General features: G+C 44.2%; 1 protein-coding gene and 1 pseudogene across 2 annotated transcripts; one reads left to right on the forward strand and one right to left on the reverse strand.

The window, feature by feature from the left end:
* Nucleotides 1-37,446: 37,446 nt before the first annotated feature.
* SALL1 (spalt like transcription factor 1) lies at nucleotides 37,447-59,031 on the forward strand. Of its 2 annotated transcripts, none has more exons than XM_066637515.1 (3): nucleotides 37,447-37,530; nucleotides 49,058-52,476; nucleotides 57,633-59,031. In XM_066637515.1, the coding sequence occupies exons 1-3, from the start codon at nucleotides 37,455-37,457 to the stop codon at nucleotides 58,071-58,073; spliced, it is 3,936 nt and encodes a 1,311-aa protein (XP_066493612.1). In that variant the 5' UTR covers nucleotides 37,447-37,454; the 3' UTR covers nucleotides 58,074-59,031. The 2 variants fall into 2 exon arrangements, with proteins under 2 accessions (XP_066493612.1, XP_066493613.1); XM_066637516.1 differs by lacking the exon at nucleotides 37,447-37,530 and adding an exon at nucleotides 38,079-38,356.
* LOC136660852 (5S ribosomal RNA) lies at nucleotides 48,768-48,884 on the reverse strand (annotated as a pseudogene).
* Nucleotides 59,032-72,089: the final 13,058 nt, after the last annotated feature.

Genomic DNA, 72,089 nt, shown 5'->3' on the forward strand with positions numbered 1-72,089 from the left:
CTCAGTGCTCAAGCTCCTGTTTCACAGGCAGAAGGTCACAAGTTCAGTCCCTAGCAGTATTGCCATAGGGCAGGGGTTCTTAAACTCCTTGGTGACCCACTGCATCATCCGCGATGGATCCAGGGCCTGCAGAGGCCAGGACGTTGCAGGGTAAAATGGTGCGTGACCCAGAAATAGATTGCAAGTTACACCAAGTGTGACCATCTTCATTGGCTGCATTGTGTCACATTGCTCAAACTGTGTGTCATGACCCACCGGTGGGTCATAAGCCAGTTTTTTGGACCAAGAAGCTGCAAGACCATCTAGGGCACAACATAGCATGATGTGGCCAATGAAGTGGGTTGCATACCATTTTACCCTACAGTTTCCTGATCTTGGCACTCCTGTGACACACAGTTTGAAAATCACTGCCATAGGGCAAAGATGCTTGTCTGAACCCCTCTTGAGTATAGAAAAGTCTGAGCTACATGGGCCAGTGGTTCTACTCGGCATAGAGCAATTTCCTAAGGGTACCCACCTCTTCCATATTCAAGAAAAGAGGATAACCAAATCAATAAAATGACAACTTCATTCCCTTTGTGGCTCCACCATAATGGCCATGAAGTTGCTTCCATTTCAAGAATACCAGGAAGTCAGACATGCAACACATGAGCCCTGTTCTCAAGACACATCCAGGGTGAGCAAAGGCAAGGCCTGATGTCAGGCCTGAGGCAGTCTACTGCTGAAGTTTTTACTTTATTCCAAATGTAACTACACATTGCATTTCCTTGTGAGTTTTTGAGGAGTATGCAGTCCAAGGCTGAATCCTCCTTTATGCTTATCTGTTTCAATCCCACAAATTATGGTCGCACGTACATAATTTGACACATGCGAGAGATCCAAGCCGGTTGATTAGGAGGACAGAGTTCACCATCTCCTTGAACAATTGAGATTAAATCGCAGGCTGTGATGTCAATCAGGAGCAAAAACGATACCACCCGAGACAGCATCTCTGTTGCATTCCTAGCCCCTCTGTTGAATGGATTGTTACAATGGATTTAAGTTTTTTCTTTTTCTTTTTTAATAGGAAAAGATCTCCTTTTGAAAAAGCAACCCACAATAGACATTCTTACTACATTTTCAGACATCAAAATCTGAATTATGCAGGGGTTAGACAGCCTGGTGGGTAAGTACGCTGGCCTTTCATGTCTTATTATGTTGTTAATTAGCTAATGTTTGTAAAGCACTTTGAAGATGAAAGGCAGCCATCTAAGTTCCAAGTATCATTATCTCTGGAGACCCGGGTTCAACTAAGAGGTGCCTAATTACACATGCAATAAATTAGATTTCATGAATCATGGAATCCTGCCTTCTATATTGTGTTCAGGCATTTCATTCCTTATTCTCCCAGCTGGTATAATACATGGAAATAATTCTTCTTTGGAACGGAGTCACAGATGGAAATTATCAGGTGTGTACAATAGATGGATGTTTTCCTAAACAGGATTGATTTGGAGGGATGATCTTCTCCCCCCACCCTTGAATTTCAAAGCAGAAACTGCTGTTTTGAGAACATGATCCATGTGCGGAAAACAGCCATGTGGGGCTCATGTGGATTAGCTATATGGACATACAAAAGGAAGTAAAAGCTTGCAGCAGAAAGTTTTGTGCACACACAAGTGATACCATGCGTGTGTAACCTTGTGCAAAATGGGAGACCTTCTGGTTGCGACTTTTAACACAGGGCTTGCTTGGATTTCACAAGGCTGAATCGAGGGAAGAGGTAAGGTAGTGACACCACATTCACTGGCTGGCATTAACTGCTATTAGGCTATTCCAGAACTGCCTATATCAGTATCTCTTCCACCTGACTGGAGGAGGAGGAGGAGATGATGATGATGATGATGATGATGATGACAAAAGACTATGATGGTCTCTTTATCAACTTGGCATCCTTACCACTTGGACACTCCCCTTCCCAAATTATCTCCATCAATGTCTGCAGCAGAGGAAGGAGTGAGACAGTGAAACCCCCATCCATTGACTGGGACCAACTTCCAATTGACTTCCCTCCCAGAACCATCCCCTGCAATAACCATTCGACCTGGCTCACATCAATAGAAACATTTTGATTAGCGGACTTGCTTTTGTTCTTCCCACCCCTTTCCCTTCTGTCTCACACTTCTTGGATCAGCAATTTTCAGCTGGTGTTTCTAGGGCAATGGTCTGAAGTAATGAATTGTCTGTCCCACTTCCTCTGCCAACAGTTGAATTGTCTGTCCCTCACACCTCCAGGGAGAACCTGGAATGGTCTCCCAAAAAGCAACATCATGAAAGGTGAAGGACATAGAGAAGACCATAGAAGTCAATGTACTGTGAGAAGATAAACATTGAAAACAAGTCATTTTAAAAAATGACCTCATAGTGTCACAATGACTCGCAGGTTTACCTAAACCATGAGGTAAACATCAAATATAAAATATGACATGCCATTCGTTAGCAGGGTCTGTGTGGCCATATCTCATTTTTCTCCACCTTGAATGTTAAAGGCATATAGTATGTATTGAAAGGATGTCCAGAGTCTCACCCAAGAGAAAAAACGTTATTTTGGGCTGATTGGAATTGGCCAGTTTCACAGCATCCTGTCTGGGTGAAGCATCTGCAAGTGGCAAAAAGCAGAAGGGTGATTTTCAACATCCAGCAAGTCTGGGCATGAACTCCGAGCATGGGGGACTCATGTGTCCTTTTCTGTTTTCACTTTCAGAGTGAGGATTTGCTATTGTTGCTGACATTCTTACTACTTCCTCATGTGGTCAGAAGTTCCAGGAGGGGTAGCTCTTGACACAGACCATATCCTCCATACGCTGGTTCACAGATAAAAATAGGAGACCCTCATGCAAAGCTTCTGTGTTCTGACCCAGGATTTACTTATTTACATTCCACCCTTCCTCATGTGAAGCTGCCTTGTACTCATTCAGACATTGATCTGAATGATTAGCAGTGTCTGATTAACATTGTCTACCCAAACAGCAGCAGCTCTCAAGAGCCTCACAAAAGGGTCTTTCACCATCCTACCTGGAGATGCCAGGAACTGAACTTGGAAACCTCCTGCATGCAAGGAATGGGCTTTACTGGGCTACAACATCCTTCTCTCTTCCAAACAGGCCTATGTTGTTTGTTTGCCATATTTTTATCTCTCCTTTCTCTCCTAAGGCAGTGATTTTCAATCTTTTTAATCTCACGGCACATTGAGAAGGCATTAAAATGGTCAAGGCACACCATCAGTTTTTGGAAAATTGACAAGGCACGCCATGCTGTCAAAGAGGGGCTTACATCCCCCAATGGCCCTACTAAGAAATGACCCTTCCCCAAATTCCTTTGGCACACTGGGGGACCGTTGTAGCACACAGTGTGCCACAACACAGTGGTTGAAAATGGCTGCCCTAAAGGGACCCAAGGCGGCTAGAAAAAGCAGGAAAAAAGCAACTGGTCCAAGATCCTCTAAAGCGCACTTCCTTTGCGAAAACCAGAAGTGCCCATTAAACACCTCCAGGGAGATTTCCAAGGCAGGTAGAGAGCAGCCTCTGTGGGCCTCAGAAAGACCCCCAAAAGCATTGGAAGGGCACTTCCGGTTGCGTCCAAGGGTTGCGTCCAAGGGTTCCAAATGCATCCAGAGCCCCTATTATACAGGTATTTATATACCGCCTTTCTTTGGTCATCAGATTTCTCCTCAGACTTTAATCCAAGGCGGTTTACATAGGCAGGCTGTTCTAAACCCCCGTAGGGATTTTTACAATTGAATAGTTCTAGTCTTTCATAGAACTCCTCGTTCCAGCTGGATTCCTTCCTGGTTGAACTACAACCCCTGAATTTAATTATCCACAGGTTTCTGTACCTGCAGGGGTTCCAGGAATAGATCCCCTGTGGATACCAAGATCCAGTTGTTCATGTAAAGTGGGAGAGACCTAGTTACTTACAGTGCCTTGGTAATATGCTCTTATTGACAAACTTTGCATTTATCTCTTCTTTTATTTAAAAGTTATATCCCCCTTATTTTATCCAGTCATAACCAAAGTAGCTCACAATGTGTCAATTTTTTTTAAAAAAAATCCCCAAATGCACAAAATTGAGCAACTGAAATAGAAAATGTTTCACAAATAAATACTGTCGCAAATGAACAATGTCCAAAGTCAGCAAACGCTCTTCCTTCAAGGAGCTCAGGGTGGTGTACATGATTCCTTCCCTCCTTTTCTCCTCACAACAGCCCTGTGAGGTAGGTAGGCTGGGAGATAGTGACTAGCCAAAGGTCACCCAGGAAACTTCATGTCTGAGTGGGGATTTGAACCTAGACCTTCCAGATCTATGTCCAGCTTCCAAACCACTATACCATCCTGGCACCCCCTGAAATTAGGTGAAGATGGACACTACACCAAGGGAGGGGGCTTGTATGCTCCTAACCCCTCATCATGTGGTGGGATGGATCCAAAGGACAGTATCATTTGACCCCTGACTCCCTAGCATTTGCAGATTTGCCCCTGGAACAAAGGTATGACTTTCCTAGTCCCATGGATGCTTCCACATACACCTGGTCCTAAGATTCGATCCCAGAGCAGGCACTAAGCCTTGCATGGGGAGAGTCCCCTCCTTGCTTTCCAAGGGGAGCTTCAAACTGTCTGACAGTTTTTTGACCCTGCTTGTAAAAAGCCTGAAGTTGCAAGCCATCGGGATAAAAACCTTTTCATGGTAAACAAATAACTAAATAAAAGTTAGTTGAGAAGTTTGCAGCACTATTAAAACGTTTAACCGTAGCCTGGAGGTAAAGTAGATGTTATATCCAAAGTTACTGTTTATTGGAGTGCCTGGGAAGAAAAGAAAAGAAAAGAAATCTACTCCAGAACCACAAACAGAGGACTTTTACCCCCCCTTCTGTTTTTGAAGGAAGGACATCAAGTAATAATAAAGAAAAGAATAGACCCCTTTCTTAGGGCCTGATCCTATTCAACTTTCCAGCACTGATGCAGCTGCAGTGCAGCCCCAAGGTAAGGAAACTAATGTTCCACTCCTTACCTTGAGGAGGTAAGGCAGTCCATGACTGCTCCCCCCCCCCACTGCAGGGTGCCATGCATGTCCCATTGGCATAGCTGCATTAGTGTTGGAAAGTTGGATAGGATCAGGCCCTTCGAAATGAAGTTGTTCGAACAGATTTGTGGCTGCATGTTGCCAAGAAATGGCAAGAAATATGTCCCTCTGTCTCGGGCCGGAGGTGGAGGCAGCTTTGCCCAGTTCTGTCCAGCGCATGAGGTGTGTAGTCAGGGCTAATCCTGTATTGGTGGAAGAGATGCTGGGGGTGGAGCCATAGGTCGCATTGCTCTTCAGTGTGTTCAGAACAAACCCCAGTTGGTCCACCTAGTCACAGTGGAATATTAGCTCATCTCCTTTGGGGTCCAAATAAGAATGTTTTGGTTCTTGTCTAATTGGCCTTGATGTGTTGTTTTTTTCTTACCCTACTGGGGCAGGTAATGGGGTTGTTTAGCCAGACTGGTTGCATCTGGCAGCAAAAATGCAGGACAGTGAATAGGGATAAGGAACTCTCTCTCTCTCACACACACACACACACACACACACCACCACCACCACCACCACCACCAATCAACTTTGGTTTTTGCCTTAACTTACCCAACCATGAGGTAGCTTATTGGAGTAAAAGTGGGGCACTGCAATGTAAATGTAAAGATTGTAAATGTACAATCTTTTTGTAAATAAAACATTTTATACTTGGATAAAAAAAACACTAGGAATTTGGGGAGTGGTCTTTGGAGGGTGGTTTCCCCCCCCCCCCCCAGTTGAGGGCACATGCTCAAAGTCCATTCTACATCCTGACATTCAGCAGAGCTACCACTGTTTTCATGAAAGATCTGAAGACAGAACTCATGTGAACCCAGCCTGCAAACCTAAGCTGCAATTAAAAGAAAGGTCTACTCATGATTGTCACTCCCGAATCGGCCTTTTCAGCCACACTAGACGCTGGGCCAGAACCACCATTCAGAGCATGATACTATAGTCTTTCGAGACTGAAGGTTGCCAACACACACACACACACACACACACACACACACACACACACACACACACACACACACACATGAGGTGACTGCCTGAGAAGCAACACTCTCAGTACCTTTAAGCCTCTCAACAATGGCAGGGTTGGGCGGACTGATGAAACTTCCTCTTTAGGTCACCAGATGAATCACACTACAGTAGATCTGCAAGGTTCCTAACTCCTAAATTTCAAATATAATTGCAGCAACAAAAAAAAAGCTCCTGCTCCCATTCCCAAACTAGATTGCTGACACAAAACAAACTTGGGGGGAACACTTCCTAAATTAGGCTGTTATAATCCCTGATCTGTAGTAACTCAGGTGGGTCACCCCAGTGTTTGAGCCATAGGGTGCAGTAGAAATTTGGCTCTACCTCTTAAGCCAGGCAGCATTTTGTATCACGCTCCTCCCCCTTGAGCCGCTAATTTTCACCTGATTCTAGGTGATTACTAGTGAAATAGCAAAGTTGGTCTGTTATTAAATAGCTGGTCTGCTATTAAATAGCTGCCCTTTTTGCCTGTATACAGTGTCGGAGAAGAAAATGAGTAAGAGCAAAAAAAAAAAAAAAAGCATTTAAAACTCTGGAATACATTTTCAGGCCTATGTATTTAGCAAAGAATAAAAATATGAAAAAAGCATTTCAGAGTTGATACCACCAGAATATTCTGAATGTAGGTCATAGATATTTTTCCACTAATCTTGATCGTCAGCGTTGTTCTCGAGGGTGGCAAATGAGAACCTTGTCTTCTTCCTAGTCATTTTTACCTGCCGGGATTTGCATACACATATGATATCTGTTATACTAATTATATCTATTTTCACAGGTATAGGCAGACACGTACCCCTGCGCTGCAGCACCCATTAACCGATCAGGCAATGCTGTGCAGCTGTGTTTTGATCAGTGGGAAAGGTTTCCTGGCACCCGAGGACTAAAATCACCTTCCTGGGGATGACAAGCAGATCCTCACTGCTTGCAAATGAAAATCAAGGGTTTCAGTGAGGAAGGGATCAGAGCAACTACCACAATGAATTAGAAAAGCACAATAACTTTCAATTGAGATGACGATACAGAGTCAGCCATAGGTAGTCCCTCCAACTTGTGGTTGACCAAGCTAGCTGATATGCCTAGATACCCCAGTAGCTCCTCTCTCTAGCTTTCACAAATCTAAGAACTCTTCTCACGTAACCAAACATCTGTACAATCCCCTTGTCCCTTCTTAATACATTTGTTACATTTTTATCCCACAGGTCCTCCAAGGAGCTCAGAGCAGACTTCACTCATGTATAGAATCATAGAGTTGGAAGGGTCCACAAGGTCATCTAGTCCAATGGTTATCACACATTTTGCACCAAGACCCACTTTTTAGAATGAGAATCTGTCAGGGCCCTCTGGGAGTAATGTCATGACCGGGAGTGACATCATCAAGCAGGAACATTTTTAACAATCCTAGGCTGCAATCCTGCCCACACTTACCCAGGAGTTTACTACACTTACCCAACAATTTACTATCCTTGTTAAAAGAATCTGCATAGCTTGTTACAGGTCTGTAACATTTCCCCAAATGCAGTTGCATACCATGGTAGCATTAAGTCTAATATATTAAAAATAAAATATTGAAATGAATGAAATTGGCTCACAACCCACCTGGTGGGTCCCGACCCACAGTTTGAGAAACACTGATCTAGTCCAACTCCCTCCGTATAGCAGGAAATCTTCCTAGGGAATCTCCAGCAGTGTGGTTTCTAAATGTACCGGCATCACGGTGCCCTTATTTCATGGTGTCCTCTTCCCAGGCACCTCCATCTTGGATTATTCGAGAATAGTGCACAATCTTGTACAATCCAGGTGGCAGTGCCTGGGAAGAGGACTCTGAAGACAATGCCCCTCAGACGACCTCTTAGCTCCCCTTGGAGTCACATCTCACCATTTGGGAACCACTGAATATAAGTGTATATAAGTTTGCAACTCTAGAGCCTTTTCAGTTCATTGCACATTTAAACCAGTTTCAAGCAGGTGCTGACCTGAAGTTTCTCATATGTGACCGTTTCTCCCAGATTTCAGTATGGTGGCCTCACAAAGCTGTTGTCACTACCAAAAACCACCTATTCCAGTTCTCCTGTCCTCTGGTTTCACCTAGTTTGTCTGTTCATGTCTCATCAAGCCAAGTGTCTGCCAGCAATCTGTCAGCCACATAGCTGCTAACTGGCAGGAAAACAAGGATGGTATCCTAAACGTTAATGTGTTTATTTTAGCATCTTTTGTGGACTATAGTCCACTTCATCAGGTCCGTCTTCAGATGCAGTGGGCAGGCATGTGTGAACACACAGAGATAAAGATAAATCAGACAAACCTGAAACCACAAGCATCAGATGGAAGGAAATGGGCTTGGGTAGTGGTAAGCAGCTTCAGCAGAGGTTTGGCCTCTGCTGTTCAAGGCTCAAGACTATAAAAAAAATTACTTTAAAAAGAGAAACCTGCCTCATCAAGGGAATGACAACTAGTCCATTGCGCATTAAAAAATGCGAGAGAGAGAGAGAGAGAGAGAGAGATTTGCACCTGTCCTGATTATCTGGTCCTGATTATCTTCCCCTGGCCCCGCTCCCTGGGGCATTTTGTGGGCCGCTGTGAGATACAGGAAGCTGGACTAGATGGGCCTATGGCCTGATCCAGTGGGGCTGTTCTTATGTTCAAATGTGCTTAAACCATTTCTGCCCAACATTGCATATACACAACAGGGTCCAAATGTGTATACCTGTGGGCTGGGCAGAAATGGGTTAAAGGCCAAACTACACATTATGTTAGATGTGTTATTGACGTGGATATTCATAGCTTCTCTGTGGTCAGTTTTAACATATCGAGCTTGGAACCACTGGATGGGGGAGAGATTTAAGGTCAGCTCCCACCATATTAGCAGTCCAGATCAGCCTTCCCCTGGCCCTGCTGTGGTTGCTGTTTGGTATATAAAAATTACACACTTCAGGGCCAATGGTGTATTTAACATCACATGTAGTGTGGTCCTAAGTGTCATGGATCCCTGTGGAACAACACTGGAAACTTGGCTCTGAACATTAAGAGCTGGTTCACCCATGCATCTGTACTTCTTATCACTTATCATCTTATCTGTTTTAATGATCTAACCATGCCCTCAGCAAGCACATATAGACAGGGTTAAAAACTACAGAGGCTGAATAATTGCTCCCCACCCAACTCCTTTCCATCTTCAGTCTGTGAATGTAGCTCTGCATATGTATATCTAGATCAGTGATTTTCAATCTTTTAAATCTCATGGCACACTGACATGGCACCAGAATTATCAAGGCACACCATCAGTTTTTTGACAATTGACAAGGCACACCACACTGACAGCAGGGGCTCACATCCCCCAGTGGCCCCACTATCAAATGGTCCTCCTCCAAACTCCTGAGGCACACCTGCAGACCATCTGCGGCACACCAGTGTGCCATGACACCGTGGTTGAAAATGGCTGATCTAGATATATAACTGGAGACCTGGATCAGGATTCCTGTTTGCATAGAGATCCCATGTTCATTGAGTTGAACATGCATTGAGTTCTGTTCACATCTTATTTGTTTCCACCATCTGTACACATGGTGCTTTTCACAGAATGGGCAGATAGTTCTCTGTTCCAGAGTCTCGAGACAGCAGAGGAAGGGGAGAGAAGGGGAAGCATGTTAAAGAAGGGGAAAGTGTCTGAACTGGCAGAGATCCAGAGTTGGGACCAGCAGGACCAATTGTGTTCCCCTTCCATGGATTCAGTAATTGCTACTAATAACAGTTTCTGTGGGAGATCAGGGCCTTGGTTTGGAAGAAGAGGGACCATAACCCTCCCCTGCCCTGCAGCTCCACCCCAAACTGCTTTTTTTTTTTGGGGGGGGGGGGAATGCTCGCAGCTCCAAATATAGAACTCCCACATCTCACACTTTGACCCTCTATCTATCTTGAGAATAAGAGAATTATATTTAAAAAGATCAGAAGCTATCCAAGGATCCAAAGATCATGGAGATGAAGGATCAGGAAACTGTCCTCCACCAAGGCTCTTGACCTCCTCTGTTACTTATTTCCTCCTCTTCCTCACTCTGAGCAACACGGTCAATCACCAGAGGCCTCACGTTGCAAGATTCTCCAGCTTCCATCTTTCCCAGGAAGGTGGCCTTTGAACTTTGACACCCTAAAGAAGACTTTTGCCACCTGGTTGGTTAATTTCCGTGTCCAAAATTCTTGCTCCAGACAAAGAAAGAGTTGGCAGCTACTGTAGAACTTTTCCATTTGTCCTCATTCTTCTTGACACAGAGACATTCATGTATTCCCTCCAGCTCTCTTAGCAGAGCTGAGAATATTACTCGGCTGAATATGATGGATGAGATTGGGTATTTCTTCCTTGTCTTGGTGTGGCACTTCAAGACGAAGGTGTCAGCTACTCTGCAGGAGAGCATCTTCAGCGTTCAAAATGCTCTTGTCATTCCTTGACTCTTTTTGGTGTTTGAAATTAACTGGCCTGAGGCCTCATCTGTATGTATTGTAATGTAAGGTTCAGATATAGTGGACTCACAGTATCCACGGGTCCGGTATCTACGTATTTGGCTCACAGTAGATGTCAGTAGATACTGGGGTTCATATTTATAGCACTTGAAAAAAAAAAAAGCACCCAAACTGGGACTCCTACCATTTCACAACCAAACAGTGGCATTTCCTAGCTTGTAGAGCTGTTTTTAGCACTGAAAACCCACTTTTGGGTTGCACGGAGGTTCCTTTCTTCTCTCAGGTTCACCCCAGAATGCAAATAGCTTTACAGGCTGGGAAATGGCACGGTTTGGTCACAAACAATAGGAGTCCCAGTTTGGCACTTTTTTTGTTTGTTTTTAAGTGCTTTAAATGTGGACCCTGCAATCCACGGGGGAACAGAACTCTCGCAGATACCATGGTCCCGTGGATATGGGAGTTCAGCTGTAGTGTGTCTCATGCTGCACTTCATCAGGAGTTACACAATGCATCTCCTGAGCAGGAATGCAACAATGCAGCAACTTGTTGCATTTCGCATATGACATACCATGCAGCTGCCCAGATGCTGAACACGTGTCTAGATCACCTTTATCACTGGATTCCTTAACACTTGATAACTCTCCACCCAATGTGTGAAACAGCCCCCACTAGCAAAGCACTGGGAATTTGAGATAGCACTGGCTTATTTCTGGAGTGATTGTGGAGGAGCCTTCACACATGCAAGTCATCATGACTGAATGATAAAAATGTGTGAACACAGTTGATGTCTGTACAATGCCTTCATCTCTTGCTTGTAGGCTTCTCAGAGGCCGCTGGTGGGCTGCTGTGGGAAACAGAATGTTGGACTAGATGGGCCTTTGGCCTGATCCAAGAGGGTTGTTGTTGAATTCGTACAATCCCAAAGCACTGGAACTTCACGGGTTCATTTCTTCCTGTGTGATAATTTGTGGAACTCCTTGCCACGGGATGTGGTGGTGATACTTGGCCACTAAAACCCCTGTAAAAGGGGGTTGGACAGTTTTATAGAAGAAAAGTCCATCACAGGTTACAAGCCACGATGGGTATGTGCAACCTCCTGGTTTTAGAAGTAAGTTACCCCAGAATGACAGGTGCAAGGGAGTGGAAACAAAATGCAAGTATCTTGTTGTCTTGTATGTTCCCGGAAGCACCTGGTGAGCCAACATGAGATAGAGGAAGCTGGACTAGATGGGCCTTTTCTCTGATCCAGCAAGGTTCTTCTTATGTTCTTGGTGCAATTTAAAGTGCTGGTATTGACAAGCCCTCATCAGCCTGGTATTTCACGGTAGGTAGGTAGGTAAATGGTAGGTAAACTGCTAGTATTGACAAGCCCTTATCAGGTTTATGGTGCAGTGCGCTATGTTCCATGCATTGCAGGACTGTCCCCCAAAAGTATTGGAAACAAAACCCAAGTCTGGATGCACCTTTTTCAACCAACCAAGTATTGGAAACAAAACCCAAGTCTGGATGCAACCTTTTTCAACCTTTCTACCTGCCTCATTACCACACAGGTTGCAGCCAGTGGCATAGCTAAGGGGATGCAGAGGCTAGCAGTTGCAGCGGGCATCAAGCTTTAGGGGGGCAACAAGCTGAGCTTGACACTAGTGACCAAAATTGTGAAAAACTTGGTAAGTACAAATAACACCATCATGTTATACATCACTGTAAAGGTAATTTAATGCTGAATGCAATGAAGCAAACCATACTGAAATATCTGTACTCTATCAAAAGTTATGGCCAATTAACCAGAAAATAAAAACACAACTGCCACAAAGTGGATTTTCTTAACCAAAATCAACCTATGAGACTGATTGTTCTGAGTGCCAATGAGATGTTGTTATGATACAGCATGGAACCAATAACTTTTTATTTACTTAATTACTAAATTTGATTTTGTTATGGAGGGGGAGCTACAAAATTTTCTTTGACCCCAGGTAGCAGATAGATGCCTTAGCAATGCCACTGACTGGGGGGAGGCAGCAGAGCGAGTGGATGGTGAGCTGCTGGGGGGAGGAGGTGGATTCCTCTTAATTTTCACTTTTTAAAAAAGCCCAGGTGTGACATCACTTCTGGTTGTGACATCACTTCTGGGGCAACATTTTGAGCTTGGTACCGGGCTACAAGATTATTAGCTATGCCACTGGTTGCAGCCATCTCTGTGTTATCCTTGGAGAACAAAAAAAAAACTTACTCAAGGGGAAAAGTTTGTCATTTTTAAAGATAGCTGTTTTTATGTTCAAGCCGCCATGCTGTCTTTGCCTCTCCTGGTTATAAACCCTTATGTCGGCACCATAAAGATGTCCATCTAATGCAGAGGGGGGGAAAAGCAGATTAATTTATCATAGCTATATATTCTCATAAGAGTGTTCCATGCGCCCTATCTTGTTTTCATTTCCTTTTATTTTGCCCCCCTCCTTGTTATTTCTGTTGTGTGTGTGTTTCCCTCCACCTTGTCTACTAAATCTTCATTGTAGGATGCAAATGAAAATGACCCAAATATGTATTATTTATGAACAGCAATGCGCTCCCCTTATGCATCGGATTGATTGTGTCAGAGAAGCTATAAGTGAAGTGCCAGAAGTCAATGGAAAATAAAAAAGACCGGCAAAAGAAGGGGGGAGTGGAAGAATGGGAAAAAGTTTCCAGCTGGGAAAAAAGAAAATGGAGTTCTAGCAATGCCATTTCTGGAGAGAACATTACCAACACATTGAAACGTATCTTTATCGCAGCTAAAAGTGTGATTTACAGCTGTCCCTGGTACTGAATATCAGAAATATCCATGCACCAACACGCCCCTTTTGAATGATGGCAATTCTTGGCCTGCTGCACATCTCGTCTGTTAAGATTCTCCCCCCCCCCCAATCCTCTTTCTTCTCATCCCTTTTTTCCTTTTCTGCTTTCGCCGCTCACTTGGGGGAGGCCAAGGAAACAGTCGATCAATAAGGTGTCTTGACTGAAGTTGCCTGCAGCCACTCCATTTCTCAGAACGGACACCGGCGCAAGTCATCAATAGCAGTAAGAAGAGGCTGTCTCCGGCAGAAATTAAGACTCTTCCTTCTGCACGGCTGTCTGGTGGCAACCGATAAACATCTCCTGGTTCCCCATCAGAGTGCAGCAAACAAACCTATGCGGTTTGAACCTTCCTCCCTTTTCAGGAAGCACAAGGGGAAGGTTGTCATAGGAAGATCCAGCCCTTCTATTAGGCAGAATGAGGCATGGTCTCCTAGGGGGTGACAGAAGGTGAAGAGGATGGTTGTCAGAGGGAGAGAGGGACTCAACAAATATGAAGTCCCTAGTGATGAGGCTCGTTCATTCTCGGTCATGTCGTGAGAATGGATGATGGCCGGATCCCAAAGGATCTCCTCTATGGAGAACTCGTGCAACGAAAGCACCCTACAGGTAGACCACAGCTGCGATACAAGGACATCTGCAAGAGGGATCTGAAGGCCTTAGGAGTGGATCTCAGCAGGTGGGAAACCCTGGCCTCTGAGCGGCCCGCTTGGAGGCAAGCTGTGCAGCATGGCCTTTCCCAGTTTGAAGAGACACTTGGCCAACAGTCTGAGGCTAAGAGGGAAAGAAGGAAGGCCCATAGCCAGGGAGACAGACCAGGGACAGACTGCACTTGCTCCCGGTGTGGAAGGGATTGTCACTCCCGAATTGGCCTTTTCAGCCACACTAGACGCTGTTGCAGAACCACCATTCAGAGCGCGATACCACAGTCTTTCGAGACTGAAGGTTGCCAACATGAGTGATGAGGCTATCAAGCTGTGCGTAATCCACACAAACTTACAGCACAGTCCTCTGCATGTCTACTCATATGTAAGTCTCATTATGTTTCATGAGTCTTATTACCAGGACAGTGTGTATAGAGAGCCAGGATAGTGTAGTGGTTCAGGAGTTGAATTTAGACCCCCCCCCCCCCGCAGGAAGCTTGCCACCCAGCATCAAGCACCTGATGCACTGCTGAAAACAGCGGTAAGAGGCTCAGTACCTCTAGTCTTCCAGTATGGATCCTCTTGGCCTTTGGTTTGCACTGCAGTGCCCTACTTCCTGTTGCAGCAAGCTCAGGAGGCCTCAGAACAAGGCAGGCCAGGTGAGAGAACTGGAAAAAAAAATAGCTTCACTTTTGCAGCGTTTATGGGAGTGTTTGAATCTGTATGACGCCAGGGCGTGAACAGTCTTAGGCTCAGATAACCCACTCATGCAAAAAAATAAAAATAAAAATGCACCGCACATCTGCAGCCTGAAGCATCCTTGTTTGCACTGCCCTTGCAGCAGGGCCAAGGACCATCAATTATACTGTGACATGCCACAAGTTCAAAAGCACGGGGTTAAATACTCTCACAGGAGGCCCATGAGAGCTGAGGGTACAGTGGGTAATTTGTACCTGAGCCTGGGGTCCAAAAGGGGGTCTGGGAGCCAAAGGAGGGGCCCCAGAAATGAGATCTTACATTTTCCTATCTCAACTGTACTTACTCCCACATGGGATGCCGGGGGCGCTACTGTAGGCACACAGTAGCAGCTGCTGCTCCAGGCAATAAGAAAGGGACCCTGCTGGATCATGCCAAAGGCTTCTCTAGTCCTGTATCTCACAGTGGCCCACCAAATGCCTCAGGGAGCACACAAGATCACAAGTGTTACAGATGTCCTGTTCTCCAAACAGTTTAAACTGACCCCTTCTTGGTTTCAGAGTCAGGCGGGCCTCCCTGATGTGTGGAAAAGGATGAGATTTTGCTAGCTCCCAAGGACAGGCCCTTCTGGGGTTGATTAAATCTAGGTACTTGAGATCTGACAAAAGGATAACTAGCAAGAATATGTCCTGCCTGAATGTTAAATTTAATTACTATTGCCCAACTGGGTAGTTCTTCTCAGACTATGGGCCAAGAAGTCTCCCAACCTGAGCTGGAGATTACACACCCTGCCATAGGTATTGTTCCATAGGAACTTGCCTGGATGGGCCATCAAGTTCTTTTGTGTCCTCCTGGAAAACTCAATCAAGGCCAGAAAGCTCCAAATGCAAAGCTAAAGAAGCTCTCCAAACTCTTTTGTCCTGCCAAAAATTCCTTTGTTTCCTTTGTAGATAAAGTTCTATAACTTTCCTGCTCTGGAACCCATGGGAAGCAAGCAGATGAGAGTATGTTCACTTCAGAAGCAAGCAGCCAAGGGCCATCTCTCCTCCCCCCCCCCCCCCCAAGAACCCTGCAGCCCTGCCTTGCTGCTCAGGAAGGCCCTCACACTCCAGCCATAACCAGCAGATTAGGATAAGTGATCCCCCACTTTTGATCTCGATCTCTCTCTCCCTCCCCCCCCCTTTAGAAGATTCAGTTCCATAGAAGATACAGTAGCTCTTTGGCTTGTGGATCTATTTACTATGAAAATATGTATAGGAGCTCAGGGACACAGCTGCAGGGTTACAGCTGCTGCAGAAGTACATTTTGGTACACACCAGACACTTTCCATTCCAGTGTAAGCCTAAATACAATGGTGCTAATTTTCTGCAATGATTTTCTACTGTTAGAATACGCTTAGGTGTTTGGTTTTCTGCATTACTGTATCTAGCAGCTAGTACCACATGGGCTGGTAGACCTGGGCTACACTTCAGGCAGCTGGGCTCCAAAGTCTACTCCCACTATCACCACTACTACCCTGCCCTATTTCACCCCCTACTCACCTCTGTTTTGCCCACCCCTCTCACCACCCTCCTGCGCTCTGTTTCCCCTTTGGGAAAGGGGCCCAAAAGAAACTCTGTACCCCCTGATAAAATTTGGAGGCCCTGCTCTTGCGCTCTTTGGTCCTGATCTTGATCACAGACACACACACATCCTTGGCGACATAGCATTTTTCAAACAAACAAACACACAAACCATGCAGATTTTATTATGTGTTTATCATAAATCACCATTTGATATCAGGTTCGTAAGTCACAAAGAGTGTTGAGCCGGTTTGCTGGATTTTACAAGCTAAGCACCACATGCATTTAAATAGAACAACTGCTAATTTAATTGGCTCTTAGCTTGAATAACTTTTGCAGTCCCAATAGATCCACATTTCCAAACAAAAGGACACATTTGGGCGCTGTGGATATTCCAAAGCGAAAGGGAACAGATCTTTGAAATAAGGAAAAAGAGACTTCTGGTAGTAATAATAAAGCCATTTTAAAACAGGAGGCATCTGGCAGCCCGAGATTTATAGATATCTAATAAGAGTTGTGCGAGATCATAAGCAGGCAAACCCAGGTAATATTGGCTCGGTGTTATTACCCCACATTCTTTTCAAATATATGTTGTGTTGCATTTCTGCAGACAAGGAAACATTAGAAAAGTAGTTTATGGGCCTGTAAGTGACTCAAAGCTGGAACCAGAAAAATGTATTGGATGACATATTTTCGCCACAAATGCCGGCAATTAGTTTAAATTATTTTCCTAAATCAAAATAAGTGGAGCTTTCGGCAAGTTTTGAAGTTTAATAAGTGTTTAGGCGCACCATAAAGTCAAGGTTTTAGGCACCTAGGTTGGGGCAAATCTCCAATTCAAAAATGAATATGGGAATTCAATTCAGTGCTTCAGTGCTGGAATTCACTGAATTCCAGTCTCCTTTCAGGCAAACAAAAATATATATGTCAAAGCCTGGCTGCATTGAGGAGAAACTCGTGACAGCACTGAACCATCTCAGTCAGGTATGTATGGGGCGTTGACAGGTAAAACAGAAGCAAAACAACTTATAGTTCATCAGGTATAAAATACATTGCCCCCAAAATGTGGTGATGCATACTAGCTTACTAGGGGCTTAGTCATAGAATAGGTGAAGTCTATCACTGTTCGTTAGTCATCATGCAGTTATGTCAAACCTCCATGTTCAAAAGCAGTATACCTCTGAATCCTAGTTACTGGGGGACAAACAATGGAGAAAGGAGATACATCTTATTCTGGAGATACATCTTGTTCTGCATCTAGATTCTTCAGAAGCATCTAGCTCAGTGTTTCCCAACTGTGGGTCAGGACCCACCAGTGGATCGTGACCTGATTTTTTGGTGAGTCACGAAACTGACAAGCTGATAGCTGACTAGGAAAATGCATTGAGCCGTATGGAAAGTGAAAAGTGGCAGCACTTGCATGTTTACTTATGTGTAGGCAAACGTGCTTCAGCTCCTATCAAAGGCCAGATGAAGGGGAACACAATGCCATCAGAGTGGTCCTGATCTGATGAACATGGAGCTCAACAATTGCTGCCAGTGGAAACCCACCCCCCACACCCAGTAAAAGGATAAAAACAGAGGCTTGAGCAGCTGGTAAGGTGGAAAAAAAAATTTAAGTCTCCTACAGCTAGGTGGGTCTTGATAAAGTGTCATTTTAAAAAGCAGGTCCCAGTAATAAAATGTTAGGGAACCGCTGATCTAGCTGACCACTGTGAGAAATGAGACGACATTAATCCCTGTTTTGCTATGGAGCTCACAGGGTGGCCTTGATCAAGTCACTCCTTCTAAGACTGAACTACTTCACAGGGTTATTGTAAGGCCACTCCCAAAATGCAGCCTTGAGTTCTTTGAAGGAAGGACAGGTTAAAAACCAATGAACCCCACAATACACTATTGAAAATCTTCAATTTATTGGCTGTTTAATGGGAAAATAGTCTCCATGTTCCCTTTCTCATGGTTTATTTATACACTCAAGTAACAGAATATTTTCTGATATCTGAAATTCACAGCATGCCTTGCTGCTAAATTGCCAACTTAAAGCCCCCCACCCTCCCTTACCTTCACTGAAAATGCATATTACATCAAATTGACAGGCATATGCAGAGAGAAGTGTCTGTCAACAGTGGAGATTTCACTAGGAAGTTTGTAAAGTGTCAGCCATTTAAAGTGACTTTCTCCAAACCAGCTTGGCAGCAAGGAATGAGAATTCCAGGATTGCTATATATGGTATATATTTGATGAATTTACAGAAACGCATTTAATTGACTCACTTGCTTCAATTTTTTTTTTTTTTGGGGGGGGGATGATTTTTAGTGGGGTGGGAATGGCTTTCAATAATTGTCAGCACATTCCTAATTGGCAGAACTACCAGCTTGAACCACCATAAAAACACCATAGCACTTTATGCTGACTCGGGAGCAAGCAACACTGCCAGGACAGCCTGTGCCAGCCCACCAGTGTGGTATCCAAGCCCCTGGCTGCTGGCTGAGGTAAGTCTGGTGCAGGAGCTTGGAGGAGATGGATGGAAGATGGGAGGGGATGTTTCTGGGCAGGGGCAAAATGGGGACAGATCAGATCAGGGAGGAGGCGGGATTGGTGGAGACCTCCTCTGCTAAATAGCTGGTGGAGATCCATAAAACCCCTTAGGGCAGGCCCTTAGGGGAAAAAATTCTCCTTACTCCCAGGAGACCTACAGCTGGCTCCCAACTAGCGCTGGATACCAGTTGTGGAGGCCATGCAACCTGGCTGTACCAGGACTAGTTAGGATTAGGCTATGTGTTAGGCCAGGGGTGCTCACACTTTTTTGGCTCGAGAGCTACTTTGAAACCCAGCAAGGCCCGGAGATCTACCAGAGTTTTTTTTTACAATGTTCGTGCCATCATAACATATAACATTTATGTGTACAATGTATGTTGGTGTACCTTGAGCCCCACTGAGTATAACAGGACTTACTCCTGAGTAGACATGCCTAGGATTAGGCTGTGAGGCTGCAATCCTAGCCACACTTACCTGGGAGTAAGCCCCATTGAGTACAATGGGGCTTACTCCCGGCGTTGCCTCCCAGAGGCACCTGAAGGGGGGGGTCGGCACTCCGCGATCTACTCATTTTGCCTCGCGATCTACCGGTAGATCGCGATCCACCTATTGAGCACCCCTGTGTTAGGCTATTGGGGTGGGAAAAAGCAGGGAAATGCAATTCAGGGACTGATTACTTGCTTTGCACACACAAAGCCCCAGCTTCAAATCTTAGCAGAGCAAGATATCGCTTTGAAACTCAGGAGGACCGCTGCCAGTCCGTGCAGCAAAAGTGATCTGTCTAGATATCTATCTAGTGATCTATCTAGTGATAGATAGATTGATAGTCTGACTCAGCCTAGGACAGCTTGCTGTTCTCCTAGTTCAGGGGTGTCAAACTCATTTCATACAGAGGGCCACATAGCATTCATGATGCCTGCTGAGGGCTGGACATGATGTCATTAGGCAAGAAGTGATGTCATTAAACAGGTCATCACCAACAATAAGAACTTTTTTTCTCACTTAGGAACTCATTAGCTGCAAATGACAAAAGAGAAAATATACAAATCTTGATCATATTTCAAGCTATGGGAGAGCCCAATTTTCATGTGGGCTGCCCTTTCAGCAGTAACATCTCGGCACTACACAGCAGCTGAAAACCTGAGGGCCGTATAAAAAATTTCCGCAGGCCGCATCCAGCCCCAGGCCTTATGTTTGACATCGCTGTCCCAGTTGATTTTCCTGTCCCAGTTGACCAACTGTGGTCTCCATGCTCAGTTTGTGGTGTTCCTGAAGGCATCAGGAAGGTAAACTAGATAAACCTTTGATCTGAACAGAGCTCTTCTTAGGTTATGTGACATCCCATGGCATGGACATCTGTTAATGCTGCTTCTGATTATAGTTAAAAGTTAAAGGAACAGAGGCTCCCCCATATCCCTAATACGTAGCAATCCATAGGAGTGGGCTAGAAGGCAACCTGCTCCTGACTAGGGAGCAAAGTTTGTTCAATACATGGTCATGGGTTTGAATCCTGATTCATGGATAAGGAGACTAGGGAATAATCCTATGTTATACAGATCCCAAAGCTCTTTGGAGATAGGGCACAGCCATGGGAATGAATAACAAAGGCCACAATCCTAACCAACTTTCTAGTACTGACTTAAGGGCAATGCAACTCCAAGGAAAGGGAACCAACATTACTTTACCCTGAGGAGGCCTCTGTGACTGCCCCCCCAACTGCAGGATGCAGCACATGCCCCACTGGCACGGCTATGCCAGTGCTGGAAAGTTGGTTAGGATTGCGCCCAAACTGTCATGCAGATCCCAGTCATCCATGGAACAGAACATTCTGCTCATTTATCAAGCAGGCAAACCTCGTTTAAAAAGAATCTTGTGGTTTGAAGTCAGCCTTGAGATTTTAATCCTCAGGACTTTGCGCAAGTGGAGAGAATTATAATAGGCTTTGTTTCTTGCATTTGTGGGTTACAGAGGAAGGAAAACCATGAAGAAGGGAAAGACCCCGGAATGCGGAGCAGTTCCTATCACTCTTGCTTCCCCTGAGATATACCTTGCCTTGTACTGAATTCAAATCCTAATTGGTACATCTGCAAAAAAACCCAAAATCTATTACTGCAAGACCACAGCTTTGCATCCCCAAACACCAACCTTCCAGCAACAAAAATTAAATTATCCCATATATATATATATATATATATATATATATATATATATATATATATATATATATATAAACTCTCCTCATGCAGAAAACTAGCAAGTCAGGGATCTAGCCTGGTCTAGCCCAACATAATAGCTTTCCGTGGACAGCTAGCTTTAGTTTTTTGTTTGTCTGCTTGTCTATTTAACATGGGAGAGCTTTCAGTCATGTGATTCTCTAGTTTTCTCCTGTCATTCTGCAAGACTTTAACCAGCATGTGTGTTTAAAATTATGACTGAACTGAAAAACATAATGGTAGGGCAGTCTGCCCCAGTTCCACAGAAACCAACTTTTAAATGTGCAAAAACAGCAAAGGTTAGAGTTTGTCCTGCTCCATAACTTTGTAGCAACTAAGATTAAAAAGTACAGTTCAGCAAACCCAGGGCTAAAAGGATTTATTTCCATATGGTGCAGAAGTATTTCATCTTGCTGTCCTCCATTTCATAAGCAGTCATAAAATCTGAGATAATGGCAGGGTACCATTTTTTAAAAAATAAATATATGTTTTTCAAGTTAACTCCCCCCCCCAAAGATGGAAAATTAAAAGGAGACCATGAAGGAACTCAGAAGACCTCCAGTGCTGTTAATAAGTCCTTTCAGGAGCCTAATTCTTTCCAGATACAAATTGCGCAATTATTTGGAATGTTTAAATAAGCTAAGCCCCTTACAAATGATACACCATCATTTACAATTGTGTTAATGCAAAATGATTTATATGTTGCCAACAACAAAGCACAAAGGCCGGGACCACATAAGTTCATACATGCAAAGGATTATTCATAGGACTGTAGACCAATTAAATATCTCTTAGCCAATTAAATGTTTTGGCTTTTAAAGGATTCATTGTTCAATTAGCTGATTACATTTCCATACAGTTACATCTCCCAACGCCTGAGTAAACTTGTTTTGATGGCAGTGAGGGGACTCCTTAGATGACAGAAGTAAAGAAAATGACTTTTACTTCAGAACAAAAACTTTAATTGTTTTTCATTTTTTAAAAATACTACCAATTTGTGAAGTAGGAAAATGATTGACCCTCTTGGGCTTGAAATTATAAGGGTGGGTTTCTGAAAGACTAAGAGCCCAATCCTAGTGGGACTACTCAGATCTGCATCAGTTAAGTCAGTGGTGCAGATCCAAGCAGACAGGTGTTAGTGTGCTGGAGGCCAGGCGCACACCCCTCCCAAGCCCAGCCCACTCACCAGCCCACAATGGCATGAACATGCTTTATGGCACGTTCATGACATCCACGAACTGGCTTAAGCACAACTATGAATCGTGCCCTAAAACTGTCAGTGGCAACGATTTTGTTCTTCAGATCACCTAAAAACTTGACATGCTAGTTTTCTGCATGCAAGGAATTATTTATGCTGCAGTCCCAGAACATTTGCATCTCATAATATTTCTGAACTGAAAACTCAGCCCTTAAGGTCATTTTATAGATAAAGGAATCAAGCAGCAACACAACTGTGTCCGTTCAGACTGCCCAATGGTTGCTGAACTAATCTTTCTGTAGGCAATCTTCAGTCTCGAAAGACTATGGTATCGCGCTCTGAATGGTGGTTCTGGAACAGCGTCTAGTGTGGCTGAAAAGGCCGATTCAGGAGTGACAATCCCTTCCACACTGGGAGCAAGTGCAGTCTGTCCCTGGTCTGTCTCCCTGGCTATGGGCCTTCCTTCTTTGCCTCTTAGCCTCAGACTGTTGGCCAAGTGTCTCTTCAAACTGGAAAAGGCCATGCTGCACAGCCTGCCTCCAAGCGGGCCACTCAGAGGCCAGGGTTTCCCACCTGTTGAGGTCCATTCTTAAGGCCTTCAGATCCCTCTTGCAGATGTCCTTGTATCGCAGCTGTGGTGAACTAATCTAAGACAGCACAAAGCATTCCCCCCCCCCGCCCAAGAACTAACCAAAGGAGACCTGAATAAATAAAATGAAAACGTGAAACTGTGGTTTCAAACTGTCAGAAGAATTATTCTTTTCTGCATGATGTTCTAGATCTCTAATTAGCAGAACTTTTGAGTTTTATTTTCTCTGTTTACATCTTCCAGAACTAGAACCTGGAACTTTGTATCTGGTTCATTCGTGACCCAGGGTGGAGAGCATCTTAAGTCCCAATTCTATCCAATTTTTCAGCCCTGGTGCAGCTGCAATGCAGCCCCTAGGTGAGGGAGCAAATGTTCCCTTACCTTGTGGAGTCCTCCATAATTACCCTTCCACCACAGGATTCAGTGCTAACCCCATTGGCACAACTACACCAGGGCTGGAATGTTGGATAGTATTTTGCCATTACAGCCCAATCCTATGCATGTCTACCCAGAAGTAAGTCCCATTAGAGTCAATGGGGCTTACTCCCAGGAAAGTGTGAATAGGATTGGGCTGCAAGACAGTTAAAAGTTCCCTAAATACCAGAGTGATTCTGCACACCCATCCTGACCATTGGCTCTTCTGGACTCCTCCCATGTGGGGTGGACGCTAGCAGCTCCTGAGTCCACCCACCTAGACTGGCTACTTACTCACCTTCAGGAAGGACCATCAAGTCGTTCAGGGAAACTGACCTGGACAACAGCAGCCCTTATTGACTCTCACTCCTGGCTTCCGTTCTGTGAGTTTTGGCTCTCAAATCTTGCTTGACAGCTGCCTACGGCTCAACTCTGACAGTATCAAATGAGATCGTAAAACATTTGATTTATACTTTCAACGTGTTCATTCCAGATACATTGAATATGGGACTATATGACAGGCACATCTCATGGTAGAGGGAGTAAAAAACAGTGCTTTCCTTGTTCCCCAAATTTGCAACTAATAAAATGTCCCTGATTAATTTCTTTAACAGGTTCTTTTTCTGAACAAGAAATTGCATTAAATACAGTGTGAATTCATTGCAAGTGTATACAATTTATTTGCATAATATTAAAGGTGACTGGCGTTTACAATGTGTCAGTTTTGTGTACTATTTGTGTCAAAACAGGACACTCTTTTAAGAGTGTTTAGTTTCAGTAAAATAAATTAGTTTGGTGTGAGAGCTACACTTCATGTGTTTTCTAGGTCAGGGTAAAAAGAATGCATCTCATTGAGTGTAGATATTTGTGGGAAGTGAGAGGGGATAGAGGGGAATTTTTTTTCACCCAGTTTTATAACACTAGAAGTCACCTTTCGACCCTGATTGTAGCCAGTTCAGGGCAGAAAATAAGTCTGCTTCACATAACATGCTCTTCACTTATGGAACTCACTGCCACAAGATACGAGGATGATCTCTAAAGTAAAAGTCTTTGAAAAGTTTAGAGAAATTAATGATGGAAGATAGTTGAATGAATGAATGAATAAACCTTTATTAGGCATAGATAGAGAAATCATAAAAGCAAACATAATTGGTCCTAGTCCCGTTTATCAAAAACGGAGTTAAGATACTAAATTACTAAAAAACATTTACAGCTCAACATAAAATATCGACAGGAAGATAGTTTACCTATGACAACGGGTCATGATAGCTGAATAGAACCTCCAACTTCCAGAGCAGTATACCTTTATATACCATCCGCTGAGAGGCAAGTAGTGAGGGAGGTCTGTGGTCTTCATGATCCTCTTATGGGCTTCCTGAATGCATCTACCTGGCCATGGCAGTAAGAAAAATTTTGGTCTGCTTCTCTGGCAGGACTCTTAAGTTCCTTTTCATAATGCAGCATATAAAATATTTACCATGGCTGCCCGTGGATTAAAGTCAATTCATTCTTCACTCTTTAACCGCATAATGGATCCAATAACCAATCCGTAATCACCAGATTAAAGCAATCTTAGTCAGTTGATTGTACAAATTCATCAATTAATTGATGAATTAATTATTTTTGCATATGAGAAAAAGCAATCTTTCTAAAGGAGGAAGCATGCTTTCTAGGTTTTCAGAGAATGTGGTTGTATACCGGAGGGGGCAATGATAGATGAGAGAGAATGGGGTGTCCTTTTTTGTTTCATGGTTAGGATGTAGTCGCCATCTCCAATTTCAGCAAGTACTTTTATGAAACCTAACATAATTTAAAAAAAAAAAAATCTGCTTAGTGGTGAATCAAAGGCACGTTTTAAATGAAATAATACATTTTCTGTTGATCACTTACAGTGAAATCCACCCCTTCCTTCCTCCAAATAACAAACAATATTTAAATGTGCATGTTTTCAAACCTTATAAGATCTATTGTCATAGTTACAGACTCTGTCCTGCCAAATCTAACTGCATTCCATAGAACTAAGTAAAGCATTGTGTAGACTACCTGCTATTTATGCTTGCATGAGAGTAAATCCCATTGACCTCAGTTATTTTCAAAGCAGTGGTATAGTACCCTGGAAGCTGGAGGTTCTATTCAGCTATCATGGCTCATAGTTCTGAGTAAACAGAGGTATACTGCTCTGGAAGCTGGAAGTTCTATACTATCATGACTCATAGTTCCGAGTAAACAAGCCTAAACTTGCACTGCATATGCCTCCAGCCAAAATCCTTGGTACATTTTTTTTTCCTAGACAGCAAGTCCCATTTACAGCAGTGGGGCTTACTTCTGAGTGAACATGCTTAAAATCCTACTGCACACTTGCTTATCTTGGACGGGATGGTGCCCTAAATCCCGAGTCATGATCAGAATCTACTGCTAGTTATGATGTAGCCTGGAATTGTGGTGGTTTCTCTGGGTGGTTGAAAGCACAATCCTCGGACAAAGATGTCTGTGGGGACTCATAGCTTAACAACCACCTCATAAAATGTGATTGAGGTTATTTCTCATTGCTTGTTTTTGTACTGGTCATATGTCTGCATCGTTCTTTTTCAGAATTCTCCTTCAGTTTAATGTGGGGGATGTGATATGGCCTATGAAATCTTGGATCATACCTTTCAATTGGAGTTTTATTTCCAACATGATATATATAATAATCAAATTAAAGAAAGAGATGTCATTTCATGTTAAAACTCTTCTGCTTTTCCTGAAGGTTCATTGTGACTTTGGCTGCAATACTAACCACACATAGCTTACTTCTAAGTAGACATGCATAGAATTGGGCTGTCTGATGCACAAATTAATTTAAGCAGGAAGCAGTGGCATCGCAAGAGAGGTGTGGGGGGTGTGGGCCACATCAGGTGAAGCACACAGTGGGGGTGACACCACTACTGGCCAAAATTGTTGAAACTGTGGTTTTTAGGAATAATACCATCATGTTATATAGCTATTTGATGTGTAATTTACAGCAGAATGCAATGAAACAAACCACGTTGAAATATCTCTAACCTATCAAAAGTTATAGTCAAAAAACCAGCCAGAGTGGGGAGATGATGCATTGCCACGCCCACCACCTGGGGTGTTACCACGCCCACTGCATGGGAGGAGGTTCATCATGGGGGTGATATGCTAGACTCCTACACCAGGTAATGCAACCTATAGTGACGCCACTGGCAGAAAGGAAGATAGTATGGCTCAGGAAGGCCAAGGAGACTGATAGCACAACACTATGCTACTCGATGTCTACTCAGAAGAAAGTCTCACTGTGGTCAATGGGACTTGCTCCCAGAAAAATGCATATAGGATTGCAGCCTGAGAAGAGCAAGAGGATTCTTTTTTTTTTTTTAAAGTCGCAACTCTTAGCAGCTCCCTTAAGAAAGATAAGCACTGCCAGCAAGACTTCAAATGGAAGGATGCAAGCTTTGGGGTCTCACAAAACGCTTCTTCAGGCAAGTTCTTCTGAAAAAGTAAGTAAATAAAAATAGAACACAATGTTCCATTTCTGAAACGTTGACAATGTGAATTTGAGAATTTTCTAAGCCCACAGTTTCCAAGCATTCAGCATCCCGCGACTGTTTGCTAGGTTACCTTTGAATGTCTGCCAAGGAATCACTGCACATTACAAAGGATTCTGGGGCAGTCTGTAAATTGAGGCAAGTAGACTTCATACACAGCCTGTTGCATTGTGTCCTTATCCAGTGCAAATCAAGAGTGAGCTGTAGAACCTACCCATCAACATAACCTCTCTTCGGCAGTGGCACACGTAAGTCATTTGGTACCCAGGACCCATAAATTTTTGACACCCTCCTCATGACAAAATTATTTTCATTAATAATAATAATAATAATAATAATAATAATAATAATAATAATAATAATAATAGCCAGAGAAGAAGCGCAGACAGTGAACATTTTCTTTTACTGAACTGGTATATAATAGATTTCACTTATGTAGTGAACATTAGAGATCATAACCCAAAACAAAACAGAGAAGGAATGCCCACCACTTGTGGTCTATCATATGTACAAAAGCAGTTTTGTTGTAATATGGAAGGAAGGAAAAAGATACCTACATTTATGAAGAATACATTTCGTTTTCTGGAATGCTTGCAACAGTCTATTTATTCCCAGTGGTAATTACAGTGTAATGTACTTTTTGTTACAAACTTTTTGTTTGTTTTGGGCTTCTTCCATCACAGCACCAGAGTTGTGGAATGGCCTACCTACCTATGAGACCTATTTGTCCCAGTTTGGAATCTGATGCTCTAATCTAAACTAAGGAAACCACTAAACATAGTTCAGCATCAATCCAGTTTAGGAATTGGTACACCTAAGCCCATTGAAATAATTGAAATCAATGTTTTGGGCCATGCTTATCTCTGTTGGATGGTGGCCTTCAGCTACGTTAAGACTACATTGCTTTTAGGAAACCAAACAGCTTCTTAGTGACACTTGTTTAAATGCTGGCATTACATTTAACTCTAAAGTTAAAATACAACTCCAACACTTTAAAAAAAAATCTTTGAAGAAATAGTAGAGATGCATTTGGGGATGAGCTGGTACAACTGACCAACAAATTCATTAATCACAGATTGACTACATGGATTTTCAAATCATAGATTAACCAGGAGCTGTCCTATAAGAAACCACATTTCAGTGCTGAAGGCCTTGTTGTAAATAATCTATGGACCTCCCTTGATTCAGATAATGCATTTAAGATTATTTTTTCCCCTGACCACTAACAAATGATTTCTCTGTGTTATTTAGGAGCAAGGAACTTGTCTTTATTAAATATCCTCACTTAACTATCCTGCAGACTTTCGGATTGATTTTAATAGATGAACAAATTGATCAATCGGCTAAAAGCATGACAATCAATCGACGGGTAAAGCTCCCTAATCAGTGGATGGCCCCTTCTATGAGGAATATCACAGTTGCGGCAGAATCAATATTGCAATGTAATAATCATGCTGCCCAAATTAACAATTTGGGGGAGGGGGCAGAGAGAGAGAAGGGGAAACAGACCTTACAATTGCAAAACGAATTTGCACCCTTGAAGAAGCGTTCAGTCACCTTTGAATGTTTTTTGCTGTGTTAAAAAGGTGCAGCTTGATGCAGACATGAAATGCAACAATATACAACTACTCTCGAGCGAGGCATTTGCAATCTGCAGAACTCTGTTTTATAACGGACCCAAGAGCAGTGCTCCTGGATCAGATCAAAAGCACAGTCCTGCATGTTTTTTTATTCCACCAGCAGCCACCCAAAAGATTCCAGGAAACTCACAAGCAAAGAGCACAGAAGCCCAGTTATTCGCTCCCCAGCATCTGGTATTGGGAGAGATAAAATGTAAGGTGGACAAAAAATCAATGAGCAAACAAATAGGCAATGTTTGGGCTTCCAGCTCCTATTTGGGGATGTGTCAGTCTCCACAAAAGTACAACAAGGAGGTCACAGCACAGGTAAAGCAATCACATTCAGCAGACCATTGATACCAAAGCAAGCAACTTTTGCAACGCACCAAACTCCTCATTGGGCAAAACAAAAAGGGAGAAACATATAAGGTCTATAAAGCAAGCTAGATGGCTGAGGATTTTCTGACTGATGGTGTTTCAGAGCCTGCCTTTGCTCCATAGAACTCAGTGTGGACTACATGGTTCTGGCCACCGTGCCATTTTATTCTCACCACTCCCCTGTGAGGTAGACTGGACTAAGAGAGAAGGTGACTGATGCAAGGTCACCCAAACAATGTCATCATGACTGAGTATGGATTTGAAATTATGTTTCTCTTCTCCTTGCACAACTACTGTAACCACTGGCTCCCAAGGATCAACATGCTGGTAATGCTGTTATTGAAGTTCCTTGTCCCTAAGAATGCTAAGAAGTTGCACCTTTACCACTTGAAGATATGGTTCAAGATCTGTGGTGGTAGTTTCATGAGCCTGAGCATGATATAGATTTCTTTTTCAGAAACTGAAAGCATTCCACACCACAAAACATTTTTTTAAACTACACCAAGTTTCAAACACTTTGTGAGATGGCATGGGAGCCCACACACCAGAGGAGAAAACCATTCTGGTGGATTGACTCAAGTCCTCTGCGTGAAAAGTAAATAGCACTTTAGGTTCTAAACTATAGCTGCAATCTTAATCTTATCATGGGCCCCAATCCAGAAAAAGTTAGTCACAACCAAGCCCCATGAAAAGCAGTGAAGTGGGACTTAGCCTGTGGCATAATGAGGTCGCAAAGTCTCCACCAGAAAAGACTGTACCATACAAAATAGCATTTGAATGCTTTCCTCTGTTTTAGAAACTCATCGCAAGCAGAAAACTAGCTCAGCATGGCTGGTGTAGTAGCGTTTGGTTAGTTAAGCTGCAGGACTGGTTTGCAAGGCTGAAAGGGTGTGTGTGTGTGTGTGTGTGTGTGTGTGTGTGTGTGTGTGTTGTTTTTAAGGCATTTCTACCCACAGTTTGAACTGGCACAGTCCATTCTACCACCTTAGGACCCTGCGACTTCATTATGATGTCCTAGTTTGGTTATCAGTGGGAAAATGAATATATGGGGGAACACCTTTAAGGAACCAAGGGAAGAAAGAAATAGCCTCTCTTCTACCCAGCCTGGCTTTCCTCCACACCATTTGTAAGGACACGTTGACCACCTCATAACATTGACAAGACTTTTCTGAAGTTATTTGCACCCTGACTGAAACATATTTAACGCTGGAGGTGTAATTAACAAAAACTTGACTGATAAAGAAAAAAGTTAAGGATACCTATGAGAGTTGGACTGATTGCAGACTGATCTGATTATTTTTCCCAACAGGGTGGGAGGGATGGAACTCTCCAGATGATGAGTTTGTAACCCAGATCATCCATGAACAGCTGGGTCAACTCAGGTGCCCAAATATCCATAGGCTCTCAGATCAGGTCAAAAAAGCAAAAGTAAAAATAAAGAAATAAAGGCAGCCAGGAAAGAGACAATGAATGAAATCATTTCTCTGGCCACTGCTTATGGCACTGGTCAATTTCACTTTCTTGTGTTTAGGTGATGGGAAGGGGGGTGCTGCATCTTTCCTGGAAGTGGAAACTGGCATTGCTTATGATTCAATTATTGGTCCAAGAGCTGGGCTGGCTGAGCTGCGATCAATTATTAGTTGTCAGTAATAATGGCCAGGCATTCGATTTCGGGCCTCCTGTTCTGCAGAGCGATCATGAGAAAATAAATAAATAAATAAATAAATAAATAAATAAATAAATAAATAAATAAATAAAAGGGGGGAGTTTAAAGGGGGGGAAGGGAGATGCTGATGGCCCACTTAAAAGGCGACGGATGTGGCTTCCCCTCCCCCTTTCTCTCGTCCCCTCCCCTCTTCTTTCCACCAAAGGTCTTGAAAAGAGTCGCTTGATCGCAGGCAATTGAACAGATCATTCTACCGGCGCTGGAACGGCGATCCTGGGCACACGTACCTGGGAGTAAGCCCTATTGAGCGCAGTGCGGCTTACGTCTGAGTAAACAAGGTTAAGACGAGCGATGGGGCTGCTTCTGGGGGTGAAACAGTCCCGATCTCTTGGCAAAGTTTCTTGGCTCTCTCTTTGAAATCTTCCAAAACTCAATAATAATAATAATTATTATTATTCTTTATTTTTTAACTGGATGTCTTGCATTAAATCAAGAGACGGAGACGACAGAAGAGAACACTGGCCAGATTGGAAGAGATCAAAACCAAGAAATCTCTACCAAACCGTGTGAAGAGCATTTAAAAAAATAACTTGTTTTAAAACGATGGAAGGGGGTGGTACGGAAAGTTTGGGAATAAAGATTTTTCTCTCGGGTCAAAAACTAACAGGCTATTGTCGAGCTTCAGGATAATCGAGAGGGAATATATATAATTTACTTAAGAAAGAAAATCTTTCTCGAGATATTACATACATACACGTACGTGTATGTGTGTGTATGTGTACACGCACACACACATATGCATATACCTACATACATGTAATACATACATTATATTATGTATGTATAATATATATATTACCTATACATATATATGTATGTAATTCTCAAGATATTGTAAGTAATGTACATGTAATATGTATGTATGTAATTCTCGAGATATTATATATGTGTGCGTGTGTATGTATTATATATATATATATATATATATATATATATATATATATTACATGCACATATGTGTATATATACACACATATATTACATGCATACATGTAATATGTATGATTACACGCATACATATATACACATATACATGCATATATAAATATGTATGCATAATATATATATATAATATTTCAAGAAAGATTGTCTCTCTTAAATCCTATGCATGGAATTTTGTTTTGCAAAGAACAAAACCACGAACTCCAAACTTTGTCTACTTATCACGAAATGTGTGTGCGTGGGGGGGGGGGGCTGTTAAAAATATGTTTGTTTTTTTTTTCTTTTTCTTGATCACTTTTTTCCCCCGGCTCTCTTGCAATCGCAACCCTGAAAATCAGGTTGGGAGCGTACCTGGATTCTAAACGGCGAGAGAAGCGCGTTCGGTGCAGGAAATGAGAGAGGTAGCTTGCAAGGGTGCGCTCTTTTTATTTGTACATTTAATTTGGGGGGGGGGTCACTTGGCAAGGAAGGGGGAGCTGGTGATGAGCTCCGAAGTGCGTCTTCCGTAGAGAAGAGCCACCCAAAAATCAAGTTGAAGGGAGGTGGCAAATTTTGCAGGGGGTGGGGGGAGAAATACAACCCCAGGACCAAAAAATCAATGAGCGTTTTTCTGCCCGCGTCGCCTGGATGCCTTCATTAGGAGACTCCGCCAGGGCTGCTGGCTTTTCACCCCGTGGCAATCAGGGTTGTTGTGCCTGATTCGGGAATCTTAATCACAATAATCCAGCGTGCGGGTGAATTGCAGCTCTCCTCTCTCGCCCCCCAAAGAACTGCAAATTATCCTCCACCCCCTCAGCCGCCCCTTCCCCTGTTTACAGGCTCCCTCCGACGTTCCCTCGGCGTGATCGATCCCACAACGCCCGGCTGTCTCCCCACTCCAGGAGCTCGCTTCGCAGAGGAGAGGAATCCCCCCACACACACACACACAATCTCAAGGGGGAGGACGGAATCTGCAGTGGGGCTGGGACGAAATCACCTCGCATTTTATCAGCTCCTGAAGGGAGGAGGAAGCAGTGGAAAGGGGGGGATCGCAAGATCGGGGTCTTTCCCCGCGTGGAAACACCCCCAACTTCTGTCCCAGGCACTGACATGCCACGGAAGGGCTGTTAGCAAGAAAACAATCAGAAGCCAACTCTTCTCCTCCTCCTGAAAAAAAACAAGCAGCCCTATTTCTCCAACCCATCGCACTATCCGCCCCTCTGGCCCCCCTCCCAGCAAAGAAAACAAACCATGAGCAAGCCAATCTTTGTGGCAGGAAGAAGGCAGGTTTACTCAGGAGTAAGTCGCACGCAATCCAAGGGAGGGCTTTCTCCACTGAAGTCAACATAAGGTGGACCGATTCAATTGCACTGGTCAATTTCACTCTTTCTAGGTCAATTTCTCTGCGACGGGAGAAAGCGAATTTCTCGACTTTTTTTCGAATTCGATGAAATACCAGCTTCCACCACCCGCCCATTCGTTCACTTTACTTCTGTTTTAGATGTGGTTATTTTCACAATAAAATATATTGTTATTGTTATTGTTATTGTTAGTAGTAGTATAGCTGTAATCATATTTCAGGCGTCTTGGATATTTGAACTCCAGCATAGCTGGAAAAAAACTTTCTGAGGACTTTCTGGGGTGGGGGGTAAAAAAAAGGGCAGAACCAATTACGACCAGCAAAAAATAAAATAGCCACCCAATCTTGCCTAATGAGGATGTTAATGAGATTTAATGATAATTAAATTTTCCAGACTACATGCAAGAGTTTGGGAAGAAGGAGCTGGGACTTCTTGGGGGGACGGGACACATCCCACATCAGAGAGAGAGAGAGAGAGAGAGAGAGAGAGAGAGAGAGAGAGAGAGAGAGACTCTCAGCAAGTTTCTCTGGAGGTTGGAAATTGACAAGATGGGAGGGGGGTGAGATGGAGAGCTGGGGAAGGTGGCTGGTACCCAGCCTGGAGTGAATCCATCTCTGCCGACGGACGCCTTTAAATATTCAGTGCCAAATAATGACATCCAAAGCGCTCGTTATTATCTTCATTTTTCAACCTCTTCTTTCGCTGATGGCTTCGTTTGTCTTTGGATCAAACTCTTTTACTGTACGAAAAATATACAGATGGGAGGGGGGAAAGGAGGAGAGGCAGGGAGAAGATCCACAGGAATTAAAAACGCGCACACCCAATTCTAGGCAATGGCCCGTTTGCAAGATCCTAAGAAGATTTTCAGGTGAGCTTAAAATCTTTTCCAGCCACCTCGATCAAGGCACTTTATGATTTACTTCTAGAAAGAAAACAGGGCACTTGAAGAAGACTCTGTCTCTCCCTGAGCTCTTTTCCCCCCGGCTCATTTGAAATGGAAATGAGCTGGATCCGATGAGCACCCCCCCCCCCGCCTTGTACAGAGAGTTGGTTAATATTGATACCACCAAGGGAAGAGTCGTTTCAATCACAGAGTAAATAAGCCAGACGAGAGGGTGGGAAAGAGGAGGAGGAGTACGTCAAGGGGGGGGGAGAGATGTTGTGGATGGGCGAGGGGAGAGACAGGAACCGAGCAACACAGATCAAGTTTTCAGACCAGGGCTCCACTATGGTGGCAAGCCAGGTGAGACGGGATCCGAGTTACTATTCTTATTTGAACTGCCAGGAGGGGGAAAAATGGTTAAGGTTGGAGCGGGAGGGGGGTAGAGAGAGAGGTGGCCTTGCAGGTAGAAGGCTTCCCTCCCTCATCTCGTCCTCCTCCAACTCTTTATTCACCAGGTACCAAAGTTTGGAGACTTCAACCCACTTGCGCGGATTTGCAACGAAGTAGGGGCTGCCCGCTTGTGAGAAGGCGCTTCTCTCCAGATCCACGCGCCCTGACTTGCAGGCGTTGAGATTATTACACAGAACGATCCGAGGTGGCAAGGGGACGGATCACTGGCTGCTACCCCACCCCGAACAGAAGGCAGGCCAAATAAGAATCAGAAAAACTGTTTTTCCAACAGGGCAGTGCGATAGCCCTGCAGTGTAGGCACATTCGAACGCACAGAATCAGGTCCCTATCTAGAAACGCTCTAAGCACCTCTCTGCGCCATTCGATTCTCTAATATACTGTGTTCGGTATTAGGAACCCATGTGGTTGTTGTCGTCGACCCCCTTAGATCAGGAAAATTAATTCGAGTATTAGCCCCCTCCAAAACATCCGTTCTGTTCCACCAAACTGGGCTGGTGGCCCTTGCAAACCACCAGCCCCTCGCTTCGGAGTCACAGCACAAGCCTAGGTACGTCTACTCAGAAGTAAACCCCACTGTGTTAAATTGGGCTTACTCCCAGGAAAGTGTCTTTAGGATTACAGCCTCAGGGTGCAATCCTAGGAACACTTTCCTGGGAGTAAGCCCCATTGTTCACAACAGAACTTACTTCTGAGTAGTCACGCTTAAGATGGGGCTGTCGGTTCGTTGCAAGCCCTGGCAGGGAAGGACCACGTTTCCACTGCCTGTGATTCTGGAGGGAATTCGGAATCACCGAAGCGATCGCACACCGAAAGTCCAGAAGACACACAGATCAGGTCTACATGCAAGGATCTCTGTCGCCAGGTTGGGGGGGGGGGAGAGAGAGAGAGAAGAAAAGAGGGAGGTGTACAGAATGAGTGGGGATCAACCACAACCTTTGGCTAAGTCCATTGACTCCCCCCTCCCCTCCCCTCCCTCTAGAATATTTCCTGCCCCATCAACTATAGATCTCCTTCCATTTATTTTACTTTGGCAGTGCAAATAATCCTAGAGGAAGAACTAATTTCCAATCAGAGGGAAGAGAAACTTTGTAGTAGGAAATGAAAGAAAAGATGGGGAAAAGAGGGAAAGAGGATAAAAAGGACGTTGCACTAGAAAAAAAGGAAAGATAAGCAGAAAAGAAGAGGAAAAGAAAAAAGTCACATTGAAACATCCCAAAGCAAGAAGCCCGCACTGAGAACCAAAGCCCAGCAGTGACTACAGCCCTTCCCACTTCAGGCCCCGCCCCCTGCCCTGGCCCCGCCCCCAATCCCCAGGATTCGGTCAAGCCAAGGGGACCCACTAGCTTCTTTCGTCCACCGACCTTCACACCAGTCATCTGAAGATTGACTGTGCCCTCAGCCAACCAGAGCAGCAGCAGCGTGGGAGACGCCCGCCCCCTGCCTTATTGGTGGTGCCAAAAAGTTTTTTGGGGGGGAGAGTTGGTGTCCTGGGAGCGTGTGAGACTTACAATACACACACAGAGAGAGATGACTTCCTATTTGCAGCACCCATGGAGGGGGAGCTCATTTAAAACACCAGACATGTAAAGCTGTTTTGGGTTTTTTTGCACCCACCCCCGCCAGGGGAGGGTTGCAGAAACTCCCCAGATCTGCCCATTTTCAGACCAGGCGACGTGGGAGGGGCGACCCGGGGTGATCCGGCCAAGCTAACTCTGCGTTAGAGCCTGGAGATCCTGGTCTGAAACGATCAGACGTGACAGCTCTGGGTTTGTTTGTTTTTTTGCAATAGTGGGTGATGGATAGGAGGAGGGGAGGGAGGAGGAGAGGAGTTGGGGGGGGTCTAGTCCTCTTCACACCTAAGTTTCCCTCCAGCACGAATGAAATAGGAGCCCCCATCCCCCCCACCAGCCCGATCCCAAGGGTGTCTCATCGGAAGTAAGCCCCCCTTCACGTCCAGGGGCCCTGCTCCCCAGTAAAGCTGCATGGCATAGTATCCTTGGGATAAGTCAATCCTAACTGGAAGCTATACATATCCATTTTTGCAATAACCCCAAATCCTTCCCTTCTCCTACTCAAGAGGAAACTCAGACAGTGAGCGCCCTCCCAATTTATTATCATTAGCGTCTCCTGTCTCCAGCGGGATGACTCGGAAGTCCCACTTAAGCCATTTCTGTCCAACGTTGCGTATACGCAACAGGGATCCAATGTGTACACCTGTGAATTTTAATTCCATAGGACTTGCTGCTCTCAGCTAAGTATGCATTGCACCCACGTGAGGAAAAGAGAAAGAAAAAGCCATGCACGTGCTCTGAGTCCATGCCTCCTCCTCTGCAGGTTTACTCAGAAGTAAGCCGCACTAACTTCAGCAGGACGTGCTTGGCCCAAGTGCGCAAAAGGGGTAGGAGAAAGCAAAAAAAGAAAAAAAAAGCAGACATTGATCCTCTGATCCTCTCTAAAGTGGTGGTTCCAACACTACAGACGCATCCCAAGCGTGTTTACTCGGAAGTAAGCACCACTTCATACAATGGGGCTTCCCCCCCAATGGATTTCATGGGGCTTGTTCCCAAGAAAATACGCCTTGAGGATTGCAAGCTCTTCTAAAAGGGGCATCTAGGCACAATTTCCTTGGGTGGGGAGGAAAAAAAAAACTTGGGGGGTGGAGTAAATCAAAACATGAAAATAAAATAAAAAATAGGAGGGGGGAGGGCAGGGGAAGTGGAGAAGCCCAGATTCTGGGCTAGCAGGAAACAACCCCAGCAAAAAAAAAAAAAAAAAAAAGGGGGGGTCTTTGGATTCACATTCCTATAGTAACAGGCCTGGCGTGCTACAGTCCCAGCTGGTGGAAGAGGGTTAAAAATTGTATCCAAACTGCTTTCCTGGTTAGGCTGGGGACAGAGGAGGAGGAGGAGGAGGGAGGGGGTGGAACTCCAGTCCCTGCTCTTGCCACATGGCCCGGCTCATTGGGTGGGAGCGCCGGAGAGACAGGGGTCTCCAGCAAATCAGCGGCTCATTGATTAAGGCGAGCTGGTTTGAATGCAACTGGCCCTGTGCCAATCGCCTTTCAAAGAGCCCCCTGTATGATTAATCGCAATGCATTATTGATAATCACAATTATAGCAGGACACATGCGCGATGCGCTGAGGATCGGGCTGGCTGGGAGGAGAGGAGGGAGGGGAGAGAGGAGGAGGAGAGGCGAAGGGGGGGGCACCCTCGATTTCCGTAATTTGGAGAAGATTTTTTTTGGGCAATTTTTTATTCTGTCCCAGCTGATGTTGGAGCTAGCATGTCGCGGAGGAAGCAGGCGAAGCCCCAGCACTTCCAGTCCGACCCCGAGCTGGCCTCGAGATCTCAGCGCAATGGTGAGTTTGGAGCTGGAGGAGGAGGAGGAGGAAGAAGGGGGGGTGAGGCTGCGTGTGTGGGGCTGGCGATCTCTCTCTCTCTCTCTCTTTTTTTAAAGAGAGATCCCTTTGGCTCCAGATCTGCCTGGCTTCCAACACCTTGGGAAGCCAAGTCCCACACACACAGGGGGGACACACACAGACCCACACAAGATCTCCCCAAACTCGTGCCACAAACTTACCTTGGGAGGGGAGGGAGATGGACTGAAAGCAACCCAGGCGGGGAGGAAAAGGGAGGTCGCTTTAAAAGTTGGATCAGCTGGAGTTGGGCTGCTTGTTGACGGTTCGGTTCCCGGGCTCTTCCCATTGGCTTTTGGCTGGAGTTTTCTGGCTCTCGCCCTCCCTTCTCTCTGGATCTTTCCCTCGCTTGATCTTTTTCGATCTGGCACAAGCTGAGACCGGATCTCTCTCCATTAACCACCTCCCCCCCTCCGCCTCCCTTTAACACACACGCACGCAGCACTCACACGTTCTTGGAAGCTGGGGGGCGAGTGGGTGTGTTGGAAAGGGGGACGGTGCGGGACTCTGCAGCCAGGAGCCCTCCCAGGAATGCAGCTGACCAGGCCCGATCCTGAAGGGCAAAGGAGAGCTGGAAGCTAAAGCCACTTTGGGGGGATTCTCTGGAGGTGGCGATCTCCCTTCGCCTGGTTCCAGACTTGACTGCCGGGGCTGCGCTGGAGAGCCCCAGCTTCTGCCTGCCCCCCTTGAATTGGGGAGAAAGAGGGAGGCTTCCAGCTCTGGGCAGGAACAGAAAAGCGTCCCTCCGGCTCCCGGCTGGCCTTGATGGGTGAGTGAGCGAGTGAGATCTCCGTCCCTGCCCGGCGCGCTGACTCCTCTTGCCCACTTCGCGTGGCATCTGTGGGACCCGGGATCTTCTCCCCGACGGGCCGCTTCCCCCCGGCTCCTGTGCCGTCCTTTTACCTGCATCTTCATCTCTCCCCCCCCCCCTTATGCTTCTGGTTGTGCCTGGGCTAGGGAGGGTGCGAGGACATCTGTGCGCCTCGGGAACTTAGGCTATCGTGGGAGACGGAGACCTTAAAAAGGGGTGTGTGTGGAAGATCGCGTGGTCTGCCTTTAGACGATGGGGTGTGTGTATGGGGGGGGCAAAAAGCAGTTCAGCTGACCCAGATCTCTCAAGGCTGCGGGAGGGGAGGGTCCGCATTAGGTTTTCGCTTCTACCTGCGCGTGTTCAAACCCTCATGATGGTTGGGTGGAAATTTTGGGACGGGGAATATTTGGAGTGGGGGGAGCTAGGCAAGTATAGAGGCCTGTTCTTGAAAGGGGGGGGTCCACCGATCGGCAGAAGGGAGGGGGGCTACTGCAGAAGTAAGTAAAAGAGTTTCAAGCCATGTCAATTTCACCAGCGGGCAGGAAGATCCTCAGCAGATCTTCCTTCCAAGTAAACCCTACCGAGTTTGCTGGGACCTGCTCTCTTGTAAACATGCATCTATAATCTTTTTTTTTTTTTTTACCTCCTTGCATTTCTGCAGGATTTTCCTGAGTTTGCATGTGCCTGAACCCAGAGGGGTAATGTGCGCAGGTGTGTCATGTAAAATGTGGCATCGTAGGAAAAGTTAAGGCTGGTTTAACGGAGATCCAAAGTGAGTGTGGGTGGGTTTTTTTCCCCTTCCCCCCCCCTTGCTTTTTGGTTTGAAAATAAGGTGTTGCAGAATGAGAGAGAAGGTAGGCAGAAGTGATTGGGGCAAGTCTTCTGTTCTGAAGTGTAGCGGTCCTGCTACTTCGGGGTCTGTCTGAGATAGCTGGCTGCTAAACTTCACCAAAAGATTATCTTGCATCCATAGGAGCCCCAAAGAATCGCGTGGCCTGCAGTGACTGTTTGTGAAGGTCTTCATTTCAGTCCTAGTTCATTTCAGTCCTAGTTCTGCAGATGGTCTGCTCCATCTCCTCAAACTCCCCCACTTTTTTCTCTCCTCCCCCCCACTTGTGTGTGTGTTACACACACACACACACAAACACTCAGCCTGCTTCCAAAATGAACAAACTCCTGTCCCTCTTGCAAGATTTGGCCTAGAGAGGTTGACATGCATGGCTGCTCTAAATCACCAGCACAAGCTGTACCTCTCCTGGCCATCCTATTTTACCCCCCCCCATCATTAAAGTAGCAACCAACAAAGTCCCCTCTAGCCCCCAAACTAACTTCTCCCCACCACACTGATTCAGATAGCTGGTGAGGAGGGTTTGGTGGGGGAGCACAGAAGTTCTCTGCTCTGTCCTTTTCATGCCAGCTTTCTGCCACTACCCCAAAGCCCCCATATCCCCTTCCCTACTCCCCTCCTCTTTGTCCTTAGGCTTAGAAAAGTTTGGGCACACACTGAGTTACCTTAAGGAAGAGTCTAGCAAGTAAGCTCTGCTCTTTAAAAAAACAAACAAAACCTCTCTTCTTTGCTTTGTATAAGGCATATTTTTGCTTTTTTAAAAAAATTAACTCTTTTTTCTCAGTTTTCATGAATATTTGACAAGCATATGGATTACTGTAAGGAAACTTTTAAATATCTTTTTTAGCATTTGACAGTGCTGATGCCCCACTGCTATATTCTCTAAATCTTTCTCCCCAGAAATAGCCCTTCAAAAATACAATATAGGTATCTTAACCTTTTTTGCACCTCCAATCCCAGACTTAAATTTCATAATACTCTTCAGTTGCTTCCTCTTTGTGTTGTTCAATCTGCAAAAGTTCTAACAAAAGAATTCTTGGTTTTCGAAGAGAAGGAAGGGATAAGTTTCTTTCCTTTTACCTTGCTGATTGGAATCGAGTAATTGTCTGTTCTATACCCCAAAGTATTTTTTTGTTTGTTTTCAAATCTAATTTCTTGAGACTTTCTTTCCCCTCCGCCACCCTTCCATTAGGTTAAAGCATCTTCAACTTGTTAACAGGAAGGCAGAGCAAGCTTTCTCCCCCTCCCTAGGCTTTTGATCCCTTTTTTGCTTGTCACCTCCAAAAGCAGGGTGAGAAAAGAATTTGATCTAAAGAATTTTCATGCCTGTTGCTACCTTGATGTGCTTAAAAGAAGCAGATTTCATCAAAACACAATGATAGGAAGGAGATTGTCAGCTCAGTTGCCTTGGCAGTAGTGGACTTAAATTAACACAGTGAAATAAAATGTAAAGATCAACTTTTAAAATGCTGTTTCATTGTTCTGAGGGGGGGGGGATAGTCGAGGGTTAGGTACCCTTGGCATTTTATTTGTCTTTCTTTCCCCCTCCTTTACCAGTAATGGATTTAGGTTATGACTCTCTTACATGCTTGGACAATAAGTTGACTAAGTTTGCCTGCAGGCTGTGTTTTGTAATAGTGTTAACGGGATTGAGTATGTTGTAGTAATATTGGTATACAACGAATCTACTTAAGCCCTCAGTCCAAAGACAGTTTGTCTTCCTGCTTGAGCTACAGTTTGGTAACATTTATATGCCCCCAATACTCTGATGCCCAGACATACACTTGAATTGAAATTGGGTAGGGCAGTTAAACGCAACAAATTTCAATGTGTATCTGTCTCTGTTAAATGCTGCAAAAATCAAAATTATATTTCATAGAAGCTTATTTTTAAATGTTCTAGAAATACCCAATTTTGTGTGTCTGTTAGTAATTTTGGTTCTAAAATTCTGGTTTATGGTGTTCTTTGGCCTGCAGTCGAGTTGGTAATGAAACCTTCGTCTTTCCCTGGCATATCTCACTATCTATTTTCAGGGCTTAGATCGTGTAGCTTGCCTCTGAAGATTTGCTATTATGAATGTTTGTGTTTTTTTTTGGGGGGGGGGGAATAACTTTCTTTGTTACATGGGAAAGAATTGATTTATAATCCATTCTGCTTGCCTGTACCACCAAAAACTTAGGGCGCTAGTGAACATGCCACACAAGAGAGCCTTAGATGCAAAGTGTATTCAACAAGTCACTGATTTGTGAAAAGATGGTCTCTTACAATTAAACCCAAGTTGCTGTAGTGTTTTAGCTATAGGCTGAGTTGGGGGTTGTTGGGTATGTATGTGTGTGTTTGCGTCATGTTTAAGGCTAATGGCCTAATCTTGGTGCAGGGGCAGATGTCTGGAATGGGATTCAACTCTTTGCTAAGATTGTAGCAGAAAAGTAACCCAGAGAGCACAATACGTTTATATAGAACTCCCTTTTGGTCTTAGAAAAACAAACTTGGAAATTGAATATTGAAATATCTGCTTTGATTTTCTATGTGGTTAACATGCATTGTCTCAGTTATCATTAATTATAGTTTTAATTAACACTTGGAAATTGAGTTTTGCAAGGCCTGTTTTCATTTCTTTAGGTATTTCTTCAGAAGACTGAACTGTAGAATTATTTGAACTCTGGATCTAATCCAATCTATCTGCATGTCCAAGTCTTGTGTGTGTGTGTGTGTGTGTGTGTGTGTGTGTGCACGCACACGCACGCCAGGTATGGAAGTTTTTTTCCCAGTGCAGCTTTTTCTGATAAAAGTCAGGGATCTTAACCATCCCTCAACTATTTTTTTTTTTAAACTGAGAAGTAAATCTCAATAAAATAAATGGCACTTGTTCAAGTATAGATGTTTTAAGATTGGGGCATGTCAGTTTCAGTGATAGGATATCAGGAATCCAGATGCAGTACTATATCCCACATTTTTTGAGGTTGTGCCTTGCGCTCACATGTGGCTAATCTCAGTTTTGTGCAATCTTCTCCAAAGTGGCTGTTTCTACAACAACAACAAAAAATTCTTGTTTACGCTCCTGGCTGTTGCATTCAGGAAGATTCTTTTTTGATAGAAAAGAGTGGAGATCCTCTCAAGTGTGGAAACCTTGTTTTATCACTGTGGCAAATCCAATCAGCTGTTGGAGGGGGGGGGAGAATGCAGTAAATGGATACAAAGAGGGGTTGGTAGGAAGAACCCTTGGATAATTACTGGTTAAAGGCAACCTCCACGGAGGACCCTGATCAATGGCTCCTGCGGTTCCCTCCCCCCCCCACACACACACATAAGCTGTACCACGGTACCCCAAATCTTTTGCAAAATGAAAAGTCGGGTTGTGTCGGTGTGACATGGGCTGCTTAGAAAGCGAAATGGCCAGGGAGTGAAATTGGCGGAGTGATGTGGAGGGGAAAACCGAAATGTTCAGCTGTTTTAACCTTTGCCAACCTCCTTCCAGCCAAAGGTGACAGAGTTCAGATCACAATATGCCGTTCCAATATCTTGCCAGTGACCCTCAAATAGAGTCTTACCAGTCGCTTAGCAGGAAGTGGGTAGTTTATTTTCGCTTTCCCTTATCAGCTTTGCTTCTTTTGCTAACCCTTATTCCCCTGTCACCCCTCAGATGCCAGACCCCCAAAGAGGAGATTGACAGACGATTTCCACAGCTCTCCCACCCCCTTGCTCCACTCCGAACAGGGATTTGGTTTCTTGTTCCTTTGCCAATGTTTATGTAGCCAACGTTGAGATATAACCTTTTTTCCTCTGGTTGGTCACTGGAACCGCACTTCAACTTTTTGGGAGATACAGCTGCAAGTGGAACCCCACCTAGTGTTCGTTTTGATTCATCCACAGCAGAGTGCTTGGTCGTTCTTAAAGTATCTATTCGGCTGGTTTGAGGCTTGTTTTTAGATTTAGCCTGCATTTGAGTTTGCTGTCCCTTGGTATATTGGAACACCAGCAAAAACTAATCTTCTCTGGCAGATTTCAAATGGATCTCAATAGCTGATCATCAATTTTCTAGTTCTGAGATATGGAAATATAGCTGGATGAATATGTAAAGTTCATAAATGACTTTTTCTAAACACTTTGGAACCAATGTCTAAAGATTAATGCAGCAGGGAATTTAAATGAAAAGTTCCTTTTAAAAAAGTGTGTAAATGTGTGTATGCGGGTCCCCGCATGCACAACCTTCCAGAGAGGTCACAGTGTTAATCTTTTGCAGCAAAACTGGCAAAGTCTTGTGGCACCTTACAGACCGGCCCACTGAAGATTCTGTGGATGGCAGTCCACTTCAACAGATCCATGAAATGAAATCCTCAGTGGGCAGGTATATAAACACACATGGAGAGAAAGAGAGGTGTATGTTCACCCAGGTTTGCGCATAGAAAAAAATCATGGCTGTTACAGTAAGTTATGGGAAGATAAAGTGATGCATTTCAAAGAATATCACTGAGAGTTTTTCTGTTTGCAAAAGGCCCTTTCTTTTTAGGTTTCCTTCCTATGCAGATGGGGTGGATGTGTGTTTGTGTCGCCCCACATATCTTGTAAAAACTGAGAGATTAGAATAAGGACCCAAAATGTTCATCAGAGCTTATGCATCTTGGACAGTTTACATTCCGTTTTCCAAAGAGTTTTGGAAAGAGTTTCAGTTTTGGAAAGGGAGTTGGTGTGAAAACCATTTAGAATTGTCACAGTTCTTAAGGACCTGCACTGTACCAGAAATCCAGCAGCAGATTGGAGGCTGTAGGCCTTACAGTACAAGATTTCCTAGGCTGAGTTTTTTTTTTCACTTTTAAAGAGATCGTACTAGTAAAAAAAAAGGGTTTTTCCCCTCCCTCTTTTTTCCTTCAGAAGTGCTTGTTGCAGATATCTGCAGTTTTTGTTTTTTAAAACAAAAGCAGAAACCTTGCTATAAAGTGATAGATTCAATCGCATTGGCTAATCATGTTTCCAATTACTATTATTAAAAAGCCATTATGGAGACACCTTGTAAGTTTGCAAATGTGGCTGAGCTCTAGGGGAGGTAGCTAGAAGCTGTATTTATGCTGGATCCTTCTGGAAGTTCCAAACTCTGTCTGTGTGTGTTTGTGTGTGTTTTTCCAATTCACCTTAGAAGCAATCGTAATTTTAGGTTATTCCTGGACAGTGTGTGTTTTGTTTTCCCTGTTTATGCCAAATAGCGGTGAGAGCAGATGACACTAAAATGAACTGTGTGCATTTAGAATTTCTAACATCCAGTCTAGTAACAAAAATAAATTCAGATTTAAAGTGGTTGGGAGAATAAGTTATGTCTTTTGGAAAAGCTCTTGGAAGACATTTCATTTTTGTTTTTGCACTTTCATTGGCCCTTGAAATGTAGTGCATTCTGCTTCTTGTTCCGTAGTGCCACTGAAATCTTAATTTCATACTGCACAATTTATTGTGCATATAGCCAGGCCTAAAATTCCATAGAAAGTATGGTGGATATTGCAGGACAATCTAGCATCTGTTTATCGCAAAGCTTTTGTATCAGACTTCCAGTACAGAAAAGCAGTAGGCAAGTAAATAAGTAACAGGATCCTTTTGTAAACCTGGATGATAATGTCCTATTGTAAGGACCAGGCGAGAGAATTAGGACAGGTTTAATTTTTGGTGCAGGAGTGTTAAATATTTGAAGCCACTTCATTGTAATGTGTGTAATTCATCACTCGTTTTTCTGATTTCCTCTTGCTAGTTATTTAGTTTTGAATCTGTCATTATTTGTCTAAGCACAGCTGACCAAGCAAAACTGTGTTTTAAAGTGGGCTTTATGTTTTGATAAATGCGATCTGGTTGAAAAGTATTTTCGACTGAATGCAAAGCTTAATAGAACATGCTGACATAATAGTTTTAATGCATTTTGTTGGAAATGTGTGAACAAACAGAATAGCTTTTGTTCCTTCATAATTGGCTGTAAAAGTAGATGGCAACATAATCATTACATATGGAAATGTGAAAAGAGAAAGAGGGATAACATTTCTCTTTGGCTATATTCAGAATTGGATTTCCTGGTTTAAAAGAAGCAGCTCAAATGGAGGCATCGTTTGAAATGGGTTGTCAAAATACAGTGCTTCAAATGAAATCTTTGTCATGTGTTAAGATATTTATCCCAAGTTTAAACAATGGGGGGGGGGAGTATAGCACTGTATGCAAATGGGTCATGTTTTAATATTTGATCTTATTGTTCTATGGCTGCAAAGTATTGAAAACCTCAGTCATATGTACTAAAATTTGCCTAGAGGCAAGGTGATCTAAAAGATCTTTTAGATTGATTCCTAGTTATGATGTCTATCATGTACAATATATAGTTGACTTTTCTGTTCATTTAAAAACTGAGGGGGCATCCTTTTTTAAAATTCATCCTATGACCCTGATGTTGCATAGGAGATATACATCCTGAAGGCAGTTAATGCCCTCTTCTGTGTAAATTTGAAACTGTTAGGAGTATTGGTTGTTTCAGAAGAGAGCGAAATCTGGGGTTTGTTGTCCCCCCCCCAATCTTGGTGGATTCAATAGCTGTTTAAACTTGGATCAGTTTTAACTTGTAAAAGCAAATCATTCTCTCTCTCTCTCCTTGTCCTCCCAAGAACTTTTTAATGTTCGTTTTTCTTCTGAGATTTAATTTGGAAGTCATGGAAACTACCTATTATCTGATTTTAGTGTTGCAGCAAAACAGGCAGGGAGGTAATCCTAGTGAATTAAATGGCCCTTCTCTCCCCCCCCCCATGGCTTTCTAAGTTGACCACACACAATTTGTACAACAGAATTTTGTGTCCTCCATGCTGAGAAAACAATAGGGAGCCATCCTTCCCTTTGAATAAGATCAGCTAGTTCGAAGTCAAAGAGAGGGGGATTTTTTTTTGTAACATTTAATTTACAAATGGATCTTGGTGATAAGAAAAGGGAGCAACTGGTGATAACAAACATGAAATGAAAGGGTGGTGGTGGTGGTGGTGTGTGTGTGTGTGTGTGTGTTTTCTAATGAAAGGTTCAGAGCTATCTGTTAAACAATTGACAACACTTAAAAGCAAATAGTTCTGATATGCACTCAGACAAGGAAAATTGTATAGGGTTATCAACCTTAACAACCCAGATTGATTTCTTATTGTATAGAAACATTTTCTCTTAACAGCTCATCTTCTCTTTTTTTTCTTTTGATGGGTTTTTTCTTTCCCAGAAATGTAAAGTTTATAATGCTGTTTTTATAGATATGAGGTCATACTCTGATCTAATCTTGGGGGTTGTAAAACTACAATGACTACACCAAGCAGGGAGATCTTGAATATCCACAATGGAGCTACCCAGAGACTCATACTGGTACAAACCGTGGTTGGAACTGGCATTGTAAAAAGCAATTTAACACCCTGATCCTATACACACTTACTTGGAAGTAAGTCCCTAATCATTTAGCCTTGGCTTCCAATTGATGCAGCAATCCTTCCCATGCTTATGGGAAGTAAGTAATGCCATAGAACACAGTAGGGACTTATTTTTTTGGTAAACATCATTTAGGAGAAGGTTGAAATGGTGCTTTGTGGTCTACAGGATTGGACAAAAAAAAAAAACACTTTTGCAGTAAAATTCATAATGCATAGCCAGCTATTTAGGGCTTGTTGAGCAACAGTGGATTTTAAACAACTCTACAATCTTCAACTAAGTATCCTAAGCAGGATTAGGCAACAAATGCTTTATTGTGAAAAAATATGAATATTCTTTGACAGGGGATTTCTCTCTTTTTGTTTTTGTATTCAACAAAGCTTCTAGTTTCAGTGGCATGAACTTTGGAAGTGAAAACCAATCTTTGTTGGCGGATCAGAGCGAACTCGGATCATGTACAGAAACTCAAAAGCATGTTTTGTTTGTTTGCTTGTTCCGTTCATGTCAACCTGAATCTGGAGAGGGGGGGGAATACAGGCTCTCCCCCCCTTCTCCCTTGTCAGCAACTGATTGGGACCTTGAATGACTACAAATTAGTTTAGTGACGGGGCAACTGTCACCAATATCTTTGAATTGGTTGAGGATGAACAAGGTTGACGGGAAACTTGAGAGTCTAATGAGTCCTTCAAATGGTTGATTTGCCATTCGGTGGACAACTAGGCAATAAGGAGTATGAAACATTGGAAATCAATACCTTGCTATGGAATTTCATTATGCCGCGATGTCTTTGGTTCATACTATTTTATATTTTGATGGATTATCTGAAGGAAATGATCATCAAAGACATGGGTATTCATAAAACCTCCCCCTTGTACAATCTTAAAAATCAGTCATGGGCAACTTTTGTGAAGTCATATTGATTTTTTTTTTTAAAGTGTGTGTGGCCAATCTCGGGTCTGTTTTGGTGCAGTAGAAGGGTGGGAACCCAGCGGATTGCACTAAAATGACCTGCGGAAGGAAAGAGATACATATGATTTATCTTCTTCCGTAGTTTGTCTGGCCCTATATCTTGCAAGCTAGTTGTTCAAGGGAAAGGGAGGGAGAGTGGTAGGGCTGTTCACACATTATATTATATATGTGTTCATTTTAAAAGACAGTATGGGAACTGGATGCCTCAAATGTTTTGAGTACAGAACACAAGTGCTACTGTATATCTGTTGTGTGAACATCTATATGAGGATGTAGTAAATCCCTCGTGTATACTGCATGCAGCTTTATGTGTGTTTGACTACAATGAGTGACTAGAGCGATAACCTCAAGATGAAAACTTGGCAATCATGTCTACTTGCCATGCCCTCGGTACAGTCGGTGAGAAGCATTGCCTTTTCTTCTCCCCCCCCCCCATCTCCACCCTGCTCAGTCACACATTGCTAAAGGCCCACGCTGATTGCAAAACAAAGGCAGTGTTTTTGTCCTGGTTAAATATATAGCTGAAGAACATGGTTATCCTATAACATGCTATCATGCTTAATAGTTCAGTAGGAACTGAATCCAGCATACACAATTGTGGGCACTACCGCTATATGGTGCATAATGTTTAGATGCCTTTTAGAGTCAAATTGCATCTGTGTTTACTTAATCCCTTCCATAGATTTAACTTCTAGGCATTCAAGACTTTAGAGATCCTGTATATGCCCATTAAAAAAGCTTGGGGAAGCATCAGCAAAATGACAAGTTATTTACCAAGAACAAGTAAATCTGGACTGTACAGGTTGCACAGTGGGCCCTCAGTATCCATGGGGGATCCTTTCCAGGACCCTCCGCAGGTACTGAATTCCACAGATAATTAAACCTGCAGGGGGGCATGGGGGCAAACCAGAAGTGCTTTTTAGAAGCATCTGGGATACCTTTTTGAGGTGCAGGGAGGCCACACACCGGAAGGCCTGCTGGCCATGACTGGAAGGCACTTTGGTCACCCCCAGGAGGTCTCTAAGGCCCTCCAGCCACTGGCTTGGTACCTGTGGCTATTCAAATCCATGGATGCCAAGGCCACAGTTAAAGAAAAATGGTGGTTGGCAACCTTCAGTCTCGAAAGACTATGGTATAAGCCTACAGCACCCGGTATTCCCAGGCGGTCTCCCATCCAAGTACTAACCAGGCCTGACCCTGCTTAGCTTCCGAGATCAGACGAGATTGGGCATGTGCAGGGTAACAGTTAAAGAGGGCCCACTGTAATGGGATGGGTTGGAATGGACACTCTTCTGAGTGAGAAACTTTGAAGAACTCTTGTGGGTATTAACACTGCCCGCACCTTCCCTAGATATTTGTATTGCTTCACAGTTGCTAATCTTGTGATCTCTCTCTTTTGTCTCCACCGCATTGCCTTGATGTTCTAGGAGACACACAGAAGGGTCAAGCACATCGAACCACCAAGGCGAAGGATGCCCACGTCTGTGGCAGGTGCTGTGCTGAGTTTTTTGAACTCTCCGATCTCCTGCAACACAAGAAGAACTGTACGAAAAATCAATTGGTTTTGATTGTGAATGAAACTCCCGTTTCTGCTTCTGAAGCCTTCCCTCCCAGCTCCCCTGCTGATAATCCTGACGAACAGAGGAATGACACGGTTAACAACATGGATCAAGTAGACCACAGCGACCTTTCTGAGCATAACAAACTTGACAAGGAAGAATCTATGGATGTGGAAGCTTCCGGCATTAATAAGAGCACTAGTGGTGCTTCCCAGAATGTCAACAATAGCATTACAAGCAGTAACAGCTCCACCATGGGTACCTCAGCTACAACAACCTCTCTACCTCAAATAGGGGATCTGACAACTCTAGGCAACTTCTCGATGATCAACAGCAACGTCATCATTGAAAACCTTCAGAGCACGAAAGTGGCAGTGGCTCAGTTCTCGCAGGAAGCACGGTGCAATGGCGCCTCGACCAGCAAGCTTGCAGTCCCTGCCCTCATGGAGCAGCTCTTGGCTCTGCAGCAGCAGCAGATCCACCAGTTGCAACTGATAGAGCAAATCCGTCACCAAATATTATTGCTGGCTTCCCAGAATGTGGACCTGCCAACCTCTCCGAGCCCGTCTCAGAGTACTCTGCGAGCATCTGCCAACCCCTTGTCCACGTTAAGTTCCCATTTATCCCAGCAGCTGGCCGCGGCGGCTGGATTGGCACAAAGCCTAGCTAGCCAGTCTGCCAGTATCAGTGGCGTGAAGCAGCTTCCCCCTCTACAGCTACCTCAGAGCAACCCTGGCAACACATTGATTCCATCCAGTAGCGGCTCAACTCCAAATATAAACCTATCGGCGGCAGCAGTTACAACACCGTCCTCCGACAAAGTGGCAACAAGTGCTGGTGGCCCGCAGCTCGGCAATCCGGCAGTGACCGCGTCATCTTCACCAGCTTTTGCAATAAGCAGTTTATTAAGTCCTATAGCGAACCCTCTTCTACCTCAACCCACCCCTAGCAACTCTGTTTTCCCCAGTCCTTTGTCGAGTCTTGGAACACCTGCAGAGGATTTAAGCTCACTGGCTGCTCTGGCCCAGCAGAGGAAAAGTAAGCCACCCAGCGTCGCGGCCTTCGAAACGAAGAGCAATTCCGACGAAGCGTTCTTTAAGCATAAGTGCAGGTTCTGTGCAAAAGTGTTTGGGAGCGACAGTGCCTTGCAGATCCATTTGCGTTCTCACACTGGGGAGAGGCCGTTCAAATGCAACATCTGTGGAAACCGGTTTTCCACCAAGGGGAACTTAAAAGTCCACTTTCAGCGTCATAAAGAGAAATATCCTCACATTCAAATGAACCCCTACCCAGTGCCGGAGCACTTGGACAATATCCCCACCAGTACAGGTATTCCCTATGGAATGTCGATACCGCCGGAGAAACCTGTAACCAGCTGGCTGGACAGCAAGCCAGTGTTATCGACTTTGACGACATCAGTTGGCCTACCACTTCCACCCACAATTCCAAGCTTGACCCCTTTCATCAAAACAGAGGAGCCTCAGCCCATCCCCATCACACATCCTTCGTCTAGCCCCCCCTGTTCTGTCAAAAGTGACTCTGGCTCTGTTGATCCTGCGGGGAAAAACTCAAACGGGCATCTAGTTGACAGGGACATAGGGGTTTTGTTCTCTTCCAGTGGCAAACAGGAAGAAACCACTCAGACGCCTAGCACTTCCACCAGCCTGAACACCAACACAACTTCTCCCGGAGCAGATTCAGGCTCAAACAATGTGGTGACTTTTACCAATCCCCTGATGCCTCTCCTGTCAGAGCAGTTCAAGGCTAAGTTCCCATTTGGAGGCCTTCTGGATGCAACACCAGCCTCTGAGACTTCCAAATTGCAACAGCTGGTGGAAAACATTGACAAAAAGGCAAGCGACCCCAATGAGTGCATCATCTGTCACCGGGTTCTGAGTTGCCAGAGTGCTTTGAAAATGCACTACCGCACCCACACTGGTGAGAGGCCATTCAAGTGCAAAATCTGTGGCCGCGCCTTCACGACCAAAGGCAACTTGAAGACCCATTATAGCGTTCACCGTGCCATGCCCCCGCTGAGAGTACAACATTCCTGCCCCATTTGCCAGAAAAAGTTCACCAATGCTGTCGTACTTCAGCAACACATCCGTATGCACATGGGAGGCCAGATTCCGAACACACCTGTGACAGAAAACTATCCTGAGTCCATGGAGTCCGACACAGGGTCTTTTGATGAGAAGAACTTTGACGATCTGGACAACTTCTCTGATGAGAACATGGAAGACTGTCCTGACAGCAGCGTGCCGGATACACCGAAATCGGCGGACGCATCTCAAGATAGTTTATCTTCTTCCCCACTGCCACCAGAAATGTCAAGTATCGCTGCTTTGGAAAACCAGATGAAAATGATCAATGCGGGGCTCGTGGAGCAGCTCCAAGCAAGCTTAAAGTCTGTAGAGAATGGGTCGGCGGAAGGGGATGTGCTGACAAATGATTCATCATCCGTCGGGGGTGACATGGATAGCCAAAGCGCCGGAAGTCCTGCCATCTCAGAGTCTACCTCTTCCATGCAGGCCTTGTCCCCGTCCAACAGCACGACTGATTACCACAAATCGCCCAGCGTGGAAGAGAAACCAACTAGAACTTTAACCAATGACTTTGCCAATGGTTGGCCCCTGGGCCTTGCAAACGGTGGCGCTTTGGACTTGACATCGGGCCACCCAGAGAAGCTGATTAAGGAAGAGTCCTTGAGCATGTTGTTTCCCTTCCGAGACAGAGGCAAGCTTAAGAATACAGCGTGTGACATTTGTGGCAAGACATTTGCTTGTCAGAGTGCCTTGGACATTCATTACAGAAGTCATACCAAAGAGAGACCATTTATTTGCACAGTCTGCAATCGTGGCTTTTCCACAAAGGGTAATTTGAAGCAGCATATGTTGACACATCAGATGCGAGACCTACCATCACAGCTCTTTGAACCCAATTCCAATCTCGGCCCGACCCAGAACTCTTCTTCGGCGATCCCTGTGAACTCACTTTCCACGCTCATCAAGACCGAGGTCAATGGTTTTATACACGGCTCTCCTCAGGACAGCAAAGAGACATCACCTGGCCTGCTTCCTTTGGGGCCTTTGCCACCTTCAGCCACGTCACCTGTTTTGCTTCCGGCTCTGCCCAGGAGGACGCCAAAGCAGCACTTCTGCAACACGTGTGGGAAAACCTTTTCATCGTCTAGCGCTTTGCAGATTCATGAGAGGACCCACACGGGAGAGAAGCCGTTTGCCTGCACGATATGTGGGAGAGCGTTCACCACAAAAGGAAACCTCAAGGTATGCTTTTGCCCGTATAACATTCAATTGACTGGATTCTGAATTTCGGTTGGCTTTACAGGTTGACCCTCGGTATCTGCGGGGGATCCATTCCCAGGCCCCCCATGGTTACTGAAGCCCACAGATAATGGAATCCGTGGGTGGGGGCCTCCAGACATGTCTGCAAGGTGCTTCTGATTGTATCTAGGAGATCAGGTGAGGGCCTCCAGTGTGGGTCCTACACCTGCGCCGACTCAGATTTGCGAGTGCTGAACCCATAGATGGAGGCTCCACCTATACTTCTGTTGCCCTCTGCATCTGGGTTCGTTGTAGTATTGTGGTAGCTTTGCATTTTACTGCAGCAAAATGCATTACTGGATCTACACCAGCCTTGCACACTGCAGAAACCTATACGTGTGGTGTTAAACTATGATTGGGCTAAGGTATCAAGGCATGTATGTCCTTAGTAATATAGTGTCGTCACCATTCATACGGTTCTGTTAAAGAACTCTGCACATGTAAGAGAACAAATGTCTGCCCTAAAGAGCTTGCAATTGAAATGTGATTTTTGGGGAGACTACAGAAGAAAGGGAATTAAATATAGGTCAAGGTAAAGAAAAAGACGGACACCGGCATATCCATGGTTTCACTTATCCACGGTTCTCAAATTACGCCCCCATTGTGCTCAAATGGGGAGTACCTAGACTAGTAGAGAAATGCTACAGGAGGTGATACTGAGACTGCTGATAGGAAGTTCTCTAGCAGCTACGAGTCTAAGGGCACAATCCTAACCCCCAGATTAGGCAGGCACAAGTCACTTGCGCCGACCCGGGGGTGTAGCAAATGTGCTGTAAGGCACATTTGCGCCAACTCAGGAGTCGGGGAGGCCAGCGCAAGGAGTTGCGCTGGCCTCCCTGCACTGAATCCAGGCCCGGGGTAAGTTTCTGTTGGCTGAGCTCAACCAAGGCAGGTGTGTGGAGAGGGTGGGAAGGTGGGGAAGAGGTGTTTTGGGGAAGGGGAGGGCGGGTGTTCCCGGGGCAGGCAGGGAGCAAGAGGCGGGGCCAGGATGCAGCAGTTATGCTGGATTTTGACCCCATTCCCAGGCTGTGTGGAGTGGCCCCTGGCAGCTCTGTTTTGCTTGGATCTGTGCAACCTTGTCAGGTGGCGCAGATTCAAGTAGACCCATTGGGGCCAGTGCATTGTGACACATGGTAAGGGGATATTTTTCCCTTTGCCTCGAGCTGTGCTGCTTTTGGCCCCAAACTTGCGCTGGATGAAGTGCAGGCCAGTTGGCCGGCCTGCTGCAGCACAAGTTAGGATTGCGCTGTAAGTTCCTGCTGCTTCCTGTTCAAAAACAAAAGGAAGAAAAAAATCTCCCTTTTGCTGGGTTTGCAAATGAAGAGAGGTGAGTCATGAGCAGGACAGGGGTTGAGTAGGGTTCACTGCTAACTGCAGATTCCAGTATCTGTAGCAGCAGAAATGATAACGATCTTCCCCTCCTATGGCTCCCAACTGACTGCTTTCCATTCCTTTAGCATTCTCCTTGCCCCTTTCAGACTAGTCTAAATCCTGCAATGGACTGTTGGTTTGTGATTTACCCCAGGGTGTTCTGAATACTGGCCTGGACTGAGGAATGATTTTATAATCCAGCCACCAGGGGGTTGCACCTTTCATGGAAAAGGTGGGATTTGAAGGTATGCTCACAGAGGTATTCTAGGAAGCAGTTCTTGGCATGGGTGCAGCTATTCACCCTGACACATGTTCATTGGTTTTTCTACATAAAATGTGCATGGCCTATTCCATGTGTGGGCATCAGGAAATCCTGGTCCATGGAGGGCTTCAGGACTTGTTCCTAGATATATGTCTTTCAGACGTAATGGTCCTGTGGCACAAAACACTGATTTAAACCTCGCGATTGCATTTTGCAATGTAAAATGCAAAGTTGCACTGGGACTGCTGAGGACATGATTTAGTAGCTTCTGTCCATGTAATGCACAGCAGGAAGTTGTGCTTTGGGGAAGGATGGTTAGACTTAAGGCACCTGGTGTGTGTTTGAGATTGCACCTTGACTCAAATAATGTGGATGTATAGTGCAGGGTTGAACTGTCTTTCCTCAGACCCTCGACTTCAGTCTTTGAGAAAACAAATCTCTCTCATTGATGCAAAGTTGAAGAGGAAACCTTAGAATAGGAAGGGTGACCAGATGTTATCTTTTTCCAGGACATGTCCTCTTTTTTGCCTCATGTCCTGGAAAAGAACTTCAATGTCCTCCTTTTTCCTGTGAGCGGTCTCTACAGTCAGTGCATAGCCTTCTTGTAATTAATAAATTATATGTAATATAACTTTTAAATTTGATAAGTAATGTAGTGTTTAAATTAATCACATGAAATCAATATACCAGTGCTTTTAGCTTTTATTTTGTCATGTCCTACATTTTTCTTGGATGCCCTACATTTTGGGGTGCCTTGTGCTCTTTTGCGGTTATGACATCTGGCCACCCTGAGAATATGTGTTTGCTCATGAGCCTGCTGGTGGCCTGACCTAGAAAGGCGAAGTTAGGTAGTGCTTCCACCAGTCAGAAGAAATGGGAACTCTACATTCAGCTGATGGGGGTTCTTCATTCAATATCCCTTAAGAAATTTCTCTGTTGCTGAAAGTCTGTGCAGCTTCTCTCCTCTGTCCGTCTCCTGTGCTTGCCCCAAGTGCTCCAATACTCCAATACTCCACTTTGCTCCAATACTAAATGTATATTAAATAGAAACGCATTTTGCACACACTCCTCCTTGTTTAAGAGTTAAAATTTGTGTGCGTAGATGCAAAATTTGATGCACTCTCTAATTAAAGGTAGTCATGAACAGAGCTGAGACTGAGAAATGCCTTCCTACCTGGGTGGGCCCTGAGTTTCACCACCACCACACAAAAACTGTGGACCCAGAGGTGGTCGCAGAGATCAGCAGTAGACCCTCTTAAAAGTCTCAGACCCTTGATAGCTGCCCCAGCAATTCAGATCTCCAGCACTGGCTCTTTTCACAAAGTCTACCATGAATACTGTGCAGCAAAAAACCTTCTCTTTTCAGATGTTTCACATAACCTGCCGTGCAGACCAAGAATCCAACCAAAACCAATTAAAGCTAGATCCATGTTACTGGGCAAACTTTTTTTCTTAGTGGCAGCTACCCCATTCATGGAACACCAGTGGAGCACTTCCAGATGGACCTGGCTCTGTGCATCTTCCTCAAGAGACTGGGATGAGCAATAGGAGAGGAATAGCAACATTTGGACTTTTAGCCTACACACATGAAACCTACACAGTCAATGCAGGATGCTTTTGGCATGTCAAAAAAGGACCTTAACCAATTTTTGCCTGGCCTGCAGTGTGCACGTTTGATCCCTATTGTGTATGTACAGCATTGGGCAGAAATGGCTTAAAGGAGGTTGAAGACAATGCCTGGCATAGGTGCAGAGGGGGCTATTGCATGTGGAAGCCCCATTTAGCTCTGTGATTGGCCAGAGTGTGTGTGGCCACCTTTAGTGAAGTACAGTTGTCCTGACTTAATCCGTTGACTACACATCCGCTGATTTAATCAACTGCAGATTGAAATTAAAAAAAAAAAAAAATCATGTAACCCTGCTGTAGCCACACTTGCCTCCTGCCTGCCCATTTATGCAAGTTTAGGTGGTTTCCTAAGGCTTTTAGGCAGTTTCCATAAACTTAAACTGTGTAAATGCCTAAAGCTTATGGAAACTGGCTAAATTTGCATAAATGGGCAGGCGCGAGGCAAAACCAGGCTGCTGCAAGATAAGTGAACTGAACAGCCGCTGACTTTCTCATTCATGGGGGAGTTCTTGATCCAAACCCCCATGGATAAGCCCATGGTACATTTACAAAAAGTGGTTCATGCCAGGTTGATAGGAGAAGCATAAACAGTTGCATTGTTAGGGTCCAACCAGATGGACTTATTATCAGTCATCTGTGATGTGAATGGAGAAAGTATCTTTTAAAATAGAGACAACCAGTTTCTGTATTTCCAAGGGGGAAAGATGTGGTATTTCTGCAAGGTAACAGTCCAAGGGCTGATGGGGTGTATATTTGCTGTGGGTGGGAAAACACTCCATCTATAATTTTGTTGCTATCTGGTCCCAGTTGCAAAAATGCATGTGTTTGTGTGTTCTTCATTTGTTCTATATATAAAAATTCAGAAGAGCAATGTTGCTTTAAAAAAAAAAAAAGCATTGCCTGTTTCTCTCTCTTGCAACCTGGGGAGGTGGGGGAATTGTCTTTCTCTCGCAAGTGAAACTGTGGATAAAGCTTTTGAATGTAACTTTAACATCTGATATCTATTGCATCTATATCCTGCTTTTCTTCCTTCCTGGAATTCAAGGCAGTGTACACAGGATTCCCAGATAGTCTCCAGGCCAACCACTGACCAGATCCATATCTGCTTAAATTCAGTAAGGTGGTTGTATCATGTGACTTCAGACCACGCTTTAGGCGTGGCAGAGATTGGACAAAATTGGGTTTTGTGGGGAGGTGTGTGAGAGTTAATGGCCAGTGTCTTGTCAGTAGACCATCTTTGCCCTAAATCAGCGGTCTCCAAAGTGGAGACCTCTGTGAGATGGCAGAGGCTTCACCAGTGCGGATGGCACTTACTGTTCTGCCAGGGAGACTCCGCAAAGCATCTTCGTGCACCCCATTCTTAGCTATGTCCAGCTGCTTCTGCCTAGAAATCCAGGCGCATAGCTTACTTAGACATCGGTGGCCAGAAGCAACTGGACACAACAAAGACTGGGGGTGTATGGAGGCACTTAGCAGAGGCTCCCGGGTGGAATGGTAAACACCATGCATGCAGGGAAGAACTTAGGAAGGCACCAGAGTCTGAAGAACCCTGCCTTAGGGCCCAGTCCTATCCAACCTTCCAGTGCCGGTGCAGCCACAATGCAGTCCTGAGAAAAGGGAACAAACATTCCCTTACCTGGAGGATCCCCTCCATGGCTGCAGCCCACCACAGGATGAAGTGCATGTCTCATTGGCATGGTTGCACCAGTGCTAGAAAGTTGGATAGGAGTCTTCCTGGTTAGCTGTGCCACTTAAGAAAAGACTCTGCTCATGCCATTGAAAAGATGTTCTTGACCCACATAAAATAACAAAAGCCACTGCTAACCAGTGTCTCTTTCAGGTTCACATGGGCACGCATATGTGGAACAGCGCACCTGCCCGGCGAGGCAGACGGCTTTCTGTGGATGGCCCCATGACTTTTCTCGGAAGCAATCCTGTAAAATTTCCAGAAATGTTTCCAAAAGATTTGGCTGCAAGGTCGGGAAATGGAGACCCCTCTGGCTTCTGGAATCAATACGCAGCGGCACTCTCCAACGGCTTGGCCATGAAGACGAATGAGATTTCAGTCATTCAAAATGGTGGCATCCCCCCAATTCCTGGAAGCATGGGCAATGGCAGTAGTTCTCCTATTAGTGGCTTGACAGGAAGCCTGGAGAAGCTCCAGAATTCTGAGCCTAACGCGCCTCTAGCTGGTCTGGAGAAAATGGCGAGCAGCGAGAACGGGACTACCTTCCGTTTCACGCATTTTGTGGAAGACGGCAAAGAGATTGTAACAAATTAGGACTGATGTGATGAACGATCCTGCAGAGTATTGCAACCTAAGGTTGTGTGGGGTGGTGTGGTTTTTTTGTTTTGTGTTTTTTTTTATTTTGGCAAATTGACAAAAAGGCTACATTATAAAGACATCCTTTTGTACTTTGTTCGACTTCTAGAGTTATAAAATGGCTTATTTATTAGTGATATAACCTTTTTTTCTGCTTTGCAAACATGCAAGCGTTAACTTTGGTCTCCTGTATTTTGAACTAAATACTAATTGACTAGAGTGCTGTAAACTTGCTGTAACATTTATGGCAACACAAGTCTGTTCAGCTAGATGGTCTCGTTCTGGCATTTAACTTATTTTCTATATCCAGTTTAACATGAACTTTCGGTGGTGATGCAATGCCTCCGTAATACATTTCTCTCTTGCTCGTAACACAAGTCTGTATATGTGTATACTTCAATCCCGCTGGACGTTTTGTCAGCAGATATATTGTTTAATTCTTCAAACAGATTTACACAAAGGATTGAAAAATGGACCATATAAATTTGAACCATTTGAACCTTCACAACGGGCTCAGTTATGGTTTTGGGTTTTGGTTTTTCTAATTTTTTAAAAAATCTTGATTCTAAAATTAAAACGGCTTTAATTTTTTTTTGTAGATTTAACTCTTTTTTTTTCCTCTCTTGAATTGTCCTTTGTATTGTGCTTTTTACTGGAGTCGTCTTAGATGTTAATAAGTTTCTGTACAGTAAATAAGCACGCTGACGATTAGAGGCGATCCAAAAGTGTTTTGGTAGTTGAAAACCTTTTGCCTTGTAGGTATATTCACTATAGGAAAAAAAAGAAAGTGCTGGACTTTTGACAATGCTGCTATATAAAAAAGGCATCTTGATCAACCTTCCATGGACAAATATAGATGCTCTTGTACATATGAGAAATATCGAGTTCATTAAAATGTACATATGTTCCTGATTGAGCTCAAACCCTAGTTCTTGAGCAAGAGAACAAGTATAGTGTTTGTTTATTTTGTATTAGGTATGGAAAAAGAATACTTTGGACTGTTACATGCACTTTCTTGGAAAGCTGAAAGGAAAAAAATAGGTCCAGTTTCTTTTAACATTTAATACTTACTAACAGCAGAGATACTGTAATTTTACGCGAGTAATCAAATACATTTTTTTCAACAGATTAAGTTGGATTTTTGTGTGTGCATGTGTTTTTAAAGTGAGTTGATTCTAGAATTTATCCTTTTGAAGGCACTCTTGTTAAGACAATGGGGAAATTGAGGTGAGAGAGAGTTGCACATATAGGAGCCTACTCCAGACACTGGTCATCGACTAATAGTTCAGAGAGGGGTCATAGCTCACTGTAGAGTTCCCTCTTTGAATGCAGAAAGTCTTTGGAATCACTGAGTAGGGCTGATAAAACCCCGAGCTTAAGCCCTGGAGAAATTCTGCCTAGTCAGTGTAGAGAATACTGAGTTAGACCAATAGCCTGACAGCATCACGTGTTCGTCAGGGCTAAATCACTTATGAACTGGATTACCCTAGTGCAGTGGTTGTTGACCTTTTTTGTGACATGACCTCAATAAAGAAATAACATATGAGATGGAGGACCCACCACCAATTTTGCCCCTCTCTTGGGATCCAACTCCCTCAACCCTGTCCACCCTATTTCCCCCTGCCTCTTGTGTCTTCACAACAACCCTGTGAGGTAGCAACCTCGGCGTGGCCAGTCTTAGGTGTTGCGGGGCAAGACAGAGAGGCTGTGAAGGATTATATCAAGCAGTGCCTTATCAATACTGTTATTGGATTGGATCCAAGCCCTCTCTTGCACAGACTTTGAAAGGTTTCTGCAATTTCCCCCGAATGATGCTTCGGGTTTGTGACCCATAGGTTGAAGACACTGGACTAGTGCCATCACCATAATGTCCATGTATTTATTCTTAGCAGTTTTCCTTCCTCTCCAAGGAAAGCAAGCGAGAAGAGCAGGGCCTGGTGTACGGGGGAAGGTCATTGTTGCCTTATCACACGGCCTCCTTTCCTTCACTGCTCTATCCTTGAAACTGGTTCGGTTGGCAAGGAGAATTCTGGGTTTTTTTTTTTTGTAGAAGCAGCCAATGGTGAAGAAGAAATTGTGATATGAAGGTGTGATATGCATTAAAGGGGGGGCAGGGGCTGGGATTTGGTGGCATTTTGGGCCAGGCCTGTTTAAAAGCAAAGAAAAGGAAAAAGGCATCGGGTACAAAAGATGGATGTGTCTTTAACAGTTACAGGTGAAGCCGTCTTTCCCACCCCTCCAAGGCAGACGGTGCTGACTAAAAAGTTGAACAGGTTGAGTATATAACTGAATGGTAGAGCATATGCTTTGCATGCAAAAGGCCTTGGGTTCTGCCTCCTGATGTTTCTAGTTAAGCCATTTCTGCCCACTGTTGCATATACACAACAGGAATCAAATATGTACACCTGTGGGCTGGGCAGAAATTGGTTAAAAGACTTCAAAGTAGTAAGGTTGGGTGCCGTTTGGTGTAGATCAGAAGTTAAAAACTATGGTTTACGCCCCTCCCCCCGAGAAGACATAAAACTGCTCATGCATTTTCCCCTCCCATTGAATATTTGCTACTTTCCTGAAATTACACTGAACATATATGGTGAAAAAGGACTTAAAAAAACATTAAATTTTTTTTAAAATTGTTTGTAGCTTCTTATCCAACTCCCATTATAATTGGGCTCTTTCATATCTTGAAAATATGTGCCAGATTTGTACATTTGCTCTTCTGTCATTTGCAGCTAATGAGTTTCTATGTGAGAACAAAGTGCTTATTTCTGGCCATCCTCTACTTCATGACATCACTTTCTACTTAAGGATGTCACTTCTGGCCCTAAGTGGGCACCATGAATGCTAACTTCAGCCCTCTGTATGAAATGAGTTTGACACCTCAGGTCTAACCTGCCTGGAGGCTGCTTTATATAATTGAATGCATCCCTCTTCTATGCAGCTCTTAAAAGATGAAGCTTTACAGTGCATTTGATTATGTTAAAGAGATGGACATATGCAGAAAAGAACTAAAGAGAGTTCCAAGTTATAGTTTGGGTTAAAAGGTGGGTGGTGAAGATTTGAGGCAATGGCCCTTGAGCTTTGCAAACAGCCACTTGCCCAGCAGCCAATGGAGTTGCCTATACAGTAGGATAGCTCTACACTTGAGTGTTTCTCAAATTGTGGGTCTGGACCCACTAGGTGAGTCATGAGCTAATTTCAGGTACGTCCCCATTCATTTCAATATTACATTTTTAATATTTTAGACTTGTTGCTACCATGGTATGTGACTGCATTGGGGGAAATGTAACAGATCTGTACTTTTAACAGGCTACTATGTATAGGGTTTTAACAATGGTAGTAGATGGGACTTACTCCTAGGTAAATGTACAACAAGAACTAGTAGCTTGAATAAGATTGTTTGTAAGACTGCTCTAGAGCAGAAAAGAGTTTGGGGTGGAGGATATTCATAAACTAGGTTGCAATTCTAAAAGGGCTCTTGCCTCTGAAAACCTGCCATTCTCCCCCGCCCTCCGTCACTATCCTCCTTTGTGATCTCCTTTGTGAATGGTGCCTTGAACATATTCAGAGGGCTGCTGTAGTGCTGGAATCGTTCATCAACCTGGGTGTTGGTAATGAGGAATTTCCACACCCACAAATGGTAGTTCTCTTTTGAGGCGTCAGCTACTGCCAACCAAAGTTCCATGATTCCAGCCCAGAAGCACTTCATAAAAAAGTGGTTTGGAGTTTGATTTGGTTGCTGAGAATTTGCGACATTTAGGTTTTTACTCTTGTTTTAAACCAGCTCTAGTGGGCACGTATATTGCATTAAAATGACAAATATAGGTTGGCCCTTCGTATCTGTGGAGGATCTGTTTCTGGACCCCCTGTGGATACTGAAACTCATGGAGAATAGAATTTATGGGTGGGGACCATTAGAGAACTTATAGGTGTGTGTGGCCTCTCCAGGCCTCAGTAAGCCCCCCCCCCCCCCGGTATCAGAAAAGCAATTTCGGTCACATTTGGGAGGTCAGATAGGGCCTTCCAGTGTGGGTCCAACATCCGCACTGAGTCAAATCCGTGGATGCTGAACCCATGGATAAAGAGGCCACACCTATATAGCTTGAGAGTTCTGTCCACCTCTGAATTTCTCTTCTGAAACTGTCACCCACTGAGGTTTGTATTCTGTGCATCCAGGGTAGGGCCACATTTTGCCAGCAAGACGCTTTCTCTCCCATTCCATTCTGCACATGTTTTGTGCACACAGGGTTTCTGACCATAGAGAAACTTTTCCAATCACAAGTGTGTTGCACATAGGCAAGCTTTCAGATGTGCTACTGTGAAACCGTGTAGCTTGGATGTGATGCCCGATATGCCCCTTCCCTACCCCCAACAAGAACATTTGAAAAGGGCTAAAGGTGATTGGCAGCTAAGCTTGTGAATGGACTCAGCTGAAAGTTTGAAGGGCCATGGGTTGATGCGAAAGGCTTTTTCTCTGTGATGGCGCATTCACACGTGGATGTCATTGCTTGATGTGGCAGGTATGAAGTGATGAATATTGGCATGTGAACTCTGAACTAGCATCTTTCAGTTAAAATACTGGTGTTCAGTTCTTGCTGCAAAGAATGTTGTGTGGGTATATCGCTAACTCCACTCTGCCACGGGCACAGAGGCGTGACTAGGGTTTCTGTCACTCAGTGCGAGATCCATTGTGTCACCACCCCCCATGATGGACCTCCTCCTGTATCAGACCATACAGAATAAATTACAATATCATATGCACAGCCTAAAGGCAGTGGCATCATGAGAGTTGGCGGGGGCACCACCATTAACTTTCAGTACAGGTCACCCAACAAATCAGTAACCAACCAAACAGGAGTGGCTAACCTGATGACAAGCAACTGAATAAGAGTTTTAGTATTAGCTCTGATACATGAAAATGAGAGCTGATTCATACTAACACCTTATTGGTTCCCTGATGTGTCATAATAACCCATTCATTGGCTCTCGGAACAATCAACCTCATTGGTCAGTTCTGAGTTAAAGAAATCCACTATTTGATACATAAGGCAGTTCCGTTTTTCTTTTCTGGTTATTTCGCTATAACCTTTGATAGAATATATAAATCTAGATATTTTAATGTGTGTTGCATTCTGCATTAAAGTACCCATCCAATGATATACAACATGATATCGAAAATATCAAGGTTTTCACAATTGTAGCTACTAGAGGTTTCACCCCTCCTCTAAGGATGTCACCCTGTAGAATCTGTATCCCCCTCATCCCTTAATGATGACGCTGCATGTGCACATTCTGAGCCAGGGCTCTGTTCCTGGCTATGGGTACTTCAGTGTGCCCATTCAGATAAATCCAAAGGCTTTCTCCACTGAAAGGAGCTCTCTTCACATGGTAAAACTACACCACAAACTGAGACTCTGGATAATGGGGCATAAGCCTGACTTGGGTCCAAAGGCTACCTGGCCTCTGCAGTGCCAAAACTCATACCGGATTGCAAACCGCTTTACAAATGTTCCTCCATTTCAAAACTTTGCAGGGCTTTCTTTGGAAGGGGTAAGGTGACTTCAAGAAACAAGTCCAAATCTCATGATTCTTTAGATCCAACTTCCTTTAGAGCAGTGGTTCCCAAACTTTTTAGCACTGGGATCCCTTCTATTGGAACCCACCTAGGTTTAGCAGGCTTTTAAAAAAGGAGATCTAGAAAGAAATAATATTTGTAAGCGATAATAACCAGATAACCCTTCAAACATTTATCTCCCTATATTTATACATGCTTGCAAACTGCAGGAGCTGAGCTTTTTGCAGGGAATTAGCAGCAACATTATCTGATTTTTGAATAGCCTCAGGGCTTCAGGCACTTACTTATCTGATCTTTCCATCACCCTTTGGCAACCCACAAAAAAATCAGGTCATGTTTGAAGCTGGGGCCTTGTGCATGCAAAGCACATGCATTCCCATGTGAGAACTGTGACAGCCTTGATCATGCACAAAATTCAGTATTACTGTATTAGCATTCTGTTCTGCTTTTGACCCCATAGTGGCTTTCAACACTTCTTAAAATGCAGTTTTATATATATCTTAATCCCTTCCCCATTCCCAATACCTTTAGACGAGTGCTTCTCAAACTGAGACAAGTGGGTCATGACCCACGACAAGTGTGGTGGTTTGTGAAACGGACAGGGCAGATTTGGCAATGTGCATCAAGGGTTAAACAAGCTGCTGCTTGAGGGGGGTGCTGCTGCCCGTTCACCACTATTGCCACACTTCTTGGCATTTATAAATCAGGCAGCAGCCTCTAGGGCAGCCGTTTTCAACCACTGTGCCATGGCACGCTAGTGTCTCGTGGATGATCGGGTGTGCTGTGAGAGTTTGGGAGAGGATCATTTGTTATTAAGGCCACTGGGGGATGTGAGCCCCTGGTGTCACTGCGGTGTGCCTTGTCAGTTGTCCAAAAACTGAAAGTATGCCTTTTCGTGCCTTCTCAGTGTGCCATGAGATGAAAAAGGTTAAAATCGCTGCTCTAGGGCATCTAAAATGTTTAGAGAGCTGTGGTGCCAAAAGACATTCCGGGGTGCGATGTGGCTGCTGGGGTTGATGAAGTGAGTGGTGGTGGTAAAAAGATTTAGAACCACTGCCTTTGACCTCACAGCACTGCGGAAATTCCTGACACATGGAGAGTGAGAGTGTGCTGGCAAAAGTACCCTGAAACCCCACCCCATATGTACCAATAAGTTGGCATAAGGTGGGGCTTACCAGAATGGCTCTTGCTCCCCTCCCTCCTCACATGGCTGGTACCCACATGGCAGTGGCATCACTAGGGTTTGTGCTACCTGGTGCGGGAAAACAGCATTTCACCCCCATGACGGCTCCCCACCCATGCAGAGGACGGGGCAATGTCCTGGGCAGTGGACGTGGTGATGCACCGTTGCTCCAGCCCTGCTGATTTTTTGGCTATAACTTTTGGTAGAATAGAAATACCTCAACGCAGTTTGCTTCATTACATTCTGCATTAAATTACGCATTGATTGATATATATGATGGCATTATTCAAAAATGCCAAGATTTAAAATTTTTTGGCCAGTTGTGGTGTCAGCCTCCCCATGTGCATTACCCCTTGTGGCCTGCACCCCCCCACCCCTTCCTAGCGACGCCACTGCCACATGGAAGTAATGTGGAAATAATCAGGGCTCAAGAGGCAATATTCTTACCAATATTTCTCAATGAGTTGGTTGAAATTTCATAGCTATTATGGAACGCAACCATTAAAAAATGTTATTTCTGTTTCAATTCCAGGTCCTCAACATGTTTGAACTCTTTCCTGTTCAAACACTGATTTGAACAAGTGGTTTGCTCACCTCTTCAGATGTTTTGAACCAGTCTAGATGCATTTCATGCAGACTAATATCTTTTCATTTTTCTTGCCGTGCAAATCTACAAAAGGAGTGCAAGAATTTATCTTGGGGCCGGGTGCATTATTCTTAAATTGGTAATTTAATTTGAGTATTTGAAAACATTTTTGCAAACAAAATTGATCCACTGCTACAAAAACCAGGAAGATAAGATGTACAGCAGCAAGCTGAGCAACTTTTCCTTGGTATTCGCTTTCTCTTCCAGTTCTTGTGTTAGGGGTTCTGTTCGGGTTCCCACTCAAGGCAGCCAAATTGGTTTAGGATTCTGTTCAGCTCAATTTATGGAAAAGCCCTCTCTGAACTGGTTTATGGGTTCTGGTTTGGTTTGATTCCCTTTGTTCGTTTGTTTAAAATTGGCATCTGACTTCTAATCAGATTATTAAAAAAACAGCAACCTCCATGCTTTGGTTTACATTTCACAGTACCTGGCTGGGGCATGTGTCAAGTGACGTGTAGCGGCTAGTCCATTCACTGGTGTTAATGGTGCTAAAGAGATTTTGGCTCTCCCAGGGCAAATCTGGCTGTTGAAGGAGCTCTGTTGAGCTAGTGGAGATGAACGCTTGTCACAGATGTGATAAAAAAATATTGTGGTAAACCGCCAGCTTTGTGTCAGGGCTTGGCAACTGTGTGAGCATCAGGTCTTCAGTACCACTGTGTGTGTGTTTATGGCTCTGGGATGGAAGCAATTACCAAATACTAAAAAAACACACACACACACATTGAAAATAGAACATCCTTTTTCTTTGGGAATCTGGATTGAATTGTCCTTCCCACAATTATGACAATAACGACTAGATCTGATTAAGATCAAAATGGATTTTATTTGTTAGACACTGATAGTTTGTGATGGGGGCTGGTGAAATTGTTTAGTACGCCCCATTTTTTTGAACTTGACCACTTCTTGACGGCCTTCCTGGTTGGCTGGATGAAGGTGGAAGATGCTTCCCCAAAATTGTTGAGGTCATTGGTCCACAACCGCAAGCACTGTCTGTTCTAAGCCGCAGTGGCTGTTCAGGAACTCCAGCTTTCCCATAACCTGCCACCTGATTTGTTAGCCCAGCATTTCTCAAACCGTGAGTCGGGATTCACTAGGTGGGTCATGAGTCAATTTCAGGTGGGGAGGCAGGGTGCTTTGCCCGGAATTGGTGGAAAGATGGGATGCTGGAAAGGGGGGAGGGCTGTGTGGTTGGAGAAAGATCCATGTCTGCATTCTGCTTTGACTTCTGTGCTGGAATGTTTGAATTCTGAGCTATCCAAAATAGCAGCATGAGCACACTGTGTAATTGGACCTTTGGCTAATCACAACTTAAGTTTGAAGTCTAAATTGATGACGTCACTTCCTGGTTAATGGCATCACTTTCGGTGGGTCCCAATAGATTGACATTCTAAAAAAGTGGGTTCTGATGCTCAAAAGTTTGAGAACCACTACCTTAACTTTTTAAAAAAAATTTATTTATTTTTTTATTGACACACACAGACATACAAACATATAACATACATTTAGGAGTGCTAAATACCATATACCATTACTAATTAATCCTACTATATCTCCTAAACTACTTACTCATCTATTTCTACCTCTTATTGATTTATCCATTTATTTATATAATATACAATAAATTTTCCCTAATGCCCTATACTATATTTTCTAAATATTCACTTTCTACCAAGCGTAAACTAACTTCAATTGCGCCTTAATATTAAAACAAAATAATCTAATTACCAAAATTGTCACCTCAGCTATTTCAACTCCAATCTAATTACACTTTTTTTCTTTGACATAATAACCACATATAAAAAAATTCTTCCACACATTTACATTTCCAGCTATATTTTTTAATACATTCTAATTCATATTTATCAATTTCATACATATTCTTTTTTTTTTTTTTCTTCAAATAAAGTTGGGCCATTGTTATTAGCTGAATAAATCCTCCAATTTTCTTTAACCCTCAGATTACCCCTCAGGGTTCTTTTTCTTTCTTACTTTCCATTTTTTCTCCTGTATTATCTTTAATAATTTATCTCTATAACAGAATCTGATAAATCCACACTTTCTCATATAGGGTATGTTCATTCTTCCAGTTAACTGGGATATATTGTCTCCTTCTTGTTCCAACAAATTTTGTGATTTGTGCACTCCTGTTACTCTGTCCAGCTTATCTTTCTTGATCTCCATCAGTGCCTCTTCTTTGTCCTGTTGATCATCCTGTTGATTTTCCTCCTTGTCTACTTTTTTGCTCCCTTGTTTATCTTCTGCTTCTTTCTTCACATCTTCCAATTGTTCTTTACAGACATATATCTGTTGGGAAAAAGTTTCCAGACTGGCTTGAATCTGCGAGGACCAATTCAGCTGTTGTTGCTCCATAACAAGCAATCTCTCCATATTAATCAAGATTTTCTGTATCCACATTTCTGGAACAGAGTCCATTTTGCAATTTCTCTCTAGTCCACTAGATGTCCACAACATATTATCCTCCTCAGTTCCACTACTTTGTTCATTACTACTCTGCCATCTGCATTCCTTACATACCTCTTGCAGATAACAGTCCAGTGCGGTTAACAGAGAGAAAAACAAAACGAAAGAAAACAGTCTCACTGTCTCTGGTGCAGAGAAAACAAAGCTCTTTCAAATCTAATGAGAATTATATTTATATCCAATTATGTCCAAGAATAATTCTGGATTTTAGTTCACACCCAAGTTATAGTTGTCATTATAATCCACCACCAATTTATTCCACAACAGAGAAAAAGAGCACTTTCAACCTCCTTAAAAAGTCTCTCGTTAACGCCTCCAATATATCCAGGGCTTTTAGCCAAATCAGTCAATCAGAGCCGGGGACAATATTAACACTTGCTTATCTTAAATTTCCAGCTTAAACTTTACACTTCACGCTTTTTTTCCCCTCCACATGGCATCTCAGCACGGAGCCCGCAGCTTGATTGCAGATCACTGCACCTCCCCCAATACTGTCACAAATGGTTAGATTCCTCTGAGAAGAAAGCCCCCCCCCCCCCGGGTCGGGCTTTCCGTTTCCCAGATACCTGCACCAATGAAGATCTTGTCTCTCCTAACAAAGATCTTCAGGTCCTCTTCAGACCTGCAGTATTTGGGGGAAAACAAACTGTCTCCCAGGAGCTCCTGGTGACATGTCTGTTTGTCCACTGTTGGCTCCTCCTCCCAAGAACCACAACTTTAACTGAAGGTGTTAGGAATTGATCCTAGGACCTTCTTCGTAAAAAGAGCTGAAGGAAGGCATGCACCAATGGGGACTCAAACCAATGGGGACTGTACCCCATTGTACTCAAGCCCCATATGTAGCTTCATATGTATAAGACCAGCAGTGGTGGAACAAAGAAACAAGTATTGACATGACATGGATGGCACAGCATGCAGTGAGAAAGCAGGTATAAGGAGAGCCTTCTCAGGAGTAAGCAGGTGAGGCTGCTTCAGTGGCTTTCCAGTGGTTCTGCCTCACCTGCCACCCCCGCACCACAAGTCCCTGCTCTTTAGGTGTTTCCAGATCAGAAAAGAAGGGGAAACCAGGCAGCAAGGAAGCTACTTGATCTCTTATGAATCCTCTTTCCATGAATTTGAGATGTGAGTTTGCCTATAGTTCAAATTGCTCAGATTCTATGAAACCAGTTTTTATAGGAAGGTGAAATCAAATTCTACCATTTGCTTAAACATGTGAAAGGGCTGAATTTAATTTAATTTTAATTTTTTACATTCTTATACAGCCCTTCCTCCAAGGAGCTCAGGGTGGTCCTTCCTTTCTTTTGTCCTCACAGCAACCCTGTGAGGGAGGTGAGGTGGAGAACTGGCCCAAGGTCCCCCAGGAAGCTTCATGGCTGAGGAGGGTTTGTGAACCTGGGTCTTCCAGGTCTAAGTCCAACTCTCGAACCACTACACTATCCTGTTCATTGCACTACTTAGGGAAAAATCTGGCAACTCTGTTTAACAGCTTGTATGGATGGAATGAGAGAGAAGACTTTTGCTGTCGTGTTTTCCATTTCCTTTTTAAAAATGGGTGGGAGTTTTACCCCGCATTAAATGCGCATGTATTTAAAAATAATCCCCCTTCCTTTAACTGAGCCTTTGGAACAACTTGCCATCAGTGAGCCACCTTTCCAATAGGCAACTGCAGCCATTCTTTAATAGCAGCTTGATATGCAAAACATGAACAGCTGTGCACAGATTCAGTCACAAGCACTGGTGCTCCAAGCCTGTGAAAGAGCCTTTTGGATTCTTTTCCTGAATGAAGAGGGATTGGGGGGGGGGCACAGCAGGCATGACTCCACTCACCCAGGGTGACTAGATGTCATAACCACAAAAGAGGACAAGGCACCCCAAAATGTAGGGCATCCAGGAAAAATGTAGGACATGACAAAATAAAAGCTAAAAACACTCGTACATTGATTTCATGCGGTTAATTTAAACACTATATCATTAAATTTAAAACTATATTACATATAGTTTATTAATTGCAAGAAGGCTATGCGCTGCCTGCAGGCAGCTGCTCACAGGGAAAAGGAGGGCATTCAAGTTCTTTTCCAGGACATGAGGCTATAAAAGAGGACATGTCCTGGAAAAAGAGGATGTCTGGTCACCCTGCACTCATAACCCTCCATGTGTCCTACATACATGCACACGGAACATCTGAAAGGCGCCAGGCTGTTGTTGGGCCTGGTCCATTCTGTTTCCAGGCTTTGATAGCTGAGGTTCTCTTCCCACTCTCCCCCCCCGCCCCCACAATTACACTTAGTGCTATGTTGGATTTTAAAAGGCCTTTCACTGCAATGAAAGTTCAAGGCAAGAGAGAAAATATTTCTGTTTTGTTTGTTTGCGTCTCACATAGATCTGCTGCAGAGATGGCCAGGGCTGGCCCATCCATGAGGTCAACTGAGCCAATTGCCTAAGGTAGCAGGTTGTCAGGAGATGTCCACCTCTGTCGCCTTGGTTACTTCCTCTATTGTTCCCCCTCTTCCTTTTCTGTCCCCTCTCTGTGTCTTCTTCTTATTCCCATCCAGGGAGAGGTAGATGTTGCATAGTTAAGTGGCATAGTTAAGGCACCTGGCACTCATGAGCACAAAAAATTTTAACACCCCCATAGGACAAAATCAAATTTAACATCCCCCTAACGTCTGGGAGGTGGTCTGAAGTGTGGAGAGATCCCCCTAACGTCTGGGAGGTGGTCTGAAGTGTGGAGAGGCTGTTCACAGCCTCCCCAGAAATCCTCCTGGAAGCTTTAGAAAGGCACTTCTGGTTTTCTGAGACCCAGGGAGGCTCCACACTGCCACTCTGAGCCCTGGGGAGGCTGTACACTGCCACTCTGAATAGCCGGCCACTTTTTTCATCTCAGGTCTACCATCAAGGGTGTGGTTCGGCACCCCTCAAGGTGTGGTACATGGGGCAATGTACCCCCTGCCTCCCCTTAGCGATGCCACGGGGAGGCACTTACCTTTGGCAGTGTTCCAAAAGTTTGGGAGTGATGTATTGACATAAATATGTCACCTCCCGCCTTTCCAGTCTCTCACATTGGTTTAAATGTGTAAAGCTCACCTGCCTTTGGCAATCTTTGGCCTGTTTCAGGCCCAGTCACCACATGCTCTTGCCACTGAGTGGCAAAAACATGATCAAAGATGACAGCATGGGTGGATCTGAAGCGGCCCCAAAGATGAGGGCAGCCAAATCTTGCAGGATTTGGGCACCACAATCTTGGATCTTGCAAGATTTTGTGAGATCCAAGATGGAGGTGACCCGGGGAACAGGTAGGGGTGACCAGGGACATCCCGTTGCACCCCTGAAGATGTGCCATGATGCCATAAGACATTGTGATACACATTTTGGGAACCCCTGCCTTCATTTTAAAGTCTGGCAGCTGTAACAGAGATCATTGCACCTGCTGCAGTGACCACAGCAGAGGATGAATGAAGGGAGGTTGGGTGAGAGGTAGGACCACACAGAGATGCTTCCTCCTGTGGGTTGGTGTTTTGGACTCTCAGAAGCCTGGCAACTTCTTTAATGTTATTTCTTCGAGTCCTGGCAAAGCATCTAGGAATGTCCTGGTTTGACACACAACCAATATGCAGCAGAGCTGTGACTGCAAAGCATCACCGTTCAAGCTTGCTGTATTAAAATTCCTGTCAGTGCAGACACAGAAGGCCAGCTGGACTCGGACAAAGACCCTGCAGCGATTTTGCAGGCTGAGATCAGGTGCGGCTTCTGCAAGAGAAGCATCTGGAAAGGAAGGGCAAAAGAAAAAGAAGAATGCAGAGTGTCACAAAATAACTTCAGGCTCATTTGTGAACTGGCTCCGGCTTTTGTGCCTGCAAGGATCACGTTGCAGCCGTTCTCGTCCAGCCCGATTCGCCTATATGGTTTTGGGGCCCATGAATGGCTAGAGAGCACTTGATACTGAGGCCTTGTTGAAACTCAATGGCTTTGGAGTGCTAGGATGAGAGGAATTGGTGAGAGCATCCAAGGCTCCTTTCCAGGCACCTGGGCAGGGCTTTGGGTGGTGATGGGGACGAGCAACTCCGTAGGTGATCTCACTGTGATGGAAGAATT

This window comes from Tiliqua scincoides, chromosome 9, assembly GCF_035046505.1.
Source record: "Tiliqua scincoides isolate rTilSci1 chromosome 9, rTilSci1.hap2, whole genome shotgun sequence".
Classification (NCBI taxonomy): domain Eukaryota; kingdom Metazoa; phylum Chordata; class Lepidosauria; order Squamata; family Scincidae; genus Tiliqua; species Tiliqua scincoides.

Excerpts from the sequence above, each read along its gene's own strand:
- SALL1 (XM_066637515.1), top strand. The coding sequence starts at position 37,455 with ATGTCGCGGAGGAAGCAGGCGAAGCCCCAGCACTTCCAGTCCGACCCC. Across the intron at positions 37,531-49,057 it reads CTCGAGATCTCAGCGCAATG|GAGACACACAGAAGGGTCAA; the intron begins GTGAGTTTGGAG and ends TTGATGTTCTAG. Across the intron at positions 52,477-57,632 it reads CCACAAAAGGAAACCTCAAG|GTTCACATGGGCACGCATAT; the intron begins GTATGCTTTTGC and ends TGTCTCTTTCAG.